Raw genomic sequence first — 72089 nt, 5'->3', positions numbered from 1 at the left:
TATTACTTATATTTCAATTTATTTTACTTTAATACTGGTATATTTTAACTTATGCTAGGTGGTTTCCTTTGAGGTTTAAATTGTTTCTTTGAATAAACCTGACTCAAAACAAAACCCACAATATGAAACAGCTGTAACAATCAGATTTGTATAACAAAAAAAAACAAAAAAACACTTGACTGTAAAAACTTACAGTAATTCAATGTAAACAATTTCAGTCCATGAAATGAGTGAGTGTCAGTGTGTGTGTATATGCAAATGTAACGAAAGTTCCTTGAAATCGAATGAATCCAACGAATGTAAAGTCTCTTGGTGCAGTAATGGTAGTGCAATTTCATGTGGTGTAATGTCCAACCAGGCACGGACAACTCTTTATAGAACTTAGTGGTAGAGTAACGGATGAGAAATACCACACAATAGATGAATCCCGTTGGTAACAGCAATTAAGGCACAGATCACAATGTAGAACAGAAATCCCTCTCGTCTCTGCCTACGGTTCCGGGTGGCTCGCCATCTCAGATCACAGTTTCAACCTCACAAAAAAAACTTGACCTGTTTACACAAACAGGATCAAAAATATTTCAGACAATTTATATGACTGTATTACCCTCACAGCTCAAGAAAATGACATTTAAACACCAACAGTGATTATAAAAATACAATCTGAGCACTTTTGTCACTTAATGTGCAATTATAACATTCACAGAGCTAGTTAGCATTTCATCACATACACCAGTACATTCTTAAGTGCATAGTATATTAACACACAACCTTTAACAGTAACTACATATACACTCACATAAACACATTAGAATGCCAATATAACACATTGACTCAAAATTACAACAAATTAAACATTGTTTGGTTTAAAACTCACCAAATCCGGGTGATATCAATATCAAATTATAAACCGCATCTGGAGATACAGGCCTCACGATCCACTAGCATCCGCTTCAATCATCAAACATCACACTTTTAATCTCTCTTCTGACACCCGCGATTTTCTAGCGTGTTTCTCTTCTCTCGCTATGCGTCTCATCACAGTGACATCACACAGAGCGCCGACCATATGACAAAACATTATGCTTTCTTTTTAGTTAAAAATTATTATTTTTTTAGTTTTCACTTTTCAGAATAGCCTTTTTTAGACTATTTTTAAAAGAAATTAATATTCTTTTGTGAAAATAAATTCATACTAATTTATATTTAATTTCCTCTAACCAGCTCAATCCTAATATGGGTTACATTAGCTTGCAAATTATACCCAAGAACATAATTTATTAAGCCATATGTCTTACTAACAAGAAACAATGCCTCTAACCACAGGTCACGTACGAAAAATAATGCCCCGTTAAAGCCATTCAAAAATGAAAATAAATACGGCCTTTTAAAATTTAAATGTTCCAGCGATTTCATTCCGTCAACCCCTTAGAACACACCAAGAGCTAATTTCAGGTGTTTGCGAGTAGTTTTATTTAAAACGGAGAGAGCTGACTTCAGCCAGTGTTTTCTGTTGTACTGACATGAGAGTCAAGGCTCCGAGCTCTCGGTCTGCGAACTACATCACTGAGCCTCTTTTAAAAGCATTTAAATAAAAACACTGCAGCGACTGTACGCAATGTAAACATAATATCATTTTAAAGAGCTATATTAAGCGCATATGAGCTGTTTTATATGGTTTACTGATGAGCTTCAGGGCTGGCGTTTCTTCGTCCGTGTTCACAAAACTACATATTTTAAAGGCATTAAAACAAATAAAAAATAAAAACACTCCAGCGATTGAACAGTACTAGTAGATTAGTGTATTGAAAACGTTAAAATGCTTGCTTATTTGTGCTGCAATTTTGTGGAAACGAATTAGCTAGTAAAGACTGTTTCATGAATATGGTCTCATCGTTTGAACCACATAGTTCAACAAAGTACGGCCGTTTTTAATGACCTCACCAACTAATAACTTATGCTATTTAACTGATTAGAGTTCTCAAAAAAAAAAAAAAGCAACTGTATTGAACAAGGCACCTAATCACTCATTTAATATGTTTTGTTCCCTGTCATTTCGCTGTATGTTCTGTTTGATTTAGCACAGGTTCCCTCTTACGTCATACTCCGAAAGTTCCCTTAGGCATTTGTGCGCATGCGCACTACTCATAAATGGTGCTTTATAGAGGACGCACAAAAATACTGAATAAAATCATTTATATTTAGGTTAAACGTAGGATATTGCTTGTACTGCATGTTAGCTACATTATACCCAAGAACATAATTTATTAAGCCATATGTCTTACTAACACGAAACAATGCCACAGGTCACGTACGAAAAATAATGCCCCGTTTAGGCCATTCCACTCCACTGAAGGGGTGGAGCGGAAAAATGAAAATAAATACGGCCTTTTAAAATTTAAATGTTCCAGCTATTTCATTCCGACAACCCCTTTTAGAACACACCAAGAGCTAAAATCAGGTGTTTGCGAGTAGTTTTATTTAAAACGGAGAGAGCTGCCTTCAGCCAGTGTTTTCTGTTGTCCTGACATGAGAGTCAAGGCTCCGAGCTCTCGGTCTGCGAACTACATCACTAAGCCTCTTTTAAAAGCATTTAAATAAAAACAGTCCAGCGACTGTACACAATGTAAACAGATTATCATTTTAAAGAGCTAAGCGCATAAGAGCTGTTTTATGTGGTTTACGGATGAGCTTCGGGGCTGGCGTTTCTTCGTCCGTGTTCACAAAACTACATATTTTAAAGGCATTAAAAAAAATAAATAAAAAAAAAAACACTTCAGCGATTGAACAATAACAGTAGAGTGTATTTAAAACGTTAAAATGCGTGCTTATTTGTGCTGCATTTTTGTGGAAACGAATAAGCTAGTAAAGACTGTTTCATATGGTCTCATCGTTTGAACCACGTTAGTTCAACAAAGTACGGCTGTTGTTAAAGACCTCACCAACTAATAACTTATGCTATTTAACTGATTAGAGATCTCAAAAAAATGCAACTGTATTGAACATATAATCACTCATTTAATATTTTTTGTTCCCTGTCATTTCGCTGTATTTTCTGTTTGATTTAGCACAGGTTCCCTCTTACGTCATACTCAGAAAGTTCCCTTAGGCATTTGTGCGCATGCGCACTACTCATAAAGGGTGATTTAATAGAGGACGCACAAAAATACAGATTAAAATCATTTATATTTAGGTTAAATATAAGATATGACTTGTAGTGCATGTTAGCTTGCAAATTATGCCCAAGAACATAATTTATTATGCCATATGTCTTACTAACAAGCAACAATGCCTCTAACCAGAGGTCACGTACGAAAAATAATGCCCCGTTTAAGGCATTCCACTCCACTGAAGGTGTGGAGCGGAAAATGAAAATAAATACGGCCTTTTAAAATGTAAATGTTCCAGCGATTTCATTCCGTCAACCCCTTAGAACACAGCAAGAGCTAAACTCAGGTGTTTGCAAGTAGTTTTATTTAAAACGGAGAGAGCTGCCTTCAGCCAGTGTTTTCTGTTGTACAGACATGAGAGTCAAGGCTCCGAGCTCTCGGTCTGCGAACTACATCACTAAGCCTCTTTTAAAAGCATTTAAATAAAAACAGTCCAGCGACTGTACACAATGTAAACAGATTATCATTTTAAAGAGCTAAGCGCATATGAGCTGTTTTATGTGGTTTACGGATGAGCTTCGGGGCTGGCGTTTCTTCGTCCGTGTTCACAAAACTACATATTTTAAAGGCATTAAAATAAATAAATAAATAAAAAAAACACTTCAGCGATTGAACAATAATAGTAGATTAGTGTATTTAAAACGTTAAAATGCTTGCTTATTTGTGCTGCATTTTTGTGGAAACGAATAAGCCAGTAAAGACTGTTTCATATGGTCTCATCGTTTGAACCACGTTAGTTCAACAAAGTACGGCTGTTGTTAAAGACCTCACCAACTAATAACTTATGCTATTTAACTGATTAGAGTTCTCAAAAAAATGCAACTGTATTGAACATATAATCACTCATTTAATATTTTTTGTTCCCTGTCATTTCGCTGTATTTTCTGTTTGATTTAGCACAGGTTCCCTCTTACGTCATACTCCGAAAGTTCCCTTAGGCATTTGTGCGCATGCGCACTACTCATAAAGGGTGATTTAATAGAGGACGCACAAAAATACAGATTAAAATCATTTACATTTAGGTTAAATATAAGATATGACTTGTAGTGCATGTTAGCTTGCAAATTATGCCCAAGAACATAATTTATTATGCCATATGTCTTACTAACAAGCAACAATGCCTCTAACCACAGGTCACGTACGAAAAATAATGCCCCGTTTAAGGCATTCCACTCCACTGAAGGTGTGGAGCGGAAAATGAAAATAAATACGGCCTTTTAAAATTTAAATGTTCCAGCGATTTCATTCCGTCAACCCCTTAGAACACAGCAAGAGCTAAACTCAGGTGTTTGCAAGTAGTTTTATTTAAAACGGAGAGAGCTGCCTTCAGCCAGTGTTTTCTGTTGTACTGACATGAGAGTCAAGGCTCCGAGCTCTCGGTCTGCGAACTACATCACTAAGCCTCTTTTAAAAGCATTTAAATAAAAACAGTCCAGCGACTGTACACAATGTAAACAGATTATCATTTTAAAGAGCTAAGCGCATATGAGCTGTTTTATGTGGTTTACGGATGAGCTTCGGGGCTGGCGTTTCTTCGTCCGTGTTCACAAAACTACATATTTTAAAGGCATTAAAATAAATAAATAAATAAAAAAACACTTCAGCGATTGAACAATAATAGTAGATTAGTGTATTTAAAACGTTAAAATGCTTGCTTATTTGTGCTGCATTTTTGTGGAAACGAATAAGCTAGTAAAGACTGTTTCATATGGTCTCATCGTTTGAACCACGTTAGTTCAACAAAGTACGGCTGTTGTTAAAGACCTCACCAACTAATAACTTATGCTATTTAACTGATTAGAGTTCTCAAAAAAAATGCAACTGTATTGAACATATAATCACTCATTTAATATTTTTTGTTCCCTGTCATTTCGCTGTATTTTCTGTTTGATTTAGCACAGGTTCCCTCTTACGTCATACTCAGAAAGTTCCCTTAGGCATCTGTGCGCATGCGCACTACTCATAAAGGGTGAATTAATAGAGGACGCACAAAAATACAGATTAAAATCATTTATATTTAGGTTAAATATAAGATATGACTTGTAGAGCATGTTAGCTTGCAAATTATGCCCAAGAACATAATTTATTATGCCATATGTCTTACTAACAAGCAACAATGCCTCTAACCACAGGTCACGTACGAAAAATAATGCCCCGTTTAAGGAATATCCACTGAAGGTGTGGATCGGAAAATGAAAATAAATACGGCCTTTTAAAATGTAAATGTTCCAGCGATTTCATTCCGTCAACCCCTTAGAACACAGCAAGAGCTAAACTCAGGTGTTTGCAAGTAGTTTTATTTAAAACGGAGAGAGCTGCCTTCAGCCAGTGTTTTCTGTTGTACTGACATGAGAGTCAAGGCTCCGAGCTCTCGGTCTGCGAACTACATCACTAAGCCTCTTTTAAAAGCATTTAAATAAAAACAGTCCAGCGACTGTACACAATGTAAACAGATTATCATTTTAAAGAGCTAAGCGCATATGAGCTGTTTTATGTGGTTTACGGATGAGCTTCGGGGCTGGCGTTTCTTCGTCCGTGTTCACAAAACTACATATTTTAAAGGCATTAAAATAAATAAATAAATAAAAAAACACTTCAGCGATTGAACAATAATAGTAGATTAGTGTATTTAAAACGTTAAAATGCTTGCTTATTTGTGCTGCATTTTTGTGGAAACGAATAAGCTAGTAAAGACTGTTTCATATGGTCTCATCGTTTGAACCACGTTAGTTCAACAAAGTACGGCTGTTGTTAAAGACCTCACCAACTAATAACTTATGCTATTTAACTGATTAGAGTTCTCAAAAAAAATGCAACTGTATTGAACATATAATCACTCATTTAATATTTTTTGTTCCCTGTCATTTCGCTGTATTTTCTGTTTGATTTAGCACAGGTTCCCTCTTACGTCATACTCAGAAAGTTCCCTTAGGCATTTGTGCGCATGCGCACTACTCATAAAGGGTGATTTAATAGAGGACGCACAAAAATACAGATTAAAATCATTTATATTTAGGTTAAATATAAGATATGACTTGTAGAGCATGTTAGCTTGCAAATTATGCCCAAGAACATAATTTATTATGCCATATGTCTTACTAACAAGCAACAATGCCTCTAACCACAGGTCACGTACGAAAAATAATGCCCCGTTTAAGGCATATCCACTGAAGGTGTGGAGCGGAAAATGAAAATAAATACGGCCTTTTAAAATGTAAATGTTCCAGCGATTTCATTCCGTCAACCCCTTAGAACACAGCAAGAGCTAAACTCAGGTGTTTGCAAGTAGTTTTATTTAAAACGGAGAGAGCTGCCTTCAGCCAGTGTTTTCTGTTGTACAGACATGAGAGTCAAGGCTCCGAGCTCTCGGTCTGCGAACTACATCACTAAGCCTCTTTTAAAAGCATTTAAATAAAAACACTCCAGCGATTGAACAGTAATAGTAGATTAGTGTATTGAAAACGTTAAAAGGCTTGCTTATTTGTGCTGCATTTTTGTGGAAACGAATTAGCTAGTAAAGACTGTTTCATGAATATGGTCTCATTGTTTGAACCACGTAGTTCAACAAAGCACGGCCGTTTTTAATGACCGACTAATAACTTCTGCTATTTACCTGATTAGAGTTCTCAAAAAAAAAGCAACTGTATTGAACATAGCAACTAATCACTCATTTAATATTTTTTTATTCCCTGTCATTTCGCTGTATTTTCTGTTTGATTTAGCACAGTTTCCCTCTTATACTCCGAAAGTTCCCTTAGGCATTTGTGCGCATGCGCACTACTCATAAATGGTGCTTTATAGAGGACGCACAAAAATACTGAATAAAATCATTTATATTTAGGCTAAACGTAGGTATATATCTGTACTGCATGTTAGCTTGCAAATTATGCCCAAGAACATAATTTATTAAGCCATATGTCTTGCTAACAAGAAATAATGCTTCAGGTCACGTACGAAAAATAATGCCCAGTTTAAGCCATTCCACTCCACTGAAGGGGTGGAGCGGAAAATGAAAATAAATACGGCCTTTTAAAATTTAAATATTCCAGCGATTTCATTCAGTCAACCCCTTAGAACACACCAAGAGCTATATAATTTCAGGTGTTTGCAAGCAGTTTCATTTAAAACGGAGAGAGCTGCCTTCAGCCAGTGTTTTATGTTGTACTGACATGAGAGTCAAGGCTCCGAGCTCTCGGTCTGCGAACTACATCACTGAGCCTCTTTTAAAAGCATTTAAATAAAAACACTTCAGCGACTGTACGCAATGTAAACATAATATCATTTTAAAGAGCTATATTAAGCGCATATGAGCTGCTTTTTATGGTTTACGGATGAGCTTCAGGGCTGGCGTTTCTTCGTCCGTGTTCACAAAACTACATATTTTAAAGGCATTTAAAAAATAAAAAATAAAAACACTCCAGCGATTGAACAGTAATAGTAGATTAGTGTATTGAAAACGTTAAAAGGCTTGCTTATTTGTGCTGCATTTTTGTGGAAACGAATTAGCTAGTAAAGACTGTTTCATGAATATGGTCTCATTGTTTGAACCACGTAGTTCAACAAAGCACGGCCGTTTTTAATGACCGACTAATAACTTCTGCTATTTACCTGATTAGAGTTCTCAAAAAAAGCAACTGTATTGAACATAGCAACTAATCACTCATTTAATATTTTTTATTCCCTGTCATTTCGCTGTATTTTCTGTTTGATTTAGCACGTTTCCCTCTTACACTCCGAAAGTTCCCTTAGGCATTTGTGCGCATGCGCACTACTCATAAATGGTGCTTTATAGAGGACGCACAACAATACTGAATAAAATCATTTATATTTAGGTTAAACGTAGGTTAAAGCTTGTACTGCATGTTAGCTTGCAAATTATGCCCAAGAACATAATTTATTAAGCCATATGTCTTGCTAACAAGAAATAATGCTTCTAACCACAGGTCACGTACGGAAAATAATGCCCAGTTTAAGCCATTCCACTCCACTGAAGGGGTGGAGCGGAAAATGAAAATAAATACGGCCTTTTAAAATTTAAATATTCCAGCGATTTCATTCAGTCAACCCCTTAGAACACACCAAGAGCTAATTTCAGGTGTTTGCAAGCAGTTTAATTTAAAACGGAGAGAGCTGCCTTCAGCCAGTGTTTTCTGTTGTACTGACATGAGAGTCAAGGCTCCGAGCTCTCGGTCTGCGAACTACATCACTGAGCCTCTTTTAAAAGCATTTAAATAAAAACACTCCAGTGACTGTATGCAATGTAAACATAATATCATTTTAAAGAGCTATATTAAGCGCATATGAGCTGCTTTTTATGGTTTACGGATGAGCTTCAGGGCTGGCGTTTCTTCGTCCGTGTTCACAAAACTACATATTTTAAAGGCATTTAAAAAAATAAAAAATAAAAACACTCCAGCGATTGAACAGTAATAGTAGATTAGTGTATTGAAAACGTTAAAAGGCTTGCTTATTTGTGCTGCATTTTTGTGGAAACGAATTAGCTAGTAAAGACTGTTTCATATGGTCTCATCGTTTGAACCACGTTAGTTCAACAAAGTACGGTTGTTGTTAACCTCACCAACTAATAACTTATGCTATTTAACTGATTAGAGTTCTCAAAAAAAATGCAACTGTATTGAACAAAGCACCTAATCACTCACTTAATATTTTTTGTTCCCTGTCATTTCGCTGTATTTTGTGTTTGATTTAGCACAGTTTCCCTCTTATACTCCGAAAGTTCCCTTAGGCATTTGTGCGCATGCGCACTACTCATAAATGGTGATTTATAGAGGACGAACAAAAATACTGAATAAAATCATTTATATTTAGGTTAAACGTAGGTTATAGCTTGTACTACATGTTAGCTTGCAAATTATGCCCAAGAACATAATTTATTAAGCCATATGTCTTGCTAACAAGAAATAATGCTTCTAACCACAGGTCACGTACGAAAAATAATGCCCAGTTTAAGCCATTCCACTCCACTGAAGGGGTGGAGCGGAAAATGAAAATAAATACGGCCTTTTAAAATTTAAATATTCCAGCGATTTCATTCAGTCAACCCCTTAGAATACACCAAGAGCTAATTTCAGGTGTTTGCAAGCAGTTTCATTTAAAACGGAGAGAGCTGCCTTCAGCCAGTGTTTTCTGTTGTACTGACATGAGAGTCAAGGCTCCGAGCTCTCGGTCTGCGAACTACATCACTGAGCCTCTTTTAAAAGCATTTAAATAAAAACACTCCAGCGATTGTACACAATGTAAACAGAATATCATTTTAAAGAGCTATATTAAGCGCATATGAGCTGTTTATGTGGTTTACGGATGAGCTTCGGGGCTGGCGTTTCTTCGTCCGTGTTCACAAAACTACATATTTTAAAGGCATTAAAAAAAATAAAAAAACACTCCAGCGATTGAACAATAATTGTAGATTAGTGTATTTCAAACGTTAAAATGCTTGCTTATTTGTGCTGCATTTTTGTGGAAACGAATAAGCTAGTAAAGACTGTTTCATATGGTCTCATCGTTTGAACCACATTAGTTCAACAAAGTACGGTTGTTGTTAACCTCACCAACTAATAACTTATGCTATTTAACTGATTAGAGTTCTCAAAAAAAAAATACAACTGTATTGAACAAAGCACCTAATCACTCACTTAATATTTTTTGTTCCCTGTCATTTCGCTGTATTTTATGTTTGATTTAGCACAGTTTCCCTCTTATACTCCGAAAGTTCCCTTAAGCCGGGCGTACACTGTACGATTTTTGCCCCTTTTTGCCACGATTTTTAACTCGTGCGAGAATTTCTTGGATCGGGCCGATTTTCAGCTGACTCGTGCGTCTCACATCGTGTAGTATACACAGGGTAACGAGAAGCGATTACCCTCTCACGATCGACAATCGTATGGTCGGATGAAAATCAAACTGGTTTGAAATTCTGGTCGGCCCTCGTGAGTGTATCGCACCGTTGAAGCAATGCTACGAGCGTCTACGACCCGATTACCCCAAAACTCTGGCACTGCGCCTGTGCAAACACGAAAGTGAAAGTGAAGGAAGTAGTGATGGGAAGTTCGGATCATTTTACCGACTCGGACCTTTGAGTCTCGTTCAGCAAAATGAACGAATCTTTTTTCGAGTCATTTCGTTCATTTTAACAAAAAATATAATTCAAATGTTACCTGTTACCTCCCTAACACATCTACTGCTTACACAAACGTTGATCACACTTCAAACAAAACAAAACTATAATGCTATAAGAAACAGAAAATATTAAATCATTGTTTGCCTGGGTCTTTAGTCTAGAGCCCTGCATTTGAGCCCGAGCCCGTCGGGGCCCGACTTTTTTTTGCCCCTAGGGCCGGGCTTCGGGCCAATTTTCACGTCATAACTTGCACACATATCGGGCTTCGGGCCTGTTTTAGAAAAAAAACTTAAAAAAAAAAAAAAAGTTTAATGAGATTTCATGCGTGCGTCCCCGGAAGCGCCAGTGATGTCTCGCGCATAGCAGAGTATGAGCGGAACGTGGAGTGGAGCGGTGTGATTTTGAATGGAGGAAGGAGCTGATTTTTTTAAAAGTCGGAGCGTCATGGTTTTCACTCTCTTCAAGAGCGCTCCACCACCTCTGTTTAGCTTGATAGAGATGGATCACTCAAATCAGAAATAATGTGATCTGTAGGTAAAATAACTGACGAAAACGTATTATTTTCATTACAAACTTTGCACTGGATAAAGCAGCAATACTCTTTTAATGCTGACAATTATTAGCTGTGGTCGGAACAAATATTGCACACTATGTTTGAAACTCTCCTGTTATTTTATTTTATTATATTTTATGAACAGGACTGTTACATTTCAAACATACTTAATTTTTTTTTTTTTTTTTTTTTTTGACGCAGAGCGGTGTTTCTGATATCAGTGAGCGAGGAGTGGAGCTGGATTATTAAATGCAAGGAGTGCGGGGGAAATTGTTGCCGCTCCACTGTGCTCACATACCGCATAGAGATTTTCAGCCACGTGGTAAAGTTGTGTTTTTGAAGTTTTCTATATTATTATTTATTCTTTATATATTTGTTCAATATTCGTTTACTTTACCACTGCGACTTTGTATGTTCCGGTTTTGCGTCTACACCTACCCCAACCCTAAACTTAGCCCTTACTATAATACAAAAAAAGTATTATTGTTGTACAGTGTGGCAAAAATAACGTTAGACTGATGTGCGCATGCCCAGTAGCCATAGCTGTATCCCTTCTAGACTTTACCAGCTGCCTGCCCTGTTCGAAATGCCTTTGTTCTGACTGAGATGGTGATAATAAACTTTAAATCTAACATTTTGCTATATTGATGTTTGTTTTATATCTGTGAATTGCATTGTAGACTAGTCAAGTGTTGATTTGATATATAGGTTAAATTGAGTAAACACACTGTGGACCACATACCGCTTGGATATCGATGTCACTTAAAAAACTAACTTACATTTAAAAAACAAACAAACAAACAAACAAACAAAAAACTCCAAACTTTTCTCTAAATTGTTCTGATAAAAAAAACGAAACGAAAAAACATAAACTTTCTATTAAATACGAAATCTGGTCTATTTTAATGGCTGTAACAGTATAAGCTGTTTGGCGGAAAAAAAGACGGGCTTCGGGTCGGACTCGGGCCAAAATTTTTGATAAGCTGCCGAGTCACATTAAAGATTCGTTCAAAATGAGCGAATCGTTCAAGAACGAACCATCACTAGAAGGAAGCAACATGTTCTGTTATTTCAAAAGTTCAATAAAAAAAAAAAAAATAATAAAAAAAGAACATTCTTCAGATACAAATAACATCATAAAAAAAAAAGAAAGAAAAAAGTCCATGCGCTTACACGAGCTCACGGAAAGGCACGAGATCGCTCTAATGAATGATCGATTAAAGTTGTTGCTTCTTACCTCCAGTTCACGCTGTAAAATGGACAGACCATATTGCCCACGTCTGCGCAGCCAATTCCTTGTCCAAATACGTCGTTTTCGCTTCCTTTTGGAGCTTTCTGCACACAAAATTGCACAAATAGCCAAGGCAGCGCTTTTCGCTCTGGTGACCCTCATCATTCCTTGTCAGCAATCCTTCTTCTGTGTTTTTGTTGTTGTTGTTGTTGTTCTTCTTCTGTTTCAAGTCCGACGTGCGATATTGGACGCACAGTGTGAGCGGTAAGATCGCATAAGAGCATCGGGTCGTACAGTGTGAGAACATAAATCGTGAGCTGCGAACTTTTACACCCTGCGATTCTGTCGTGCAGTTTGAGCTAGAGCCAAGAGCAACGATTGATAATATCGCACAGTGTATCCCAGGCTTTAGGCATTTGTGCGCATGCGCACTACTCATAAATGGTGCTTTATAGAGGACGAACAAAAATACTGAATAAAATCATTTATATTTAGGTTAAACGTAGGTTATAGCTTGTACTACATGTTAGCTTGCAAATTATGCCCAAGAACATAATTTATTAAGCCATATGTCTTGCTAACAAGAAATAATGCTTCCAACCACAGGTCACGTACGAAAAATAATGCCCAGTTTAAGCCATTCCACTCCACTGAAGGGGTGGAGCGGAAAATGAAAATAAATACGGCCTTTTAAAATTTAAATATTCCAGCGATTTCATTCAGTCAACCCCTTAGAACACACCAAGAGCTAATTTCAGGTGTTTGCAAGCAGTTTCATTTAAAACGGAGAGAGCTGCCTTCAGCCAGTGTTTTCTGTTGTACTGACATGAGAGTCAAGGCTACGAGCTCTCGGTCTGCGAACTACATCACTGAGCCTCTTTTAAAAGCAACTGTATTGAACATAGCAACTAATCACTCATTTAATATTTTTTATTCCCTGTCATTTCGCTGTATTTTCTGTTTGATTTAGCACGTTCCCTCTTACGTCATACTCCGAAAGTTCCCTTAGGCATTTGTGCGCATGCGCACTACTCATAAATGGTGCTTTACAGAGGACGAACAAAAATACTGAATAAAATCATTTATATTTAGGTTAAACGTAGGTTATATCTTGTACTGCATGTTAGCTTGCAAGTTATGCCCAAGAACATAATTTATTAAGCCATCTCCAGTAGCAGTATTAACATTAAGTGACATGGCATCTGACGCACGGAAACCACTGGCACATGCCACTGCTCAGTGGCACATCGAGTGACACTTCCGGTTTTCAGTGACATCTGTCACCGCAGAGTGGCATGTGCCAGTGACACTTGTGACGTGCCGATGGATTATGTCAGTGTCACTGTCACTCGAGTGACACTTCCGGTTTTTAGTGACATGTGTCACCGCAGAGTGGCATGTGCCAGTGACACTTGTGACATGTGCCAAACTGCCGATGCATTATGTCAGTGTCACTGTCAGGGAACATGTCACTGCTGTGGCACACTGGCACCTCGAGTGAGACTGTCGCTGTCAGCTGGAGTTTAACGCAGACCGTGTAGCACACGCACTTAACGGCCGAACTTATATTTATGACATTTCTTTCAAACATAGGGTTTATTACATTAATTATTCCGTACAACACCCATTACGCTTTTTCATGTTTTCAATATTTGTGTTGTGTATTTACATATGTACTTACGTTTATTTTACGTTTTGTTTTATATAGCCAACTTTTTTTTCTTTCTACAATCTATTTAAATACATATTCTAAATACATTTTTTGACAGTGTTTCACATTTCCCCCTTCTTTGCATAGAATGTACAGTTCCGTTGTGTCATTTGGAATTATAAAAGACAGATAGGGGAGCATAATTGTAATGTTAAATTTGTACCAACCTGCAGAAGGTATGTGCTATCACTAATTTACACTTACCAGGCACTTATCAGGCATTTCAGATAATTGTAAATTAGCATGCAAATTTCACAAACCATTATAAAGTGACACCTACCATTCAGAAAGGCTTTATGGCAACTGGCACCAACCATTCAGAAGTGTACTGGAACTTGACATTTGCTCTTCACAATGCAGAGTAATGTGGGTCTATTAAACTGGATCTCTAGTATAATGTGGCTACAGAAAGTCAAATAATTTAACAAAACATTCAGGCATCTCCACAACAAATTAATTTTCACATTGTTAGTAAATAATTTAATTTCTTTTTGCATAATTCTATAAATTATTCTTTTTTTAATATTAAAGCCATGTTTGGGAACCTCTTATGACATTATTAAATGCTATCTATATTTTAGTTGAATTTGTAGTTGTTATTGTAAACTAATCCCCAATGTCAGTCAATGGTAGCATATAAAATGTACTGTTTATACCTTTTTCAGCAAGCCCAGACAGAAAAGACATTCAACAAGTGTGTTAGTTAAAGCAATAGCAATTTTCTTTAATAGGTAGCTGGTTTTGCAAAGCTCAATTCAGTGAAACTTAACCATGCCAGAGGCCATTAAAACTTCAGCCGCATAGCGGCAAATATTTTCCAGTCTTTGTAGAACAAGTATAGTCACCTTAAAAAAAAAGAAAAGAAAAGATGTTACCACCAAACATTCAATAACAACAACCAACATTAATCACAATTACCACCAACCTCTGGAAGCATGACATCAAAGATGTAGTTCAGGTTTTCAAAATCTTCATCTGCATCCACCGCTCTCTTTATTTTGTCAGCAAGTTTGATTAACTATTAAACATGAGAATATTAAATAATTTAGGATAAGGAATCGGTCTGGTGGTAATATAACTCAAAATATACAGCAAGTAAAATGTGAAACTTTCACTTCTTACATCACTTTGACTGAAATGGCACTGTTGTGGCTTTAAGTGCTGCTTGAATTTCGTTGATGTATCAGGATGCTTCCACATGTAAAATCGGCAGGATTTGAGAGCCTCACTGTGAAAAGCTTTATGTAAAGCCTTTGGGAATAAAAGTCTGTTAAAAATGTTTTTTTTTTAAAGACTTCTCTTCTGCTCACCAAGCCTGCATTTATTTAATCCAGAGTACAGCAAAAACAGTAAAATTGTAAAATATTTATACTATTTAACTATTCTAACTGCTTTCTATTTAAATTTATTTAAAAATGTTATTCATGTGATCAAAGTTCCATTTTCAGCATCATTACTCCAGTCACATGATCCTTAAGAAATCATTCTAATGCTGATTTGCTGCTCAAAAACATTTATTATTATTATCATCAATATTTAAAACAGTTGAGTAAATTTTTTCAGAATTATTTGAATAGAAAGATCAGAAGATCAGCATTTATCTGAAATAAAAAGCTTTTGTAACATTATACACTACACCAAAATTACAGAAACTTTATTTAGCAAGAATGCTTTAAATTGATGAAAAGTGATGATAAAGACATTTATAATGTTACAAATGATTTCTATTTTAGAACTTTCTATTCATCAAAGAAACTTAAAAAAAGTCTACTCTGCTGTTTTAAACATAATAATAATAATAATAATAACAATAATAATAACAATAACAACTATAAATGTTTTTTTTAGTAGGAAATCATAATATTATAATGATTTCTGAAGGATCGTGTGACTGGAGTAATGATGCTAAACATTCAGCTTTGAAATCACAGGAATAAAATAATTTTTTAAAAATATATTCAAATAGAAAACAGTTATTTTAAAGAGAACAAATATTTCAAAATGTAGTTGTTTTTGCTGCACTTTGGATCAAATAAATGCAGGCTTGATAAACAGAAGAGACTTCTTTAAAAAAAAAAAAATAAATAAATAAAATATTACGTGTGTGTTCAAAAATGTTTATGATTTGATACTCACTTGTATGTCCTCATCTGAGATTATGTTTTCAATTCCAAGTCTCAAAGCCTTCTGAGTGCTACAAACAAACAATTATGTAAATTTGATCAAAATCAGGTTATGACATGGCAAAGAACAAAAAAAAAACACGGTATAGAACAAAGACTACAGAATACCCAAGACTTGTCACTCCTGAAGTTATGAATGGGGAAAAATGCAAAGCTCAGTATGGCCAATCTGAATAAAAGAGCCAATAGCTAATCATCATCACATCACTGCAGCTGCTGTTAGAATTCTCAGTTGCTGTAGAAACAGTTAACAATCTGAGATGCACACTTAGTGCATGTGCACTGGCAGCTTGAAAATCAAGCTTTTTTAATGGTATTTGAGCAAAAGAAACCACATTTATGAGACGATTTAAATTACTTGCTCTAAAGGGACTTTGGTATAGAATAGTTGCTAATCATCTTAAGAGAAAATGACAATGAGCCAGGTGCACCACAACAGGTTTTTTTCCAGCATGGTATTTAGGTGAAAATAAAAATAAAATGTAATCCTGGGATAAACCATGATCCAACTCCATGTTTTTTAATAATGGAACAATCTTTTTTTGGATGAAAGAAATAATCTTTCCAACTTAAACTTACCTATCAAAGGCGTATGGCTGTGTCAAATCACATCCACATTTAAAAGTTCCTTTTTTGGCCTCAGCTTCTTTCACTCCAGCACAATCTGTGTGTAGCCAGCCCAAACACAAGTCACACTGTACCCACAGGATCTTTACAACACTGGGGTACAATGGCCTGGTAATGTAAATTAGATACACATTGAATAATACATGTATTAACTAAGATTATATAAACAAAAAACAAAACAAAAAAAAAAGCAAGAAGGCCTACCCTTCGCCCACTTTTTGGAAACAACACACACGCAAGTCACCAGCCATGCATTGCATTGGATTTGCTGGGTTTTTCATTGAGTCCTATAGTGAAAAACAATATTGTTACTAATGTTCTGTTCCTGTCAATTAGTAGTCTCATACATTCAAAAAAGCAATCTTTACAAATAGGACAACTAACCTCTACAACAACATCTTTTACTAAGACTGTTGCATGGTATTCTCGTAGATATTGTGTTTGTGACAGACCAATGCTCTCTTTGGTCAGAGTGTACCCCTTCAGCTCCATCTCTGCCATCTGTTTAAGGTGAACAAAAATTAAAGATAACATGTTAGTGGTGTATTAATCAGTGTGTCTTTAACTGTGCCACTCAACTAATGAAATAAAAACAATTTTGTAAAAAGAGAGCTTACAGTACAAATTTATTACAAGCATAAAACATCATATTTATTACATTCTTACAGTGCATACAAACACTCCACAGTTGTTTACATCCATCTGGCTCTGAAGCCACTGTGGTGGATAAGAGATTGTCCAATCAGCAAGATTCCATGTGTTACTGAAGGCATGACTGATGAAAAAAATGATGCATAGAGACAGACAAAAACATTAGGAAATGAACAGAATTAGGCAATGCAGATCTGAATGAAATAAAATGCATTCTAATAGACTACTCATTTATATTGAATATCAATTCAAATTACCCTACCTTTATATTAATGTGAAATATACTGTACACTATGTAATAGACTAGTCAAAGATAAATAATAGAAGTCACAGATGGTTACAGTATCTAACAGTACACAAAAATACTTTTAATTTAATACACATTGGCTGTATGGTCAATGTGCTTTATATATATGGCTATTTATGCTGAAGCACAGAAACTTTAAAAAGAAGGAGGCCAAACATATTACCAAAGTATTTCCATATGTTGTTTTGGTATGTCTTTGTAAAGCCCCATGGAATCAAACACCCGGAGCTCATGACTTTGACCACATAACACCTATAAAAATATGAAAAAGGAAAAATAAATATACTTAAAATACACAGAAAATAGTTCATGTTAAAAGCTATTCGTAGGATCTCAATATTTCAACTAACCCACATAATGAAGTGGCCCCCGATCTCAGGGTTCTCTTTGCGACTGACACATCGAGGAAAAACTACAGTGTCACTGGTTTTAAGGTTCTTTTCAAAATAAGAAAATACATTCAGTAAAAATTATTAACATTAATTATAAAACAGTCAATAAATTCATACATACAGTATATACACGTGCAAGAAATGTATACCTTCAAGCATGATAAATTTCGAGGGGATATTTTTTTTTGAGTGATCCAGTCTCTCCACCAGCAAATAAATATAAATGTCGGGAGCATCACGACCTTTCAGAAAGTTAATATAAATAATGCAATAAGTAATTCTTTTTAAATTTCTAAAAAGATCTAGTATATATACTCACATTGGGTGTTGTAGATGCAAGCTGTGCTACTCTAGTATTAACAGCCTATTACAGATAAAAATGTGTTAATATGTTTTTTTCTTACACACACACATTAACATACAAATAAGTACCGTACATACATCATCAGTCAGCCATGGTTGGTTAGGTAGGATGTCTTCTGATTCAAGTGAAATAGACTGTGCTGGATAGATTGTCTGTAGGTCCTTAACTGTTATTATACAGTTGTCAATTTGCACAAGGTCAGACGCATCATTTTGCACAGTGGAGTACAATTCAGTAAGCTTAGCCTACAAGCAAATAATAACATGTATAATGATAATACAATTATTATTACAATTTGAAACTAAAAATATATTTGTGCTAAAACAAAAGTCAATACTTGCAACAAACCTTGTTTTCCTTCAAGATGGGGAAAAGTGATGTGCTAAAGCGTTGTCCTTCCTCTGAGATTAATTCTTTCTTTTTTCCTTTGATACACTCAGGATTCTGCAATGTTGAGTGAGTGCCTCTATCTGTAACAATACACACCGGATACATTAGAATTTACACAACTTAAAAGCTTAAATGCACAATTTAAAATAAGATTTCTATTAGTCTCACATGCAGTGAAGAGGCACAGTCTTCCATCTGGACCAACTTCAGCTGATCCTTGCGTCTGTCTTACCATTTTGTCCATAAATGATCTGTTAATTTGTGTGTTGTGTAAATGGAACACCAAACGAAGTGCAAACATGAAATGGACATCTTTAAGCTGACACAGGAAATATCGAGAATTGGCGAGTTCTCGATTAAGTTGTTCTGCCATGGAAGAGTTGATGAGTCCAGTAAGTTCTGGGACAAGGTCAAGGCTTCTCAGTTTCTCTTTTTCCTGTTTTTGATTACGCTGATGAAAGCGGTCATACAAAGAAAATCTATCTGAGGTTCCAGTGATGGGGTGAGGTTTGTCTAGTGATTCTGTGGCACCATCATTTTCACTGTGGACACGTCCACCTTCCTTCATGGTTTTTACCCATTGTAAATTCACGACAAGCACCTTGGCTGAGGCCTTGGCCACATTTTCAGCAGTGGCTTCACAGAGTCGGCTATCAAAAGGTCTGAAAAATGCCTGCCGAGTTCTGTTATTTGCATGCCTTGCAACACGTCCAGCCACATCTGAAATATATATGGTTGGTGGAGTTTTTAAACTCAGAAGCGCATCGACGTGGTCCCTTGCTGACTCTTGCCACCAAAGAGGGGAACAACAATACACGACAGCATGTGGGCAGCCAACATGAAGGACGCCACCTAAAAAATAATTGACAAAAGCTAATACATTTCTCCTTCAATGTACAACATACAAAATTACATAGTTGCCATACCTCCAGTTTTCTGTAGTTTAATGAACATTTTAGGGTAAACGTCTTTGTAAAGAAGTAGCTCCTCCAAGCGATTAATTATGTCAGAGGCAGAGCCAGCAGCAGATACTCCAAGCTGTGCACATGCTGCCAGCAGCTCGTTTTTGGACGGCATGAAGAAGAAATGTAAAACTTATTTTTTACTTCAAAATAACGTTTAAAAGAAATAAATATGGAGGAAAAATACCTTTTTTGATTCAATCAGTTTTAGTACTGTGTCTTCAACAGCATGTGAATGTACAGGAGGGGACTTGTCACTTAGACGGTCTGAAAACCCTTTGAGGATCTCTGTTTTTGGAACAACTGTTCCAGCTCTGCAGGATGATCCAAGCCAGGGGGCAAAAGATGAATAGGATAGGTCACTGGAGAAAGGGTTTCTCTCCTTTGTTTCTATGATATAGGGAGAAGGGCCACATTATTTATCTTGTCATTTCTGTAGTATTTTAATGAAAATTCATTTGATCATAACATACACCATAAATCAATGTTTGTTCGTGTGTTTTTTTTTTTTTTACCATAACAGAAACCAACACAAATTAGCTCCTTTTCTAATGAAGACCATCTCTCATCGACATTGACACTGAGGTCACTTTGTTCAACATTCTCAGTACAAGGCCTCTTCAGGAGATTGACTAGTAAGAAAAAAATACAAATTTGAAAATTGGCTATCATTATTTCCCTATTTAATTCTAATGTACTTATTATTAGTAGCATGTAATTTCAATAAATAACTTACCAGGTAGATCAAAAGCCACCTTCCAATTGCTGTCTGCAATTAAAATAGGTGGCTCATGGCCACAACGAATGCAAGAAAAGTCATAAGTAAATCTGGTCATTGCCCAGAAATGAAAAAAGGCTTTCCTCAGGGTATTGTGGTGAATTGTTACTGCAAGGAGGTCCTCCAGCACTGACAGAAATCGTCCAATGGCTGTGTTTGTCTTCAAAGTGTGTTTAAAAAAAAGAGAGAGACTTTTTTTTGAGATACTGTACATAACAACTGCAAAATGTTAATAATTTTTAAATCAGTTTTAATAAATAATAGTAATTAATTCATTAATAAAAAATTTTATTAATTAATAATTGTAAACATTTTTATAACTATTACTTTTAATTAAGAATTTCAAACATTTTAATACATAAACCAAATTAATTAATTAATTGTATACATTTTTAATGAATCTTTTCCTTACCTTTATAGCAGATGTCATCATTGCACAAAGACGAGTTGTCAAAATAATACTGTTGTTAAAATTGTGAAATCCTGCAGTGTACTCTTGAAACCTGACTGGTGTTTTGCAGATCGGGCAATTCTTTACACACACTGCAACACCTTTATTAGAAGAGAGGAAAAAAAGCATGTTTGTGGGTGGTATTTGACACATTTACTAATGTTTGTCTTCATTTAATGTACAAACCTTTCTTCACTGAAGATATGTCATAAACTGATGCATTCCTTGTGACAACCACAGGTTCTGTGAGACCTGGTGGGGTTGGCCCAGGGCAATAAGGACATGTTTGCTCTGTGGGCTCAAACCTTTTCGGGATCTGACTTGCCTGAGTCCTTAATTCTTGTGGCAAATTTTCTGGAATTCGTTTTTTTTTCCCAGAGATAGTTGGTCATTGCAACCAATTGGTGCTTCTTCAATCCTTCTCCTACAACACCAACTCCAATCTCTTCATTTTCAGAGGGGTCCCCTGACAAGTCACTGTCTGTTCTAGAACTCTCTTTTACTAAATCTTCTCTTTCTTGGTAGAGCCACCACATTGCCATATAGATATGGAGACATCTATACTATTTCTTTGTGGCTTTACAAAGGCAATACCAGTGCCCTATCAATTTGTCAAATGACACTCTCGTCCGTCCAAAGAGGCACCATCTTTCCTTCCTTCCTGAATAAACTGAAAAGTATACAAATCTTCCTGAATATTCATGTTTCTCATAGAAAATTGGAAAGACTGAGCAGATCCCCTTTTCTGATGCTGAATTGTTGTGTTCTATGCACTCTGTCATTCTGGTGGTGGAAATCAATCCTTTTTCTTGCATATTATTTATGCATTCCTCTTTCAGAGGTTCAGGAGGAATGTATGGTGGAGCAGAAGAAACTCTAATCAAATGCTCACACTCCGCTCCAGGCTTGCCACTAAGTTTGGCCAGAGTCATGAACTCCCTGCACTCTGCTACTTCGCAGGCAATTACTTGAGAGGTGGTGCTTTTCTGGACATGTATTGGAACTCTTTGGCCTCTACTATTTTTTGCTGTTATGAAGACACCTTGCTCTACATCAACACAGTACACAGGCTCTAATGTAGCATGGAAGTCTTTTTCATGTCTTCGAAGACTCCCTGCTGTGGCAAAAGATGATGAGCAGTGTGTACACAGAAATTCCTGGACCACAGGAGCACTCTCTGCTTTTTCATCAGTTTTCTTATGCTCACCTAAAAAACATTACAGGAGCAGTTTCAGAAAACCAAGACTAAGCCATATCTGTGAACAATAGTTTGAGTATTATGAAAACATGTTGTAATGTATCCTTGAAATACCAATAAACAAAGAAAGCTATGCAAACATACAAGAAACAAGTGCATACTTTTTTTTGACAAGTCTTTAAAAGGTGTTACCATGCAACCTGCAAAACATGTATATTAAGTTAGTGAAAAAATGTATTTTAGTAGGTAATTTGTTTGGTAATAGCATGAATAATAATTAAGTAATAGCGTAACTCCTACCATGTTTCTGCAGGTGGTCTTCATAGGCATTTCGCCTCTGTAAAATCCTGTCACACTTAAAACAATGCCAGTGACTTCTTTTTAATTTGTCGATTTTGGTGCAAAAGCATGGTACTGTGAAAAGAACTGTTTGGAAGAACAAGTAAAAACTATAAAATACAACTAATAACTTAATGAATAAAATATGTTACAAAACCAACACGTTCTCACCAAAATCACCATCTTTAAAGTGCACAGCATATTTATAATGCCTCTTTTCCAGGTGGTCTTCAGACCCAATCACTGTCTGTCTGCATAGTTCGCAGTTTTTTCCTTCATTTGCCTTAATTAAATCCAACTGGTCTTTGAATGTTTGAGGACCTAAGGAGACAAAAATACAACACTGTACCTAATTATAATGTAAAATTATGTAATCTTTCCATTTATCCATATTTGTGCGATTATAACAATTACAGAGCACTTGTAATAACAATTACAATACAACAAATATATTATAATTACAAATATATTACGTTTGTATATAGTTCATTAAGTTCACTACAGGTATACAAAATCATACTATTTTAAAAATACTAACACGTCAACACTTTAGTAGGCCCACCGTCTATTAGCCCTATAATAACACTAGTCACTGAAAAAAATGATTCATTGAATTTACTCAATTTTTTTAAGGTAAGTGGTTGCAATCAATTGATTTGATCTAAATTTAAACAAACACATTTATTTGGATTTAAACAATTTTATTTAGTTAACTTAGTATTAAAAAAATGAGTAATTTCAGCCCAATTTAAATATGCTACTTCCTCTTAATTTATTTAATTGTTTCTGAAGAAAAAATATTCATTGAATTTACTCAAATTTTTTAAGGTAAGTGGTTGCAATCAATTTATTTTAGCTACATTTAAATAATCACATTTTGTTGACTAAATTTCAAAATTGTTTTAATCACTTACCTTAAAAAAATCCTTTTCTTAAGGAGAGGTTCTTAAATGGCTTTTCAAATACACACAACAAGTTTAATGTTTTGAATTTATTTTTAATGTCATCAAATGTAAATTCAGTAACAGTTTCTTTGTATATACAACAAGTGTTTGGAAGACAAGTGCTTACTTAATGTTGCACATTCACAAAATAAAAATGAACAGAAATTCACAGGTGAAAGAGGCCACATTGTTGAGTGCGGACTTGGAATTGCAAAATTAATAAAAATATGTGGAAACAGGCAACAGTATATAGTGATTAAACAGTATATTGTATTTTTTCAATAGTGAATAAAACAATAGTGCTAAAACTGTTCATATGTCATGCAACAAACTGCAATTTGTAATGGATTTTACAGGTATGCCCATGGTGATGTGTTGTGGGTCTTTCAAGGAGTCATCTCTTTGATTGTCCTATATTTAAATAAAAAGAAACTGTTATTAGTAGGGTTGGGTATCAACTGATATTTACCAGCCAATATGCACAAAAACAAATCAGTATGTCATCATAAACAGCTGTTTTTTTTTAAGTTAAAGTGAAAGGAAGCAGATGAGAAAGAAAACTGACAAATCTATTTGTATATCTCCCACATGTTGTTCCTAATCTGCAAATGGAACACAAATTCAGATATTTTTAATGAGATCTGTGAGCTTTCTAACCCTGCATAGTCAGCAACGCAACTCAACTGAAATGTTCTTAGGCCAAGAAACACATTAAAGATATTGGTAAAATAGTCCATGTGACATCAGTGGTTCAACAGTAATTTCATGAAGCTACGAGAATACTTGTGCGCAAAGAAAACAAAAATACAGACTCCTCCGCGCCACCGTCTGCCATTCATGAGAGTACCATGACACAAGTGTTTGGTGTTGCTGACATGAACATGCATGGGCTGAACCATGTTTATAAACAAAGAAAAACACACGCATATGTCATTGTAGTCTTGACAATGGAGGCAGGAAGAAGAATTGTTGAATAAAGTTATTTTTGTTTTCTTTGCACATTAAAATTATTCTTTAGCTCTGTAAAGATACGGTGGAACCACTGATGTCACATAAATGGTTACACTTATGTCCTTAGTACGTTTTTGGGCCAGTTATATTGTTGCCTATGCAAGTCCAGAAACCTCTCAGATTTCATTAAAAAAAAAAATTTAAATTTTTTTTGGTTCTGAAGATAAACTAAGGTCTTCTGGGTTTGGAAAGACATGAGGGTGAGTAATTAACGACAGAATTTTCATTTTTTGGGCAACTATAACCCTTTTAGTATTTGAAATTTAAGTAGAATTTAAATTCAAGCAGAGACATTTTTGTCTGGACACTGTATTTGACATCACTGTGTTAAATAATAATACATATGGGAAAGGAAAAGACACTTGATAAATGAATACATACCTCCTGTAAAATGCCGAAATATTTGACCATTTTCCTCCCAGTAAGACCTCCTTTCTGGAAAACAGCAGTGATCTGTGGAACATAACATATTACATTATATGATATATTTCATTAAAGTCAACTGTTTATTGTAAAATGCTTTAATACTTACTGTGCATATTGCTGGAATAATACAACTTCACGAAAGTGGCGAACCTGGAAACTTCCTTTGGCATCAAGGAAATGGTATGTGTCCTAGTCACAGGAACATGCAGAGAGTCCCTCAAATGAAAGTAAAAACACAATAATTATTATTGCTAGTTTAAAACAGTTTACATGCTGCACCATTAAAGCTAGCAAAAAGGGGCATGTTCACATGATTACAATTGTGAATACTAAAAACATTCAGAAATCCAATGTTATATTGTGAGATTTACTGATAGGAACTAACTGGAAATTCCCCTCATAACTTCATGCCTTCGTCCATATTTTTGATTTCCCGTAACTTTCTATTACAAGGCATAGTTATTTGGATACGCAGTTAAGGATACGATCTGCCCACCATTGCTTTAAATGCAATAGTTGCCACAGAAGTTAATAATTTTTTTTCGGTATCACGCAAGCACTACCTTACCTTCAGCCAAAACAAACTGCTCTTGAACAAACAAGTTAAGGACATTAGATGACCCGTCCAAAAGGATTTAACGATATATGTCATGTTTAACCACATTAGAAGCCGGCAGATTCCCGAAGGACTGGCTGTGGTAACGTTGTAACTTAGGCGGGAACACCAATAACGTTGCCGGCCTGAGCATCTCCGAAAGCGCTTAAGCATTTAAATAGACGCTATCCTTTCAAATAAACGGCGTATTTTAGGCTTATACAACTACATTTTCATACAAAAATATCTTAAAAGTACATTCTGTCACATAAAAAAGTATTATTTGTGTTATTTGTGTAAGTTATATGTGACCATCCGTTGGTCGCTGTGGAATTTCTCCCAAAGACTCATTTTGCAGATATTATTTATACAGCGAACAAACTATTTACTGTAATAAACAGTGCTACACTACATTATTACTCACATAAATATTACTCACCGTGTAAATCGACCGAATGATGAAAACTCCGGGTCCGGAATGAAAAGTTCCCACCGTGAACCTGACTGAGTCGTGACTGGAAACTCCTTTTGGCGCCAGGGAGAATGTGCATTTGTGCGCATGCGCAGAAAGTTTACTTAATATTTTCTAACTGAATTTAATTAATTCACATGGCTTGGATTTAAAACACATGTAATTCGCTTAAAACCAATTAATACTTATTAATTAAAATCAAAAACTAAATTTTTATTATTTAAACTAGCGAAATTGAAACATGCTTAATTTAATTGGGGCCATAATCATTTTTTTCAGTGTATATTAGGTTAGGACAACTGCAATTTTTACATTTTGTTGTAAAGCAACGGACTTAGGCATCAGTTATTTGAATATATCGACATGTTTATCCCAACGTTTAACACTGTATTGACTAGGCTTACGTTAACCCTAATAAGCGACGACAAAAAAACCAAACACACTTACCATTCATATTTGACCACAACTGTACATTATATGTTTGGTTTTTGGTACCACCCGTAAATCTTCCTCATCATCCAAGAATCTTCGTCACCATCCGAAAATCTTCCTATTGTAACTTTTTATTCACGTGCAGTCGTGCACTGACTGACCAATAATGCACTTAGTTATACTGCCACCAACCAGCATGCGTGCAGCGTGCACATGCCACTCAAATAAAATATGCCACAAACTGACATGTTTAAAAAAAAGTTACTTGACTTGTAATTACGTTTCATTTACTTTAAAAAAATATATAAATAAACGCACACGTCACATTTACAGTCGCATCCGATACTGTAATCTTTGATTTTGGTACCGACATCTAGTTGGCCAGCTACGGCTTTAATATATAAAAAAAAAGAAAATAAATTACACACACACACACACACACACACACATATATAATATATATATATATATATATATATATATATATATATATATATATATATGCAATAAGAAATGAAACAATTTTACAACATGTGATGTTTTATTAACGTATTTCACAAAACATTCAAGCAAACAAATAAGGGACACAAGAAGAAGCACATGAAGAAGCCTACGTTGTAATACAACTAAACTCTGCCATGTTATTAATATGCTGGACAGAAACTGAAACTGTCATCAATTAAATACCTTACATGAATGTGTTTCGGTCTACATTTTACATTTTACTCTGGCTGTCAGCGGCAGTGTCACTGGAGAAGCCGCAAGACAGAGTAACATTCTGCACCAATGTCACTAACACGGACACACAGGCAAATACGGTACATACAAGTGAATTCCACGATGAAAAGAATGCTATGTTTGATAGAAATGTCATAAATATAAGTTTGGCCGTTAAGTGCGTGTGTTACACGGTCTACGTTAAACTCCAGCTGAGAGCGACATTGTCACTCGCGGTGGCATGTTCCGTGACAATGACACTGACATAATGCATCGGCAGTTTGGCACATGTCACAAGTGTCACTGGCACATGCCACTCTGCGGTGACACATGTCACTGAAAACCGGAAGTGTCACTCGAGTGACAGTGACACTGACAAAATCCATCGGCACGTCACAAGTGTCACTGGCACTTGCCACTCTGCGGTGACACATGTCACTGAAAACCGGAAGTGTCACTCGATGTGCCACTGAGCAGTGGCATGTGCCAGTGGTTTCCGTGCGTCAGATGCCATGTCACTTGATGTTAATACCGCCTCTCCATTTTTGAGAAAGAAAGCCTGAATTATGATTTTATATTGCAATTCTGGCTTTATTTCTCACAATTGTGAGTTTATGTTATCCATTTTTGTGAAAGAAAGCCTGAATTATGAGTTTATATTGCAATTCTGGCTTTATTTTTCACAATTGTGAGTTTGTTATCCATTTTTGAGAATGAAAGCCTGAATTATGAATTTATATTGCAATTCTCGCTTTATTTCTCACAATAGTGATTATATATATCACCCATTTCTGAGAAAGAAAGCCTGAATTATAAAAATTATATTGCAATTCTGGCTTTATTTCTCACAATAGTGAGTATATATCATCCATTTCTGAGAAAGAAAGCCTGAATTATGAGTTTATATTGCAATTCTGGCTTTATTTCTCACAATTGTGAGTTTATGTTATCCATTTTTGAGAAAGAAAGCCTGAATTATGAGTTTATATTGCAATTCTGGCTTTATTGCTCACAATTGCTAGGTTATATCACCAATTTCTGAGAAAGAAAGCCTGAATTATGAGTTCATATTGCAATTCTGGCTTTATTTCTCACAATTGTGAGTATATATCATCCATTTCTGAGAAAGAAAGCCTGAATTATGAGTTTATATTGCAATTCTGGCTTTATTTCTCACAATTGTGAGTTTAAGTTATCCATTTTTGAGAAAGAAAGCCTGAATTGTGAGTTTATATTGCAATTCTGGCTTTATTTCTCACAATTGTGAGTATATATATCACCCATTTCTGAGAAAGAAAGCCTGAATTATAAAAATTATATTGCAATTCTGGCTTTATTTCTGACAATTGTGAGTATATATAATACATTTCTGAGAAAGAAAGCCTGAATTATGAGTTTATATTGCAATTCTGGCTTTATTTCTCACAATTGTGAGTTTATGTTATCCATTTTTGAGAAAGAAAGCCTGAATTATGAGTTTATATTGCAATTCTGGCTTTATTTCTCACAATAGTGAGTATATATATCTCCCATTTCTGAGAAAGAAAGCCTGAATTATAAAAATTATATTGCAATTCTGGCTTTATTTCTCACAATAGTGAGTTTATGTTATCCATTTTTGAGAAAGAAAGCCTGAATTATGAGTTTATATTGCAATTCTGGCTTCATTTCTCACAATTGTGAGTTTAAGTTATCCATTTTTGAGAAAGAAAGCCTGAATTGTGAGTTTATATTGCAATTCTGGCTTTATTTCTCACAATTGTGAGTTTAAGTTATCCATTTTTGAGAAAGAAAGCCTGAATTGTGAGTTTATATTGCAATTCTTGCTTTATTTCTCACAATTGTGAGTTTAAGTTATCCATTTCTGAGAAAGAAAGCCTGAATTATAAAAATTATATTGCAATTCTGGCTTTATTTCTCACAATTGTGAGTATATATAATCCATTTTTGAGAAAGAAAGCCGGAAATATGAGTTTAAATTGCAATTCTGGCTTTATTGCTCACAATTGTGAGTATATATCATCCATTTCTGAGAAAGAAAGCCTGAATTGTGAGTTTATATTGCAATTCTGGCTTTATTTCTCACAATTGTGAGAATATATCATCCATTTTTGAGAAAGAAAGCCTGAATTATGAGTTTATATTGCAATTCTGGCTTTATTTCTCACAATTGTGAGTTTATGTTATCCATTTTTGTGAAAGAAAGCCTGAATTATGAGTTTATATTGCAATTCTGGCTTTATTTCTCACAATTGTGAGTTTATGTTATCCATTTTTGAGAAAGAAAGCCTGAATTATGAGTTTATATTGCAATTCTGGCTTTATTGCTCACAATTGCTAGGTTATATCATCCATTTCTGAGAAAGAAAGCCTGAATTATGAGTTAATATTGCAATTCTGGCTTTATTTCTCACAATTGTGAGTATATATCATCCATTTCTGAGAAAGAAAGCCTGAATTATGAGTTTATTTTACAATTCTGGCTTAATTTCTCACAATTGTGAGCATATATCACCCATTTCTGAGAAAGAAAGCCTGAATTATAAAAATTATATTGCAAATCTGGCTTTATTTCTCACAATAGTGAGTTTATGTTATCCATTTTTGAGAAAGAAAGCCTGCATTGTGAGTTAATATTGCAATTCTGGCTTTATTTCTCACAATTGTGAGTATATATCATCCATTTCTGAGAAAGAAAGCCTGAATTATGAGTTTATATTGCAATTCTGGCTTTATTTCTCACAATTGTGAGTTTAAGTTATCCATTTTTGAGAAAGAAAGCCTGAATTATGAGTTTATATTGCAATACTGGCTTTATTTCTCACAATTGTGAGTTTAAGTTATCCATTTTTGAGAAAGAAAGCCTGAATTATGAGTTTATATTGCAATACTGGCTTTTTTGCTCGCAATTGCTAGGTTATATCATCCATTTCTGAGAAAGAAAGCCTACATTATGAGTTTATATTGCAATTCTGGCTTTATTTCTCACAATTGTGGGTATATATGATGCATTTCTGAGAAAGAAAGCCTGAATTATGAGTTTATTTTGCAATTCTGGCTTTATTTCTCACAATTGTGAGTTTATGTTATCCATTTCTGAGAAAGAAAGCCTGAATTATGATTTTATATTGCAATTCTGGCTTTATTTCTCACAATTGTGAGTTTGTTATCCATTTTTGAGAATGAAAGCCTGAATTATGAATTTATATTGCAATTCTCGCTTTATTTCTCACAATAGTGATTATATATATCACCCATTTCTGAGAAAGAAAGCCTGAATTATAAAAATTATATTGCAATTCTGGCTTTATTTCTCACAATAGTGAGTACATATCATCCATTTCTGAGAAAGAAAGCCTGAATTATGAGTTTATATTGCAATTCTGGCTTTATTTCTCACAATTGTGAGTTTATGTTATCCATTTTTGAGAAAGAAAGCCTGAATTATGAGTTTATATTGCAATTCTGGCTTTATTGCTCACAATTGCTAGGTTATATCACCAATTTCTGAGAAAGAAAGCCTGAATTATGAGTTCATATTGCAATTCTGGCTATATTTCTCACAATTGTGAGTATATATCATCCATTTCTGAGAAAGAAAGCCTGAATTATGAGTTTATATTGCAATTCTGGCTTTATTTCTCACAATTGTCAGTTTAAGTTATCTATTTTTGAGAAAGGAAGCCTGAATTGTGAGTTTATATTGCAATTCTGGCTTCATTTCTCACAATTGTGAGTTTAAGTTATCCATTTTTGAGAAAAAAAGCCTGAATTGTGAGTTTATATTGCAATTCTGGCTTTATTTCTCACAATTGTGAGTATATATATCACCCATTTCTGAGAAAGAAAGCCTGAATTATAAAAATTATATTGCAATTCTGGCTTTATTTCTGACAATTGTGAGTATATATAATACATTTCTGAGAAGGAAAGCCTGAATTATGAGTTTATATTGCAATTCTGGCTTTATTTCTCACAATTGTGAGTTTATGTTATCCATTTTTGAGAAAGAAAGCCTGAATTATGAGTTTATATTGCAATTCTGGCTTTATTTCTCACAATAGTGAGTTTATGTTATCCATTTTTGAGAAAGAAAGCCTGAATTATGAGTTTATATTGCAATTCTGGCTTCATTTCTCACAATTGTGAGTTTAAGTTATCCATTTTTGAGAAAGAAAGCCTGAATTGTGAGTTTATATTGCAATTCTGGCTTTATTTCTCACAATTGTGAGTTTAAGTTATCCATTTTTGAGAAAGAAAGCCTGAATTGTGAGTTTATATTGCAATTCTGGCTTTATTTCTCACAATTGTGAGTATATATCATCCATTTTTGAGAAAGAAAGCCGGAAATATGAGTTTAAATTGCAATTCTGGCTTTATTGCTCACAATTGTGTGTATATATCATCCATTTCTGAGAAAGAAAGCCTGAATTGTGAGTTTATATTGCAATTCTGGCTTTATTTCTCACAATTGTGAGAATATATCATCCATTTTTGAGAAAGAAAGCCTGAATTATGAGTTTATATTGCAATTCTGGCTTTATTTCTCACAATTGTGAGTTTATGTTATCCATTTTTTTGAAAGAAAGCCTGAATTATGAGTTTATATTGCAATTATGGCTTTATTTCTCACAATTGTGAGTTTATGTTATCCATTTTTGAGAAAGAAAGCCTGAATTGTGAGTTTATATTGCAATTCTGGCTTTATTTCTCACAATTGTGAGTATATATCATCCATTTTTGAGAAAGAAAGCCGGAAATATGAGTTTAAATTGCAATTCTGGCTTTATTGCTCACAATTGTGTGTATATATCATCCATTTCTGAGAAAGAAAGCCTGAATTGTGAGTTTATATTGCAATTCTGGCTTTATTTCTCACAATTGTGAGAATATATCATCCATTTTTGAGAAAGAAAGCCTGAATTATGAGTTTATATTGCAATTCTGGCTTTATTTCTCACAATTGTGAGTTTATGTTATCCATTTTTTTGAAAGAAAGCCTGAATTATGAGTTTATATTGCAATTATGGCTTTATTTCTCACAATTGTGAGTTTATGTTATCCATTTTTGAGAAAGAAAGCCTGAATTATGAGTTTATATTGCAATTCTGGCTTTATTGCTCACAATTGCTAGGTTATATCATCCATTTCTGAGAAAGAAAGCCTGAATTATGAGTTTATATTGCAATTCTGGCTTTATTTCTCACAATTGTGAGTATATATCATCCATTTCTGAGAAAGAAAGCCTGAATTATGAGTTTATTTTGCAATTCTGGCTTAATTTCTCACAATTGTGAGTATATATCACCCATTTCTGATACAGAAAGCCTGAATTATAAAAATTATATTGCAAATCTGGCTTTATTTCTCACAATAGTGAGTTTATGTTATCCATTTTTGAGAAAGAAAGCCTGCATTGTGAGTTAATATTGCAATTCTGGCTTTATTTCTCACAATTGTGAGTATATATCATCCATTTCTGAGAAATAAAGCCTGAATTATGAGTTTATATTGCAATTCTGGCTTTATTTCTCACAATTGTGATTTTAAGTTATCCATTTTTGAGAAAGAAAGCCTGAATTATGAGTTTATATTGCAATTCTGGCTTTATTGCTCACAATTGCTAGGTTATATCCTCCATTTCTGAGAAAGAAAGCCTGAATTATGAGTTTATATTGCAATTCTGGCTTTATTTCTCACAATTGTGGGTATATATGATGCATTTCTGAGAAAGAAAGCCTGAATTATGAATTTATATTGCAATTCTCACTTTATTTCTCACAATAGTGATTATATATATCACCCATTTCTGAGAAAGAAAGCCTGAATTATAAAAATTATATTGCAATTCTGGCTTTATTTCTCACAATAGTGAGTATATCAGTGATTCTTGAGATCAGGGCCAAACAGGTTTTGATTTTCTAAAAAAAAATCTTCATTATTTTAAAAACCAGTGTACACATATATGTTAAATGAGGGTTTGGCTATGTAACCATGTTTTGGAACAATCTCCCAGTTTAATTTTTTTTATATAAATTAGAGGTTTGCGGGATCAGCCCTGGATTTTTGTCAACACCATCAGACACATAGAAATGTCTATAAAATTATTTTTAATTAAGTTATCACAGATATTTAGACTCTTAGCATTTTTTAAATGTCTTAATCACATAAAAATGTTTTTAAATGAATCATATCACCTTTTAAAGGTTAGATTAAGCAATGTTTAATGATTGCGGTTTAGGTTGTATGGACTAATCAATTTATCATTTAATTTCCAGACAGTGATTCTTAGAAGCATAAAAATTACACAATAACTTTGAAAATGCAACCATTTTATTAACAAATATTCTTGAGGGAACATAACAGCTCATCTTTAAAAAAAAACAACAATATATCATTCTGACGGAGTTGACAAGGCATCAACGAGGTTGACACAAAACTGACGGTGGTGACAAGCTTTTAAGAAACAGAAAAATATTTAATTCAAAAGGAACATTGAACTCTCACAAATATCGTAACATTGCAAGATAAGAACAAAACACATTATATAACCAATTTTTCATCTCATGGGAGTTGAGAGACTTTACAGGCAATAGAAAAATAAATGAACCCCCTTTGTAAAGTACACAGCATCTTTAAATATATGCTGCTTATAAAGTATATAAACCAATTCAAATCATCCATAGTCAAAATGACAGCTAAACCTTTAAAACATTGCTAAACTGTCATAAAAAAACGTAACATTTGACTTCTCAAGGCAGTCGATGGAGTTTAAACACCAGGCAACAGACGATTCAAGTGTTCCTCTTCTATGAAATCCATGACCTCTGCTGATATGTTATATATCTCCCTGGTGCTGCTTGTACGGACGGGTGATGATGGCTCATTTAGCTTGACTAGAATATCTGTAAATGGCACAAAGCAGACATCCCGCCGTCCTTGTTTTTTCTTAAAACAAACATTTGGCCCATGAGGGTGAAAAAATTCAACTTGAACATCTTGATGCTCTGGGTCAATTGTTAAGGCTTTAGCCAACCACCAGTTCTGTTCGTACATGACAACAAGCCAGTCTCCACCCTGAGTATCATCGGGGCTTATCCCAGTTGTTGTGCCCTCAGGTTCCCTACTAGGCTCTTTCTCCATGGCCTCCATCAGCATCGCCAGAGGACTCTGTCTGGGTCCTTTATCTGGGTCCTGAGGGATGCCATCCAAAGTGTGAGTAACAGGACTGAAACACTGGCAAATCTGTGGCTTACTGCAAAAACATGAAATGTTTCTACAATGGATGATGTTCCCTTGAGCTACAACTTGATGGATCTTCCTTGTTCCAGGGATGGATTTCAGGGACGGCATGAGGAGAGTGTCATAGGACTGAAAATCATCACTGTAGGTCATCCATATAGGTCCAGATGGCTGCAGCATCCTGGCGCTTGGACTCTGAGACCGTGCAGAATCCAGCCTTTTCATGTTTGGTGTAGAACATGCCTGTATGAAGTGTGAGCTGTGGGAGGTTTTGCCCATAGTGACAGGATTGTACTTCTGAGCTGAATTTACATTTCCAGGCCTCAGAGAAGTCAACATGAACAATAACAGTGGTTTCATCACAATTTGTTATCATGTTCCTGTACTCCTTAGTTTGATTTTGAACTGAGTGGACATGGGTGGTTGTCTCATTTCTTAGTTTGTCTTGGTAGAGAATCATAAGCTCTGAAAGAGTGCCAGTGTGTTTCACAAGTTTGGTGTGAAAGTGAGCTCCATCTTCTGTTCGCTCCTCAATACGCTTCCACTGATTCCACTCCACTTGTGTTTTCCCTTGCTCTGGAGAAAGAACTGAACATTTGTTCAGACATCGGGTGCAGGTACGTAAAAGACAAGATTCGTTTGCTGGAGAACAACATAGTTGGAAACTCTCTTCAAGTTTGCTGGTCGTTAAAGCATTGAATGACTTCAGGACCTCAAGCATCAGATTTGCATTCTCATGGTGCAGACACTGACATGTCTTTCGGTCTGAGGCTCTTGGAGATGTAATGTGAAATGGAGGCAATGCACAGAAGGACGAGTAACTAAGTCTAATGTCTGGGTTTTGCTGGACAAATGCAATGTGAAGGTTTTGCATCGTGTCGGTCAGAATCATCCTCTGACGTTTTACTTTTTTCCTGGTAATGGTGTCTTGCTTGTCTGTTGTCATCCTTGCATGGTTTTCCAAAAAACTGTGAACACTTAGAGATATGGTCTGGAGGAACCTAGGCTTCCTTTGTTTTGGTATTTTTTCCGTCAGTGTTTTGTAAGTCAGGCCAAACTCATGAACCCTGTGGATAAGGCGATACTTCTTCAGAATTTGGCCAGACAAAGACAGTTTTGGATGCTGGGATGCAAGTTTGCCTCTTCTGTGGGTGCGAGGAGCATTTCTTCTCAGCTCTGCAGTCATTGCATGGTGGAAGAGCAGTGATCTTTTGATTAAAGAATTTCTGAGTTGACTCCCTTGAACCATCATGTCTGTTTTGGTTTGAGGTGAGTCCTGTGTTTTCTCATTTTGAATACGTTTTCCACGTTCAAGTCGCTTTCTCAGCTTGTCCCTCTCTTTTTTTAACTTGTCAAGTTTGTCTTTCAGTGCTTTAATCTCTCTGGAGTGTCTTTTTCTAGTTTAGCGTCTTTCCCGTTCACCAGCAACTAGCTGTCTACTACTCCTTGGCTCCTCAAAACCAATGTCCAAAGGACTCTATAAATATTCTAAAAACTATAAATTTTTTGTCGCCTTCTTTTTTGATACTCCCTATTCCTTCTCTTTCGTTCCTCCACTGATAGCTTCTCCCTAGCCATTTTAGCCTGAAATGCATACCATTATGTCAGTATACTTTTCTGATGGATAAGCATAAGCTGCAAATGATGGGTAATTATAAGCAACACCTTATTACATAAAGTACTCGAGAGGCTATGAGATTCAATTTAAAACATAAGGCTACACAGCAAAAAGGCCAGAGTTAAATTAACTCTCCAGGGAGTTTATATGATTCCACTCTCAAAAGTGTCAAGTGTTAAAATCAGAGAGTTAAATTAACACTGAAGCAGAGTTAAAGTTAATGAGATAATTAGTGATTAACGAAGTGATGATTGATCATTATTGGAGACACCTGATGTTAACAAGCAGAATCGCCAAAGGAGAAAACCACATTTTTTAAGCAACCATTGTAGTGGTCAGTGTTTGCATTAGTTGGGCTCTTGACCCTTATATCATTAACATTAGATCTTGCTGGGCTGCTTTATTTGAGGGAAAACAACCAGGCAAGCCAAGACCACAAGTCATCAGGAGGTGATGGTTATGTTTTAATGTAATCATTGCTTGACCTGAATCATTGAACTCAATTTAGAATCAAGTCTCTGAGTTATTTTCCATTATAAGATCTGTAACTCGGAGATAAGCTTCTAAAAGAGTTCAGTCTATTAACTGTTGTATATATTTAGTCTCATGAGTCCACAACAAACAAATCTCTCCATCTTTCTTTAAAATATATTCTGGAAGAATTTCTCATAAGTCAAAATTGGGTTGGTTAGACACACACACAGACATCAAGAACCAGCGTATGAATCTCAGGAACGGTGACAAACGACATGTTCAGATAAACAGATCAACTCTGAACTCTCATAATTTATCCATGCCGCAATGCATGATGGGAGTCATGGATGAGTCCTGATTGGCTACAATACTATTTTTGATGGTCACCGTTGTTGTGGTTCTCACACTGATTCTTCATGTCTGTGTGTCTTAACTAGTTTATTTTCTTTTTTTGTATAGACTTTGATCAAAATACTTTTTTTTTTTTTTTACATAGCTGTCTGATTAAAGATGTGGTTCTCATTCATAGAGTCTATGTAACCAGTGATAAAAACCATAGTCTAATATTATTAATATTAAGAATTATTGAAAACCTGATTGCCTTTTGTCTGGCTGTTATAACACTGCTACAGCAGCCAAACAAGATGAGATTTTACAAACGTTAAGTTCAAGAGCCCAACTAATGCAAACACTGACCACTGTAATGGTTTCTTAAAAAATGTGATTTTCTCCTTTGGTGATTGTGCTTGTTAACATCAGGTGTCTTCAATAATGATCAATCATGACTTAATTAATCACTAATTATCTCATTGACTTTAACTCTGCTTCAGTGTTAATTTAACTCTCTGATTTTAACACTTAACACTTTTGAGAGTGGAATCATATAAACTCCCTGGAGAGTTAATTTAACTCTGGCCTTTTTGCTGTGTATATGGCAATTGGTTGAAATTCAACACATAAAACTGAGCAACAGTAATATCAAATGTTTGGTTAGTAATATAATTGAAGTAAACTACACTAAAATGAGGAATAATGCACATAATGGCATTTGTCAACACCGTCTTTGAAAGAGTCAACACCGTCAGACACAAATCCTGATAGTGTTGACATCTGACGGAGTTGACAAAGTACCATGTTTCCTCTCATAACAAATGTGCTTCTCACATGAGCCATCTTGTTTATCATTCATTGCTTGTAACCTTTAAACTTTACTTAAATTAAGCATTTATAACAGAAAATTCCATACAAATCTTACATTACATTGTTTATGGTGTTGACACACTATGATTGTGACATGCAAAGTATTAACAAGTAGGTATAAAATTAAAAGAAAATTAAAAACTTACCATAGCTAGAGTGGTCTCATGGCATTTCAAAGAACAATGAAGTGATAAAGGGGTCCTCAGATTTTTAGCTGCCCTCAATAATTCCTGATTTTTTTTATTTTAAAAAAAGGTCTGACGGTGTTGACAAAAACCCAGGACACAAGTTAAATCGTCTTAAAACTACATTAAATCAGTTTTTCAGCTTTAACTTTTGATGCTCATTAAATTAATTACTGAAATACTTACACATAGTAAATATAACATTTAATTTAAAATTACTTTTAATTGTTTTTAAGCTATTGTAATGTAATGACACCTGCTTCCGGACAAGGGTTTTTACAGCCACATATCATATCATTTAGAATGAAAAAAAAAATTATAAAACAACATGAAATAATATTTATTTGTGCTTTCATTATACTTTTTAGTCTTCTGGTTAAGTGTATATGTAATATTAAGTATTTTTTTTACCCACAAACTGTGTTTTATCTGGTGGACCTGTTTTGTCCCTGATCTCAAGAATCACTGATATATCATCCATTTCTGAGAAAGAAAGCCTGAATTATGAGTTTATATTGCAATTCTGGCTTTATTTCTCACAATTGTGAGTTTATGTTATCCATTTTTGAGAAAGAAAGCCTGAATTATGAGTTTATATTGCAATTCTGGCTTTATTGCTCACAATTGCTAGGTTATATCACCAATTTCTGAGAAAGAAAGCCTGAATTATGAGTTTATATTGCAATTCTGGCTTTATTTCTCACAATTGTGAGTTTATGTTATCCATTTCTGAGAAAGAAAGCCTGAATTATGAGTTTATATTGCAATGCTGGCTTTATTTCTCACAATTGCTAGGTTATATCATCCATTTCTGAGAAAGAAAGCCTGAATTATGAGTTTATATTGCAATTCTGGCTTTATTTCTCACAATTGTGAGTATATATCATCCATTTCTGAGAAAGAAAGCCTGAATTATGAGTTTATTTTGCAATTCTGGCTTAATTTCTCACAATTGTGAGTATATATCACCCATTTCTGAGAAAGAAAGCCTGAATTATAAAAATTATATTGCAAATCTGGCTTTATTTCTCACAATAGTGAGTTTATGTTATCCATTTTTGAGAAAGAAAGCCTGAATTGTGAGTTAATATTGCAATTCTGGCTTTATTTCTCACAATTGTGAGTATATATCACGATTTCTAAGAAAGAAAGCCTGAATTATGAGTTTATATTGCAATTCTGGCTTTATTTCTCACAATTGTGAGTTTAAGTTATCCATTTTTGAGAAAGAAAGCCTGAATTATGAGTTTATATTGCAATTCTGGCTTTATTTCTCACAATTGTGAGTTTATGTTATCCATTTTTGAGAAAGAAAGCCTGAATTATGATTTTATATTGCAATTCTGGCTTTATTTCTCACAATTGTGAGTTTATGTTATCCATTTTTGTGAAAGAAAGCCTGAATTATGAGTTTATATTGCAATTCTGGCTTTATTTTTCACAATTGTGAGTTTGTTATCCATTTTTGAGAATGAAAGCCTGAATTATGAATTTATATTGCAATTCTCGCTTTATTTCTCACAATAGTGATTATATATATCACCCATTTCTGAGAAAGAAAGCCTGAATTATAAAAATTATATTGCAATTCTGGCTTTATTTCTCACAATAGTGAGTATATATCATCCATTTCTGAGAAAGAAAGCCTGAATTATAAGTTTATATTGAAATTCTGGCTTTATTTCTCACAATTGTGAGTTTATGTTATCCATTTTTGAGAAAGAAAGCCTGAATTATGAGTTTATATTGCAATTCTGGCTTTATTGCTCACAATTGCTAGGTTATATCACCAATTTCTGAGAAAGAAAGCCTGAATTATGAGTTCATATTGCAATTCTGGCTTTATTTCTCACAATTGTGAGTATATATCATCCATTTTTGAGAAAGGAAGCCTGAATTGTGAGTTTATATTGCAATGCTGGCTTTATTTCTCACAATTGTGAGTATATATCACAGATTTCTAAGAAAGAAAGCCTGAATTATGAGTTTATATTGCAATTCTGGCTTTATTGCTCACAATTGCTAGGTTATATCATCCATTGCTGAGAAAGAAAGCCTGAATTATGAGTTTATATTGCAATTCTGGCTTTATTTCTCACAATTGTGAGTATATATCATCCATTTCTGAGAAAGAAAGCCTGAATTATGAGTTTATTTTGCAATTCTGGCTTAATTTCTCACAATTGTGAGTATATATCACCCATTTCTGAGAAAGAAAGCCTGAATTATAAAAATTATATTGCAAATCTGGCTTTATTTCTCACAATAGTGAGTTTATGTTATCCATTTTTGAGAAAGAAAGCCTGAATTGTGAGTTAATATTGCAATTCTGGCTTTATTTCTCACAATTGTGAGTATATATCACGATTTCTAAGAAAGAAAGCCTGAATTATGAGTTTATATTGCAATTCTGGCTTTATTTCTCACAATTGTGAGTTTAAGTTATCCATTTTTGAGAAAGAAAGCCTGAATTATGAGTTTATATTGCAATTCTGGCTTTATTTCTCACAATTGTGAGTTTAAGTTATCCATTTTTGAGAAAGAAAGCCTGAATTATGAGTTTATATTGCAATTCTGGCTTTATTTCTCACAATTGTGAGTTTAAGTTATCCATTTTTGAGAAAGAAAGCCTGAATTATGAGTTTATATTGCAATTCTGGCTTTATTGCTCACAATTGCTAGGTTATATCATCCATTTCTGAGAAAGAAAGCCTAAATTATGAGTTTATATTGCAATTCTGGCTTTATTTCTCACAATTGTGGGTATATATGATGCATTTCTGAGAAAGAAAGCCTGAATTATGAGTTTATTTTGCAATTCTGGCTTTATTTCTCACAATTGTGAGTTTATGTTATCCATTTTTGAGAAAGAAAGCCTGAATTATGATTTTATATTGCAATTCTGGCTTTATTTCTCACAATTGTGAGTTTGTTATCCATTTTTGTGAAAGAAAGCCTGAATTATGAGTTTATATTGCAATTCTGGCTTTATTTTTCACAATTGTGAGTTTGTTATCCATTTTTGAGAATGAAAGCCTGAATTATGAATTTATATTGCAATTCTGGCTTTATTGCTCACAATTGCTAGGTTATATCACCAATTTCTGAGAAAGAAAGCCTGAATTATGAGTTCATATTGCAATTCTGGCTTTATTTCTCACAATTGTGAGTATATATCATCCATTTCTGAGAAAGAAAGCCTGAATTATGAGTTTATATTGCAATTCTGGCTTTATTTCTCACAATTGTGAGTTTAAGTTATCCATTTTTGAGAAAGGAAGCCTGAATTGTGAGTTTATATTGCAATTCTGGCTTTATTTCTCACAATTGTGAGTATATATATCACCCATTTCTGAGAAAGAAAGCCTGAATTATAAAAATTATATTGCAATTCTGGCTTTATTTCTGACAATTGTGAGTATATATAATACATTTCTGAGAAAGAAAGCCTGAATTATGAGTTTATATTGCAATTCTGGCTTTATTTCTCACAATTGTGAGTTTATGTTATCCATTTTTGAGAAAGAAAGCCTGAATTATGAGTTTATATTGCAATTCTGGCTTTATTTCTCACAATAGTGAGTATATATATCTCCCATTTCTGAGAAAGAAAGCCTGAATTATGAGTTTATATTGCAATTCTGGCTTTATTTCTCACAATTGTGATTTTAAGTTATCCATTTTTGAGAAAGAAAGCCTGAATTATGAGTTTATATTGCAATTCTGGCTTTATTGCTCACAATTGCTAGGTTATATCCTCCATTTCTGAGAAAGAAAGCCTGAATTATGAGTTTATATTGCAATTCTGGCTTTATTTCTCACAATTGTGGGTATATATGATGCATTTCTGAGAAAGAAAGCCTGAATTATGAGTTTATTTTGCAATTCTGGCTTTATTTCTCACAATTGTGAGTTTATGTTATCCATTTTTGTGAAAGAAAGCCTGAATTATGAGTTTATATTGCAATTCTGGCTTTATTTCTCACAATTGTGAGTATATATCATCCATTTCTGAGAAAGAAAGCCTGAATTATGAGTTTATATTGCAATGCTGGCTTTATTTCTCACAATTGCTAGGTTATATCATCCATTTCTGAGAAAGAAAGCCTGAATTATGAGTTTATATTGCAATTCTGGCTTTATTTCTCACAATTGTGAGTATATATCATCCATTTCTGAGAAAGAAAGCCTGAATTATGAGTTTATTTTGCAATTCTGGCTTAATTTCTCACAATTGTGAGTATATATCACCCATTTCTGAGAAAGAAAGCCTGAATTATAAAAATTATATTGCAAATCTGGCTTTATTTCTCACAATAGTGAGTTTATGTTATCCATTTTTGAGAAAGAAAGCCTGAATTGTGAGTTAATATTGCAATTCTGGCTTTATTTCTCACAATTGTGAGTATATATCACGATTTCTAAGAAAGAAAGCCTGAATTATGAGTTTATATTGCAATTCTGGCTTTATTTCTCACAATTGTGAGTTTAAGTTATCCATTTTTGAGAAAGAAAGCCTGAATTATGAGTTTATATTGCAATTCTGGCTTTATTTCTCACAATTGTGAGTTTATGTTATCCATTTTTGAGAAAGAAAGCCTGAATTATGATTTTATATTGCAATTCTGGCTTTATTTCTCACAATTGTGAGTTTATGTTATCCATTTTTGTGAAAGAAAGCCTGAATTATGAGTTTATATTGCAATTCTGGCTTTATTTTTCACAATTGTGAGTTTGTTATCCATTTTTGAGAATGAAAGCCTGAATTATGAATTTATATTGCAATTCTCGCTTTATTTCTCACAATAGTGATTATATATATCACCCATTTCTGAGAAAGAAAGCCTGAATTATAAAAATTATATTGCAATTCTGGCTTTATTTCTCACAATAGTGAGTATATATCATCCATTTCTGAGAAAGAAAGCCTGAATTATAAGTTTATATTGAAATTCTGGCTTTATTTCTCACAATTGTGAGTTTATGTTATCCATTTTTGAGAAAGAAAGCCTGAATTATGAGTTTATATTGCAATTCTGGCTTTATTGCTCACAATTGCTAGGTTATATCACCAATTTCTGAGAAAGAAAGCCTGAATTATGAGTTCATATTGCAATTCTGGCTTTATTTCTCACAATTGTGAGTATATATCATCCATTTTTGAGAAAGGAAGCCTGAATTGTGAGTTTATATTGCAATGCTGGCTTTATTTCTCACAATTGTGAGTATATATCACAGATTTCTAAGAAAGAAAGCCTGAATTATGAGTTTATATTGCAATTCTGGCTTTATTGCTCACAATTGCTAGGTTATATCATCCATTGCTGAGAAAGAAAGCCTGAATTATGAGTTTATATTGCAATTCTGGCTTTATTTCTCACAATTGTGAGTATATATCATCCATTTCTGAGAAAGAAAGCCTGAATTATGAGTTTATTTTGCAATTCTGGCTTAATTTCTCACAATTGTGAGTATATATCACCCATTTCTGAGAAAGAAAGCCTGAATTATAAAAATTATATTGCAAATCTGGCTTTATTTCTCACAATAGTGAGTTTATGTTATCCATTTTTGAGAAAGAAAGCCTGAATTGTGAGTTAATATTGCAATTCTGGCTTTATTTCTCACAATTGTGAGTATATATCACGATTTCTAAGAAAGAAAGCCTGAATTATGAGTTTATATTGCAATTCTGGCTTTATTTCTCACAATTGTGAGTTTAAGTTATCCATTTTTGAGAAAGAAAGCCTGAATTATGAGTTTATATTGCAATTCTGGCTTTATTTCTCACAATTGTGAGTTTAAGTTATCCATTTTTGAGAAAGAAAGCCTGAATTATGAGTTTATATTGCAATTCTGGCTTTATTTCTCACAATTGTGAGTTTAAGTTATCCATTTTTGAGAAAGAAAGCCTGAATTATGAGTTTATATTGCAATTCTGGCTTTATTGCTCACAATTGCTAGGTTATATCATCCATTTCTGAGAAAGAAAGCCTAAATTATGAGTTTATATTGCAATTCTGGCTTTATTTCTCACAATTGTGGGTATATATGATGCATTTCTGAGAAAGAAAGCCTGAATTATGAGTTTATTTTGCAATTCTGGCTTTATTTCTCACAATTGTGAGTTTATGTTATCCATTTTTGAGAAAGAAAGCCTGAATTATGATTTTATATTGCAATTCTGGCTTTATTTCTCACAATTGTGAGTTTGTTATCCATTTTTGTGAAAGAAAGCCTGAATTATGAGTTTATATTGCAATTCTGGCTTTATTTTTCACAATTGTGAGTTTGTTATCCATTTTTGAGAATGAAAGCCTGAATTATGAATTTATATTGCAATTCTGGCTTTATTGCTCACAATTGCTAGGTTATATCACCAATTTCTGAGAAAGAAAGCCTGAATTATGAGTTCATATTGCAATTCTGGCTTTATTTCTCACAATTGTGAGTATATATCATCCATTTCTGAGAAAGAAAGCCTGAATTATGAGTTTATATTGCAATTCTGGCTTTATTTCTCACAATTGTGAGTTTAAGTTATCCATTTTTGAGAAAGGAAGCCTGAATTGTGAGTTTATATTGCAATTCTGGCTTTATTTCTCACAATTGTGAGTATATATATCACCCATTTCTGAGAAAGAAAGCCTGAATTATAAAAATTATATTGCAATTCTGGCTTTATTTCTGACAATTGTGAGTATATATAATACATTTCTGAGAAAGAAAGCCTGAATTATGAGTTTATATTGCAATTCTGGCTTTATTTCTCACAATTGTGAGTTTATGTTATCCATTTTTGAGAAAGAAAGCCTGAATTATGAGTTTATATTGCAATTCTGGCTTTATTTCTCACAATAGTGAGTATATATATCTCCCATTTCTGAGAAAGAAAGCCTGAATTATGAGTTTATATTGCAATTCTGGCTTTATTTCTCACAATTGTGATTTTAAGTTATCCATTTTTGAGAAAGAAAGCCTGAATTATGAGTTTATATTGCAATTCTGGCTTTATTGCTCACAATTGCTAGGTTATATCCTCCATTTCTGAGAAAGAAAGCCTGAATTATGAGTTTATATTGCAATTCTGGCTTTATTTCTCACAATTGTGGGTATATATGATGCATTTCTGAGAAAGAAAGCCTGAATTATGAGTTTATTTTGCAATTCTGGCTTTATTTCTCACAATTGTGAGTTTATGTTATCCATTTTTGTGAAAGAAAGCCTGAATTATGAGTTTATATTGCAATTCTGGCTTTATTTTTCACAATTGTGAGTTTGTTATCCATTTTTGAGAATGAAAGCCTGAATTATGAATTTATATTGCAATTCTCGCTTTATTTCTCACAATAGTGATTATATATATCACCCATTTCTGAGAAAGAAAGCCTGAATTATAAAAATTATATTGCAATTCTGGCTTTATTTCTCACAATAGTGAGTATATATCATCCATTTCTGAGAAAGAAAGCCTGAATTATGAGTTTATATTGCAATTCTGGCTTTATTTCTCACAATTGTGAGTTTATGTTATCCATTTTTGAGAAAGAAAGCCTGAATTATGAGTTTATATTGCAATTCTGGCTTTATTGCTCACAATTGCTAGGTTATATCACCAATTTCTGAGAAAGAAAGCCTGAATTATGAGTTCATATTGCAATTCTGGCTTTATTTCTCACAATTGTGAGTATATATCATCCATTTCTGAGAAAGAAAGCCTGAATTATGAGTTTATATTGCAATTCTGGCTTTATTTCTCACAATTGTGAGTTTAAGTTATCCATTTTTGAGAAAGAAAGCCTGAATTGTGAGTTTATATTGCAATTCTGGCTTTATTTCTCACAATTGTGAGTATATATATCACCCATTTCTGAGAAAGAAAGCCTGAATTATAAAAATTATATTGCAATTCTGGCTTTATTTCTGACAATTGTGAGTATATATAATACATTTCTGAGAAAGAAAGCCTGAATTATGAGTTTATATTGCAATTCTGGCTTTATTTCTCACAATTGTGAGTTTATGTTATCCATTTTTGAGAAAGAAAGCCTGAATTATGAGTTTATATTGCAATTCTGGCTTTATTTCTCACAATAGTGAGTATATATATCTCCCATTTCTGAGAAAGAAAGCCTGAATTATAAAAATTATATTGCAATTCTGGCTTTATTTCTCACAATAGTGAGTTTATGTTATCCATTTTTGAGAAAGAAAGCCTGAATTATGAGTTTATATTGCAATTCTGGCTTCATTTCTCACAATTGTGAGTTTAAGTTATCCATTTTTGAGAAAGAAAGCCTGAATTGTGAGTTTATATTGCAATTCTGGCTTTATTTCTCACAATTGTGAGTTTAAGTTATCCATTTTTGAGAAAGAAAGCCTGAATTGTGAGTTTATATTGCAATTCTTGCTTTATTTCTCACAATTGTGAGTTTAAGTTATCCATTTCTGAGAAAGAAAGCCTGAATTATAAAAATTATATTGCAATTCTGGCTTTATTTCTCACAATTGTGAGTATATATAATCCATTTTTGAGAAAGAAAGCCGGAAATATGAGTTTAAATTGCAATTCTGGCTTTATTGCTCACAATTGTGAGTATATATCATCCATTTCTGAGAAAGAAAGCCTGAATTGTGAGTTTATATTGCAATTCTGGCTTTATTTCTCACAATTGTGAGAATATATCATCCATTTTTGAGAAAGAAAGCCTGAATTATGAGTTTATATTGCAATTCTGGCTTTATTTCTCACAATTGTGAGTTTATGTTATCCATTTTTGTGAAAGAAAGCCTGAATTATGAGTTTATATTGCAATTCTGGCTTTATTTCTCACAATTGTGAGTTTATGTTATCCATTTTTGAGAAAGAAAGCCTGAATTATGAGTTTATATTGCAATTCTGGCTTTATTGCTCACAATTGCTAGGTTATATCATCCATTTCTGAGAAAGAAAGCCTGAATTATGAGTTAATATTGCAATTCTGGCTTTATTTCTCACAATTGTGAGTATATATCATCCATTTCTGAGAAAGAAAGCCTGAATTATGAGTTTATTTTACAATTCTGGCTTAATTTCTCACAATTGTGAGCATATATCACCCATTTCTGAGAAAGAAAGCCTGAATTATAAAAATTATATTGCAAATCTGGCTTTATTTCTCACAATAGTGAGTTTATGTTATCCATTTTTGAGAAAGAAAGCCTGCATTGTGAGTTAATATTGCAATTCTGGCTTTATTTCTCACAATTGTGAGTTTGTTATCCATTTTTGTGAAAGAAAGCCTGAATTATGAGTTTATATTGCAATTCTGGCTTTATTTTTCACAATTGTGAGTTTGTTATCCATTTTTGAGAATGAAAGCCTGAATTATGAATTTATATTGCAATTCTGGCTTTATTGCTCACAATTGCTAGGTTATATCACCAATTTCTGAGAAAGAAAGCCTGAATTATGAGTTCATATTGCAATTCTGGCTTTATTTCTCACAATTGTGAGTATATATCATCCATTTCTGAGAAAGAAAGCCTGAATTATGAGTTTATATTGCAATTCTGGCTTTATTTCTCACAATTGTGAGTTTAAGTTATCCATTTTTGAGAAAGGAAGCCTGAATTGTGAGTTTATATTGCAATTCTGGCTTTATTTCTCACAATTGTGAGTATATATATCACCCATTTCTGAGAAAGAAAGCCTGAATTATAAAAATTATATTGCAATTCTGGCTTTATTTCTGACAATTGTGAGTATATATAATACATTTCTGAGAAAGAAAGCCTGAATTATGAGTTTATATTGCAATTCTGGCTTTATTTCTCACAATTGTGAGTTTATGTTATCCATTTTTGAGAAAGAAAGCCTGAATTATGAGTTTATATTGCAATTCTGGCTTTATTTCTCACAATAGTGAGTATATATATCTCCCATTTCTGAGAAAGAAAGCCTGAATTATGAGTTTATATTGCAATTCTGGCTTTATTTCTCACAATTGTGATTTTAAGTTATCCATTTTTGAGAAAGAAAGCCTGAATTATGAGTTTATATTGCAATTCTGGCTTTATTGCTCACAATTGCTAGGTTATATCCTCCATTTCTGAGAAAGAAAGCCTGAATTATGAGTTTATATTGCAATTCTGGCTTTATTTCTCACAATTGTGGGTATATATGATGCATTTCTGAGAAAGAAAGCCTGAATTATGAGTTTATTTTGCAATTCTGGCTTTATTTCTCACAATTGTGAGTTTATGTTATCCATTTTTGTGAAAGAAAGCCTGAATTATGAGTTTATATTGCAATTCTGGCTTTATTTCTCACAATTGTGAGTATATATCATCCATTTCTGAGAAAGAAAGCCTGAATTATGAGTTTATATTGCAATGCTGGCTTTATTTCTCACAATTGCTAGGTTATATCATCCATTTCTGAGAAAGAAAGCCTGAATTATGAGTTTATATTGCAATTCTGGCTTTATTTCTCACAATTGTGAGTATATATCATCCATTTCTGAGAAAGAAAGCCTGAATTATGAGTTTATTTTGCAATTCTGGCTTAATTTCTCACAATTGTGAGTATATATCACCCATTTCTGAGAAAGAAAGCCTGAATTATAAAAATTATATTGCAAATCTGGCTTTATTTCTCACAATAGTGAGTTTATGTTATCCATTTTTGAGAAAGAAAGCCTGAATTGTGAGTTAATATTGCAATTCTGGCTTTATTTCTCACAATTGTGAGTATATATCACGATTTCTAAGAAAGAAAGCCTGAATTATGAGTTTATATTGCAATTCTGGCTTTATTTCTCACAATTGTGAGTTTAAGTTATCCATTTTTGAGAAAGAAAGCCTGAATTATGAGTTTATATTGCAATTCTGGCTTTATTTCTCACAATTGTGAGTTTATGTTATCCATTTTTGAGAAAGAAAGCCTGAATTATGATTTTATATTGCAATTCTGGCTTTATTTCTCACAATTGTGAGTTTATGTTATCCATTTTTGTGAAAGAAAGCCTGAATTATGAGTTTATATTGCAATTCTGGCTTTATTTTTCACAATTGTGAGTTTGTTATCCATTTTTGAGAATGAAAGCCTGAATTATGAATTTATATTGCAATTCTCGCTTTATTTCTCACAATAGTGATTATATATATCACCCATTTCTGAGAAAGAAAGCCTGAATTATAAAAATTATATTGCAATTCTGGCTTTATTTCTCACAATAGTGAGTATATATCATCCATTTCTGAGAAAGAAAGCCTGAATTATAAGTTTATATTGAAATTCTGGCTTTATTTCTCACAATTGTGAGTTTATGTTATCCATTTTTGAGAAAGAAAGCCTGAATTATGAGTTTATATTGCAATTCTGGCTTTATTGCTCACAATTGCTAGGTTATATCACCAATTTCTGAGAAAGAAAGCCTGAATTATGAGTTCATATTGCAATTCTGGCTTTATTTCTCACAATTGTGAGTATATATCATCCATTTTTGAGAAAGGAAGCCTGAATTGTGAGTTTATATTGCAATGCTGGCTTTATTTCTCACAATTGTGAGTATATATCACAGATTTCTAAGAAAGAAAGCCTGAATTATGAGTTTATATTGCAATTCTGGCTTTATTGCTCACAATTGCTAGGTTATATCATCCATTGCTGAGAAAGAAAGCCTGAATTATGAGTTTATATTGCAATTCTGGCTTTATTTCTCACAATTGTGAGTATATATCATCCATTTCTGAGAAAGAAAGCCTGAATTATGAGTTTATTTTGCAATTCTGGCTTAATTTCTCACAATTGTGAGTATATATCACCCATTTCTGAGAAAGAAAGCCTGAATTATAAAAATTATATTGCAAATCTGGCTTTATTTCTCACAATAGTGAGTTTATGTTATCCATTTTTGAGAAAGAAAGCCTGAATTGTGAGTTAATATTGCAATTCTGGCTTTATTTCTCACAATTGTGAGTATATATCACGATTTCTAAGAAAGAAAGCCTGAATTATGAGTTTATATTGCAATTCTGGCTTTATTTCTCACAATTGTGAGTTTAAGTTATCCATTTTTGAGAAAGAAAGCCTGAATTATGAGTTTATATTGCAATTCTGGCTTTATTTCTCACAATTGTGAGTTTAAGTTATCCATTTTTGAGAAAGAAAGCCTGAATTATGAGTTTATATTGCAATTCTGGCTTTATTTCTCACAATTGTGAGTTTAAGTTATCCATTTTTGAGAAAGAAAGCCTGAATTATGAGTTTATATTGCAATTCTGGCTTTATTGCTCACAATTGCTAGGTTATATCATCCATTTCTGAGAAAGAAAGCCTAAATTATGAGTTTATATTGCAATTCTGGCTTTATTTCTCACAATTGTGGGTATATATGATGCATTTCTGAGAAAGAAAGCCTGAATTATGAGTTTATTTTGCAATTCTGGCTTTATTTCTCACAATTGTGAGTTTATGTTATCCATTTTTGAGAAAGAAAGCCTGAATTATGATTTTATATTGCAATTCTGGCTTTATTTCTCACAATTGTGAGTTTGTTATCCATTTTTGTGAAAGAAAGCCTGAATTATGAGTTTATATTGCAATTCTGGCTTTATTTTTCACAATTGTGAGTTTGTTATCCATTTTTGAGAATGAAAGCCTGAATTATGAATTTATATTGCAATTCTGGCTTTATTGCTCACAATTGCTAGGTTATATCACCAATTTCTGAGAAAGAAAGCCTGAATTATGAGTTCATATTGCAATTCTGGCTTTATTTCTCACAATTGTGAGTATATATCATCCATTTCTGAGAAAGAAAGCCTGAATTATGAGTTTATATTGCAATTCTGGCTTTATTTCTCACAATTGTGAGTTTAAGTTATCCATTTTTGAGAAAGGAAGCCTGAATTGTGAGTTTATATTGCAATTCTGGCTTTATTTCTCACAATTGTGAGTATATATATCACCCATTTCTGAGAAAGAAAGCCTGAATTATAAAAATTATATTGCAATTCTGGCTTTATTTCTGACAATTGTGAGTATATATAATACATTTCTGAGAAAGAAAGCCTGAATTATGAGTTTATATTGCAATTCTGGCTTTATTTCTCACAATTGTGAGTTTATGTTATCCATTTTTGAGAAAGAAAGCCTGAATTATGAGTTTATATTGCAATTCTGGCTTTATTTCTCACAATAGTGAGTATATATATCTCCCATTTCTGAGAAAGAAAGCCTGAATTATGAGTTTATATTGCAATTCTGGCTTTATTTCTCACAATTGTGATTTTAAGTTATCCATTTTTGAGAAAGAAAGCCTGAATTATGAGTTTATATTGCAATTCTGGCTTTATTGCTCACAATTGCTAGGTTATATCCTCCATTTCTGAGAAAGAAAGCCTGAATTATGAGTTTATATTGCAATTCTGGCTTTATTTCTCACAATTGTGGGTATATATGATGCATTTCTGAGAAAGAAAGCCTGAATTATGAGTTTATTTTGCAATTCTGGCTTTATTTCTCACAATTGTGAGTTTATGTTATCCATTTTTGTGAAAGAAAGCCTGAATTATGAGTTTATATTGCAATTCTGGCTTTATTTTTCACAATTGTGAGTTTGTTATCCATTTTTGAGAATGAAAGCCTGAATTATGAATTTATATTGCAATTCTCGCTTTATTTCTCACAATAGTGATTATATATATCACCCATTTCTGAGAAAGAAAGCCTGAATTATAAAAATTATATTGCAATTCTGGCTTTATTTCTCACAATAGTGAGTATATATCATCCATTTCTGAGAAAGAAAGCCTGAATTATGAGTTTATATTGCAATTCTGGCTTTATTTCTCACAATTGTGAGTTTATGTTATCCATTTTTGAGAAAGAAAGCCTGAATTATGAGTTTATATTGCAATTCTGGCTTTATTGCTCACAATTGCTAGGTTATATCACCAATTTCTGAGAAAGAAAGCCTGAATTATGAGTTCATATTGCAATTCTGGCTTTATTTCTCACAATTGTGAGTATATATCATCCATTTCTGAGAAAGAAAGCCTGAATTATGAGTTTATATTGCAATTCTGGCTTTATTTCTCACAATTGTGAGTTTAAGTTATCCATTTTTGAGAAAGAAAGCCTGAATTGTGAGTTTATATTGCAATTCTGGCTTTATTTCTCACAATTGTGAGTATATATATCACCCATTTCTGAGAAAGAAAGCCTGAATTATAAAAATTATATTGCAATTCTGGCTTTATTTCTGACAATTGTGAGTATATATAATACATTTCTGAGAAAGAAAGCCTGAATTATGAGTTTATATTGCAATTCTGGCTTTATTTCTCACAATTGTGAGTTTATGTTATCCATTTTTGAGAAAGAAAGCCTGAATTATGAGTTTATATTGCAATTCTGGCTTTATTTCTCACAATAGTGAGTATATATATCTCCCATTTCTGAGAAAGAAAGCCTGAATTATAAAAATTATATTGCAATTCTGGCTTTATTTCTCACAATAGTGAGTTTATGTTATCCATTTTTGAGAAAGAAAGCCTGAATTATGAGTTTATATTGCAATTCTGGCTTCATTTCTCACAATTGTGAGTTTAAGTTATCCATTTTTGAGAAAGAAAGCCTGAATTGTGAGTTTATATTGCAATTCTGGCTTTATTTCTCACAATTGTGAGTTTAAGTTATCCATTTTTGAGAAAGAAAGCCTGAATTGTGAGTTTATATTGCAATTCTTGCTTTATTTCTCACAATTGTGAGTTTAAGTTATCCATTTCTGAGAAAGAAAGCCTGAATTATAAAAATTATATTGCAATTCTGGCTTTATTTCTCACAATTGTGAGTATATATAATCCATTTTTGAGAAAGAAAGCCGGAAATATGAGTTTAAATTGCAATTCTGGCTTTATTGCTCACAATTGTGAGTATATATCATCCATTTCTGAGAAAGAAAGCCTGAATTGTGAGTTTATATTGCAATTCTGGCTTTATTTCTCACAATTGTGAGAATATATCATCCATTTTTGAGAAAGAAAGCCTGAATTATGAGTTTATATTGCAATTCTGGCTTTATTTCTCACAATTGTGAGTTTATGTTATCCATTTTTGTGAAAGAAAGCCTGAATTATGAGTTTATATTGCAATTCTGGCTTTATTTCTCACAATTGTGAGTTTATGTTATCCATTTTTGAGAAAGAAAGCCTGAATTATGAGTTTATATTGCAATTCTGGCTTTATTGCTCACAATTGCTAGGTTATATCATCCATTTCTGAGAAAGAAAGCCTGAATTATGAGTTAATATTGCAATTCTGGCTTTATTTCTCACAATTGTGAGTATATATCATCCATTTCTGAGAAAGAAAGCCTGAATTATGAGTTTATTTTACAATTCTGGCTTAATTTCTCACAATTGTGAGCATATATCACCCATTTCTGAGAAAGAAAGCCTGAATTATAAAAATTATATTGCAAATCTGGCTTTATTTCTCACAATAGTGAGTTTATGTTATCCATTTTTGAGAAAGAAAGCCTGCATTGTGAGTTAATATTGCAATTCTGGCTTTATTTCTCACAATTGTGAGTATATATCATCCATTTCTGAGAAAGAAAGCCTGAATTATGAGTTTATATTGCAATTCTGGCTTTATTTCTCACAATTGTGAGTTTAAGTTATCCATTTTTGAGAAAGAAAGCCTGAATTATGAGTTTATATTGCAATACTGGCTTTATTTCTCACAATTGTGAGTTTAAGTTATCCATTTTTGAGAAAGAAAGCCTGAATTATGAGTTTATATTGCAATACTGGCTTTTTTGCTCGCAATTGCTAGGTTATATCATCCATTTCTGAGAAAGAAAGCCTACATTATGAGTTTATATTGCAATTCTGGCTTTATTTCTCACAATTGTGGGTATATATGATGCATTTCTGAGAAAGAAAGCCTGAATTATGAGTTTATTTTGCAATTCTGGCTTTATTTCTCACAATTGTGAGTTTATGTTATCCATTTCTGAGAAAGAAAGCCTGAATTATGATTTTATATTGCAATTCTGGCTTTATTTCTCACAATTGTGAGTTTGTTATCCATTTTTGAGAATGAAAGCCTGAATTATGAATTTATATTGCAATTCTCGCTTTATTTCTCACAATAGTGATTATATATATCACCCATTTCTGAGAAAGAAAGCCTGAATTATAAAAATTATATTGCAATTCTGGCTTTATTTCTCACAATTGTGAGTTTATGTTATCCATTTTTGAGAAAGAAAGCCTGAATTATGAGTTTATATTGCAATTCTGGCTTTATTGCTCACAATTGCTAGGTTATATCACCAATTTCTGAGAAAGAAAGCCTGAATTATGAGTTCATATTGCAATTCTGGCTATATTTCTCACAATTGTGAGTATATATCATCCATTTCTGAGAAAGAAAGCCTGAATTATGAGTTTATATTGCAATTCTGGCTTTATTTCTCACAATTGTCAGTTTAAGTTATCTATTTTTGAGAAAGGAAGCCTGAATTGTGAGTTTATATTGCAATTCTGGCTTCATTTCTCACAATTGTGAGTTTAAGTTATCCATTTTTGAGAAAAAAAGCCTGAATTGTGAGTTTATATTGCAATTCTGGCTTTATTTCTCACAATTGTGAGTATATATATCACCCATTTCTGAGAAAGAAAGCCTGAATTATAAAAATTATATTGCAATTCTGGCTTTATTTCTGACAATTGTGAGTATATATAATACATTTCTGAGAAGGAAAGCCTGAATTATGAGTTTATATTGCAATTCTGGCTTTATTTCTCACAATTGTGAGTTTATGTTATCCATTTTTGAGAAAGAAAGCCTGAATTATGAGTTTATATTGCAATTCTGGCTTTATTTCTCACAATAGTGAGTTTATGTTATCCATTTTTGAGAAAGAAAGCCTGAATTATGAGTTTATATTGCAATTCTGGCTTCATTTCTCACAATTGTGAGTTTAAGTTATCCATTTTTGAGAAAGAAAGCCTGAATTGTGAGTTTATATTGCAATTCTGGCTTTATTTCTCACAATTGTGAGTTTAAGTTATCCATTTTTGAGAAAGAAAGCCTGAATTGTGAGTTTATATTGCAATTCTGGCTTTATTTCTCACAATTGTGAGTATATATCATCCATTTTTGAGAAAGAAAGCCGGAAATATGAGTTTAAATTGCAATTCTGGCTTTATTGCTCACAATTGTGTGTATATATCATCCATTTCTGAGAAAGAAAGCCTGAATTGTGAGTTTATATTGCAATTCTGGCTTTATTTCTCACAATTGTGAGAATATATCATCCATTTTTGAGAAAGAAAGCCTGAATTATGAGTTTATATTGCAATTCTGGCTTTATTTCTCACAATTGTGAGTTTATGTTATCCATTTTTTTGAAAGAAAGCCTGAATTATGAGTTTATATTGCAATTATGGCTTTATTTCTCACAATTGTGAGTTTATGTTATCCATTTTTGAGAAAGAAAGCCTGAATTATGAGTTTATATTGCAATTCTGGCTTTATTGCTCACAATTGCTAGGTTATATCATCCATTTCTGAGAAAGAAAGCCTGAATTATGAGTTTATATTGCAATTCTGGCTTTATTTCTCACAATTGTGAGTATATATCATCCATTTCTGAGAAAGAAAGCCTGAATTATGAGTTTATTTTGCAATTCTGGCTTAATTTCTCACAATTGTGAGTATATATCACCCATTTCTGATACAGAAAGCCTGAATTATAAAAATTATATTGCAAATCTGGCTTTATTTCTCACAATAGTGAGTTTATGTTATCCATTTTTGAGAAAGAAAGCCTGCATTGTGAGTTAATATTGCAATTCTGGCTTTATTTCTCACAATTGTGAGTATATATCATCCATTTCTGAGAAATAAAGCCTGAATTATGAGTTTATATTGCAATTCTGGCTTTATTTCTCACAATTGTGATTTTAAGTTATCCATTTTTGAGAAAGAAAGCCTGAATTATGAGTTTATATTGCAATTCTGGCTTTATTGCTCACAATTGCTAGGTTATATCCTCCATTTCTGAGAAAGAAAGCCTGAATTATGAGTTTATATTGCAATTCTGGCTTTATTTCTCACAATTGTGGGTATATATGATGCATTTCTGAGAAAGAAAGCCTGAATTATGAATTTATATTGCAATTCTCACTTTATTTCTCACAATAGTGATTATATATATCACCCATTTCTGAGAAAGAAAGCCTGAATTATAAAAATTATATTGCAATTCTGGCTTTATTTCTCACAATAGTGAGTATATCAGTGATTCTTGAGATCAGGGCCAAACAGGTTTTGATTTTCTAAAAAAAAATCTTCATTATTTTAAAAACCAGTGTACACATATATGTTAAATGAGGGTTTGGCTATGTAACCATGTTTTGGAACAATCTCCCAGTTTAATTTTTTTTTATATAAATTAGAGGTTTGCGGGATCAGCCCTGGATTTTTGTCAACACCATCAGACACATAGAAATGTCTATAAAATTATTTTTAATTAAGTTATCACAGATATTTAGACTCTTAGCATTTTTTAAATGTCTTAATCACATAAAAATGTTTTTAAATGAATCATATCACCTTTTAAAGGTTAGATTAAGCAATGTTTAATGATTGCGGTTTAGGTTGTATGGACTAATCAATTTATCATTTAATTTCCAGACAGTGATTCTTAGAAGCATAAAAATTACACAATAACTTTGAAAATGCAACCATTTTATTAACAAATATTCTTGAGGGAACATAACAGCTCATCTTTAAAAAAAAACAACAATATATCATTCTGACGGAGTTGACAAGGCATCAACGAGGTTGACACAAAACTGACGGTGGTGACAAGCTTTTAAGAAACAGAAAAATATTTAATTCAAAAGGAACATTGAACTCTCACAAATATCGTAACATTGCAAGATAAGAACAAAACACATTATATAACCAATTTTTCATCTCATGGGAGTTGAGAGACTTTACAGGCAATAGAAAAATAAATGAACCCCCTTTGTAAAGTACACAGCATCTTTAAATATATGCTGCTTATAAAGTATATAAACCAATTCAAATCATCCATAGTCAAAATGACAGCTAAACCTTTAAAACATTGCTAAACTGTCATAAAAAAACGTAACATTTGACTTCTCAAGGCAGTCGATGGAGTTTAAACACCAGGCAACAGACGATTCAAGTGTTCCTCTTCTATGAAATCCATGACCTCTGCTGATATGTTATATATCTCCCTGGTGCTGCTTGTACGGACGGGTGATGATGGCTCATTTAGCTTGACTAGAATATCTGTAAATGGCACAAAGCAGACATCCCGCCGTCCTTGTTTTTTCTTAAAACAAACATTTGGCCCATGAGGGTGAAAAAATTCAACTTGAACATCTTGATGCTCTGGGTCAATTGTTAAGGCTTTAGCCAACCACCAGTTCTGTTCGTACATGACAACAAGCCAGTCTCCACCCTGAGTATCATCGGGGCTTATCCCAGTTGTTGTGCCCTCAGGTTCCCTACTAGGCTCTTTCTCCATGGCCTCCATCAGCATCGCCAGAGGACTCTGTCTGGGTCCTTTATCTGGGTCCTGAGGGATGCCATCCAAAGTGTGAGTAACAGGACTGAAACACTGGCAAATCTGTGGCTTACTGCAAAAACATGAAATGTTTCTACAATGGATGATGTTCCCTTGAGCTACAACTTGATGGATCTTCCTTGTTCCAGGGATGGATTTCAGGGACGGCATGAGGAGAGTGTCATAGGACTGAAAATCATCACTGTAGGTCATCCATATAGGTCCAGATGGCTGCAGCATCCTGGCGCTTGGACTCTGAGACCGTGCAGAATCCAGCCTTTTCATGTTTGGTGTAGAACATGCCTGTATGAAGTGTGAGCTGTGGGAGGTTTTGCCCATAGTGACAGGATTGTACTTCTGAGCTGAATTTACATTTCCAGGCCTCAGAGAAGTCAACATGAACAATAACAGTGGTTTCATCACAATTTGTTATCATGTTCCTGTACTCCTTAGTTTGATTTTGAACTGAGTGGACATGGGTGGTTGTCTCATTTCTTAGTTTGTCTTGGTAGAGAATCATAAGCTCTGAAAGAGTGCCAGTGTGTTTCACAAGTTTGGTGTGAAAGTGAGCTCCATCTTCTGTTCGCTCCTCAATACGCTTCCACTGATTCCACTCCACTTGTGTTTTCCCTTGCTCTGGAGAAAGAACTGAACATTTGTTCAGACATCGGGTGCAGGTACGTAAAAGACAAGATTCGTTTGCTGGAGAACAACATAGTTGGAAACTCTCTTCAAGTTTGCTGGTCGTTAAAGCATTGAATGACTTCAGGACCTCAAGCATCAGATTTGCATTCTCATGGTGCAGACACTGACATGTCTTTCGGTCTGAGGCTCTTGGAGATGTAATGTGAAATGGAGGCAATGCACAGAAGGACGAGTAACTAAGTCTAATGTCTGGGTTTTGCTGGACAAATGCAATGTGAAGGTTTTGCATCGTGTCGGTCAGAATCATCCTCTGACGTTTTACTTTTTTCCTGGTAATGGTGTCTTGCTTGTCTGTTGTCATCCTTGCATGGTTTTCCAAAAAACTGTGAACACTTAGAGATATGGTCTGGAGGAACCTAGGCTTCCTTTGTTTTGGTATTTTTTCCGTCAGTGTTTTGTAAGTCAGGCCAAACTCATGAACCCTGTGGATAAGGCGATACTTCTTCAGAATTTGGCCAGACAAAGACAGTTTTGGATGCTGGGATGCAAGTTTGCCTCTTCTGTGGGTGCGAGGAGCATTTCTTCTCAGCTCTGCAGTCATTGCATGGTGGAAGAGCAGTGATCTTTTGATTAAAGAATTTCTGAGTTGACTCCCTTGAACCATCATGTCTGTTTTGGTTTGAGGTGAGTCCTGTGTTTTCTCATTTTGAATACGTTTTCCACGTTCAAGTCGCTTTCTCAGCTTGTCCCTCTCTTTTTTTAACTTGTCAAGTTTGTCTTTCAGTGCTTTAATCTCTCTGGAGTGTCTTTTTCTAGTTTAGCGTCTTTCCCGTTCACCAGCAACTAGCTGTCTACTACTCCTTGGCTCCTCAAAACCAATGTCCAAAGGACTCTATAAATATTCTAAAAACTATAAATTTTTTGTCGCCTTCTTTTTTGATACTCCCTATTCCTTCTCTTTCGTTCCTCCACTGATAGCTTCTCCCTAGCCATTTTAGCCTGAAATGCATACCATTATGTCAGTATACTTTTCTGATGGATAAGCATAAGCTGCAAATGATGGGTAATTATAAGCAACACCTTATTACATAAAGTACTCGAGAGGCTATGAGATTCAATTTAAAACATAAGGCTACACAGCAAAAAGGCCAGAGTTAAATTAACTCTCCAGGGAGTTTATATGATTCCACTCTCAAAAGTGTCAAGTGTTAAAATCAGAGAGTTAAATTAACACTGAAGCAGAGTTAAAGTTAATGAGATAATTAGTGATTAACGAAGTGATGATTGATCATTATTGGAGACACCTGATGTTAACAAGCAGAATCGCCAAAGGAGAAAACCACATTTTTTAAGCAACCATTGTAGTGGTCAGTGTTTGCATTAGTTGGGCTCTTGACCCTTATATCATTAACATTAGATCTTGCTGGGCTGCTTTATTTGAGGGAAAACAACCAGGCAAGCCAAGACCACAAGTCATCAGGAGGTGATGGTTATGTTTTAATGTAATCATTGCTTGACCTGAATCATTGAACTCAATTTAGAATCAAGTCTCTGAGTTATTTTCCATTATAAGATCTGTAACTCGGAGATAAGCTTCTAAAAGAGTTCAGTCTATTAACTGTTGTATATATTTAGTCTCATGAGTCCACAACAAACAAATCTCTCCATCTTTCTTTAAAATATATTCTGGAAGAATTTCTCATAAGTCAAAATTGGGTTGGTTAGACACACACACAGACATCAAGAACCAGCGTATGAATCTCAGGAACGGTGACAAACGACATGTTCAGATAAACAGATCAACTCTGAACTCTCATAATTTATCCATGCCGCAATGCATGATGGGAGTCATGGATGAGTCCTGATTGGCTACAATACTATTTTTGATGGTCACCGTTGTTGTGGTTCTCACACTGATTCTTCATGTCTGTGTGTCTTAACTAGTTTATTTTCTTTTTTTGTATAGACTTTGATCAAAATACTTTTTTTTTTTTTTACATAGCTGTCTGATTAAAGATGTGGTTCTCATTCATAGAGTCTATGTAACCAGTGATAAAAACCATAGTCTAATATTATTAATATTAAGAATTATTGAAAACCTGATTGCCTTTTGTCTGGCTGTTATAACACTGCTACAGCAGCCAAACAAGATGAGATTTTACAAACGTTAAGTTCAAGAGCCCAACTAATGCAAACACTGACCACTGTAATGGTTTCTTAAAAAATGTGATTTTCTCCTTTGGTGATTGTGCTTGTTAACATCAGGTGTCTTCAATAATGATCAATCATGACTTAATTAATCACTAATTATCTCATTGACTTTAACTCTGCTTCAGTGTTAATTTAACTCTCTGATTTTAACACTTAACACTTTTGAGAGTGGAATCATATAAACTCCCTGGAGAGTTAATTTAACTCTGGCCTTTTTGCTGTGTATATGGCAATTGGTTGAAATTCAACACATAAAACTGAGCAACAGTAATATCAAATGTTTGGTTAGTAATATAATTGAAGTAAACTACACTAAAATGAGGAATAATGCACATAATGGCATTTGTCAACACCGTCTTTGAAAGAGTCAACACCGTCAGACACAAATCCTGATAGTGTTGACATCTGACGGAGTTGACAAAGTACCATGTTTCCTCTCATAACAAATGTGCTTCTCACATGAGCCATCTTGTTTATCATTCATTGCTTGTAACCTTTAAACTTTACTTAAATTAAGCATTTATAACAGAAAATTCCATACAAATCTTACATTACATTGTTTATGGTGTTGACACACTATGATTGTGACATGCAAAGTATTAACAAGTAGGTATAAAATTAAAAGAAAATTAAAAACTTACCATAGCTAGAGTGGTCTCATGGCATTTCAAAGAACAATGAAGTGATAAAGGGGTCCTCAGATTTTTAGCTGCCCTCAATAATTCCTGATTTTTTTTATTTTAAAAAAAGGTCTGACGGTGTTGACAAAAACCCAGGACACAAGTTAAATCGTCTTAAAACTACATTAAATCAGTTTTTCAGCTTTAACTTTTGATGCTCATTAAATTAATTACTGAAATACTTACACATAGTAAATATAACATTTAATTTAAAATTACTTTTAATTGTTTTTAAGCTATTGTAATGTAATGACACCTGCTTCCGGACAAGGGTTTTTACAGCCACATATCATATCATTTAGAATGAAAAAAAAAATTATAAAACAACATGAAATAATATTTATTTGTGCTTTCATTATACTTTTTAGTCTTCTGGTTAAGTGTATATGTAATATTAAGTATTTTTTTTACCCACAAACTGTGTTTTATCTGGTGGACCTGTTTTGTCCCTGATCTCAAGAATCACTGATATATCATCCATTTCTGAGAAAGAAAGCCTGAATTATGAGTTTATATTGCAATTCTGGCTTTATTTCTCACAATTGTGAGTTTATGTTATCCATTTTTGAGAAAGAAAGCCTGAATTATGAGTTTATATTGCAATTCTGGCTTTATTGCTCACAATTGCTAGGTTATATCACCAATTTCTGAGAAAGAAAGCCTGAATTATGAGTTTATATTGCAATTCTGGCTTTATTTCTCACAATTGTGAGTATATATCATCCATTTCTGAGAAAGAAAGCCTGAATTATGAGTTTATATTGCAATGCTGGCTTTATTTCTCACAATTGCTAGGTTATATCATCCATTTCTGAGAAAGAAAGCCTGAATTATGAGTTTATATTGCAATTCTGGCTTTATTTCTCACAATTGTGAGTATATATCATCCATTTCTGAGAAAGAAAGCCTGAATTATGAGTTTATTTTGCAATTCTGGCTTAATTTCTCACAATTGTGAGTATATATCACCCATTTCTGAGAAAGAAAGCCTGAATTATAAAAATTATATTGCAAATCTGGCTTTATTTCTCACAATAGTGAGTTTATGTTATCCATTTTTGAGAAAGAAAGCCTGAATTGTGAGTTAATATTGCAATTCTGGCTTTATTTCTCACAATTGTGAGTATATATCACGATTTCTAAGAAAGAAAGCCTGAATTATGAGTTTATATTGCAATTCTGGCTTTATTTCTCACAATTGTGAGTTTAAGTTATCCATTTTTGAGAAAGAAAGCCTGAATTATGAGTTTATATTGCAATTCTGGCTTTATTTCTCACAATTGTGAGTTTATGTTATCCATTTTTGAGAAAGAAAGCCTGAATTATGATTTTATATTGCAATTCTGGCTTTATTTCTCACAATTGTGAGTTTATGTTATCCATTTTTGTGAAAGAAAGCCTGAATTATGAGTTTATATTGCAATTCTGGCTTTATTTTTCACAATTGTGAGTTTGTTATCCATTTTTGAGAATGAAAGCCTGAATTATGAATTTATATTGCAATTCTCGCTTTATTTCTCACAATAGTGATTATATATATCACCCATTTCTGAGAAAGAAAGCCTGAATTATAAAAATTATATTGCAATTCTGGCTTTATTTCTCACAATAGTGAGTATATATCATCCATTTCTGAGAAAGAAAGCCTGAATTATAAGTTTATATTGAAATTCTGGCTTTATTTCTCACAATTGTGAGTTTATGTTATCCATTTTTGAGAAAGAAAGCCTGAATTATGAGTTTATATTGCAATTCTGGCTTTATTGCTCACAATTGCTAGGTTATATCACCAATTTCTGAGAAAGAAAGCCTGAATTATGAGTTCATATTGCAATTCTGGCTTTATTTCTCACAATTGTGAGTATATATCATCCATTTTTGAGAAAGGAAGCCTGAATTGTGAGTTTATATTGCAATGCTGGCTTTATTTCTCACAATTGTGAGTATATATCACAGATTTCTAAGAAAGAAAGCCTGAATTATGAGTTTATATTGCAATTCTGGCTTTATTGCTCACAATTGCTAGGTTATATCATCCATTGCTGAGAAAGAAAGCCTGAATTATGAGTTTATATTGCAATTCTGGCTTTATTTCTCACAATTGTGAGTATATATCATCCATTTCTGAGAAAGAAAGCCTGAATTATGAGTTTATTTTGCAATTCTGGCTTAATTTCTCACAATTGTGAGTATATATCACCCATTTCTGAGAAAGAAAGCCTGAATTATAAAAATTATATTGCAAATCTGGCTTTATTTCTCACAATAGTGAGTTTATGTTATCCATTTTTGAGAAAGAAAGCCTGAATTGTGAGTTAATATTGCAATTCTGGCTTTATTTCTCACAATTGTGAGTATATATCACGATTTCTAAGAAAGAAAGCCTGAATTATGAGTTTATATTGCAATTCTGGCTTTATTTCTCACAATTGTGAGTTTAAGTTATCCATTTTTGAGAAAGAAAGCCTGAATTATGAGTTTATATTGCAATTCTGGCTTTATTTCTCACAATTGTGAGTTTAAGTTATCCATTTTTGAGAAAGAAAGCCTGAATTATGAGTTTATATTGCAATTCTGGCTTTATTTCTCACAATTGTGAGTTTAAGTTATCCATTTTTGAGAAAGAAAGCCTGAATTATGAGTTTATATTGCAATTCTGGCTTTATTTCTCACAATTGTGGGTATATATGATGCATTTCTGAGAAAGAAAGCCTGAATTATGAGTTTATTTTGCAATTCTGGCTTTATTTCTCACAATTGTGAGTTTATGTTATCCATTTTTGAGAAAGAAAGCCTGAATTATGATTTTATATTGCAATTCTGGCTTTATTTCTCACAATTGTGAGTTTGTTATCCATTTTTGTGAAAGAAAGCCTGAATTATGAGTTTATATTGCAATTCTGGCTTTATTTTTCACAATTGTGAGTTTGTTATCCATTTTTGAGAATGAAAGCCTGAATTATGAATTTATATTGCAATTCTGGCTTTATTGCTCACAATTGCTAGGTTATATCACCAATTTCTGAGAAAGAAAGCCTGAATTATGAGTTCATATTGCAATTCTGGCTTTATTTCTCACAATTGTGAGTATATATCATCCATTTCTGAGAAAGAAAGCCTGAATTATGAGTTTATATTGCAATTCTGGCTTTATTTCTCACAATTGTGAGTTTAAGTTATCCATTTTTGAGAAAGGAAGCCTGAATTGTGAGTTTATATTGCAATTCTGGCTTTATTTCTCACAATTGTGAGTATATATATCACCCATTTCTGAGAAAGAAAGCCTGAATTATAAAAATTATATTGCAATTCTGGCTTTATTTCTGACAATTGTGAGTATATATAATACATTTCTGAGAAAGAAAGCCTGAATTATGAGTTTATATTGCAATTCTGGCTTTATTTCTCACAATTGTGAGTTTATGTTATCCATTTTTGAGAAAGAAAGCCTGAATTATGAGTTTATATTGCAATTCTGGCTTTATTTCTCACAATAGTGAGTATATATATCTCCCATTTCTGAGAAAGAAAGCCTGAATTATGAGTTTATATTGCAATTCTGGCTTTATTTCTCACAATTGTGATTTTAAGTTATCCATTTTTGAGAAAGAAAGCCTGAATTATGAGTTTATATTGCAATTCTGGCTTTATTGCTCACAATTGCTAGGTTATATCCTCCATTTCTGAGAAAGAAAGCCTGAATTATGAGTTTATATTGCAATTCTGGCTTTATTTCTCACAATTGTGGGTATATATGATGCATTTCTGAGAAAGAAAGCCTGAATTATGAGTTTATTTTGCAATTCTGGCTTTATTTCTCACAATTGTGAGTTTATGTTATCCATTTTTGTGAAAGAAAGCCTGAATTATGAGTTTATATTGCAATTCTGGCTTTATTTCTCACAATTGTGAGTATATATCATCCATTTCTGAGAAAGAAAGCCTGAATTATGAGTTTATATTGCAATGCTGGCTTTATTTCTCACAATTGCTAGGTTATATCATCCATTTCTGAGAAAGAAAGCCTGAATTATGAGTTTATATTGCAATTCTGGCTTTATTTCTCACAATTGTGAGTATATATCATCCATTTCTGAGAAAGAAAGCCTGAATTATGAGTTTATTTTGCAATTCTGGCTTAATTTCTCACAATTGTGAGTATATATCACCCATTTCTGAGAAAGAAAGCCTGAATTATAAAAATTATATTGCAAATCTGGCTTTATTTCTCACAATAGTGAGTTTATGTTATCCATTTTTGAGAAAGAAAGCCTGAATTGTGAGTTAATATTGCAATTCTGGCTTTATTTCTCACAATTGTGAGTATATATCACGATTTCTAAGAAAGAAAGCCTGAATTATGAGTTTATATTGCAATTCTGGCTTTATTTCTCACAATTGTGAGTTTAAGTTATCCATTTTTGAGAAAGAAAGCCTGAATTATGAGTTTATATTGCAATTCTGGCTTTATTTCTCACAATTGTGAGTTTATGTTATCCATTTTTGAGAAAGAAAGCCTGAATTATGATTTTATATTGCAATTCTGGCTTTATTTCTCACAATTGTGAGTTTATGTTATCCATTTTTGTGAAAGAAAGCCTGAATTATGAGTTTATATTGCAATTCTGGCTTTATTTTTCACAATTGTGAGTTTGTTATCCATTTTTGAGAATGAAAGCCTGAATTATGAATTTATATTGCAATTCTCGCTTTATTTCTCACAATAGTGATTATATATATCACCCATTTCTGAGAAAGAAAGCCTGAATTATAAAAATTATATTGCAATTCTGGCTTTATTTCTCACAATAGTGAGTATATATCATCCATTTCTGAGAAAGAAAGCCTGAATTATAAGTTTATATTGAAATTCTGGCTTTATTTCTCACAATTGTGAGTTTATGTTATCCATTTTTGAGAAAGAAAGCCTGAATTATGAGTTTATATTGCAATTCTGGCTTTATTGCTCACAATTGCTAGGTTATATCACCAATTTCTGAGAAAGAAAGCCTGAATTATGAGTTCATATTGCAATTCTGGCTTTATTTCTCACAATTGTGAGTATATATCATCCATTTTTGAGAAAGGAAGCCTGAATTGTGAGTTTATATTGCAATGCTGGCTTTATTTCTCACAATTGTGAGTATATATCACAGATTTCTAAGAAAGAAAGCCTGAATTATGAGTTTATATTGCAATTCTGGCTTTATTGCTCACAATTGCTAGGTTATATCATCCATTGCTGAGAAAGAAAGCCTGAATTATGAGTTTATATTGCAATTCTGGCTTTATTTCTCACAATTGTGAGTATATATCATCCATTTCTGAGAAAGAAAGCCTGAATTATGAGTTTATTTTGCAATTCTGGCTTAATTTCTCACAATTGTGAGTATATATCACCCATTTCTGAGAAAGAAAGCCTGAATTATAAAAATTATATTGCAAATCTGGCTTTATTTCTCACAATAGTGAGTTTATGTTATCCATTTTTGAGAAAGAAAGCCTGAATTGTGAGTTAATATTGCAATTCTGGCTTTATTTCTCACAATTGTGAGTATATATCACGATTTCTAAGAAAGAAAGCCTGAATTATGAGTTTATATTGCAATTCTGGCTTTATTTCTCACAATTGTGAGTTTAAGTTATCCATTTTTGAGAAAGAAAGCCTGAATTATGAGTTTATATTGCAATTCTGGCTTTATTTCTCACAATTGTGAGTTTAAGTTATCCATTTTTGAGAAAGAAAGCCTGAATTATGAGTTTATATTGCAATTCTGGCTTTATTTCTCACAATTGTGAGTTTAAGTTATCCATTTTTGAGAAAGAAAGCCTGAATTATGAGTTTATATTGCAATTCTGGCTTTATTGCTCACAATTGCTAGGTTATATCATCCATTTCTGAGAAAGAAAGCCTAAATTATGAGTTTATATTGCAATTCTGGCTTTATTTCTCACAATTGTGGGTATATATGATGCATTTCTGAGAAAGAAAGCCTGAATTATGAGTTTATTTTGCAATTCTGGCTTTATTTCTCACAATTGTGAGTTTATGTTATCCATTTTTGAGAAAGAAAGCCTGAATTATGATTTTATATTGCAATTCTGGCTTTATTTCTCACAATTGTGAGTTTGTTATCCATTTTTGTGAAAGAAAGCCTGAATTATGAGTTTATATTGCAATTCTGGCTTTATTTTTCACAATTGTGAGTTTGTTATCCATTTTTGAGAATGAAAGCCTGAATTATGAATTTATATTGCAATTCTGGCTTTATTGCTCACAATTGCTAGGTTATATCACCAATTTCTGAGAAAGAAAGCCTGAATTATGAGTTCATATTGCAATTCTGGCTTTATTTCTCACAATTGTGAGTATATATCATCCATTTCTGAGAAAGAAAGCCTGAATTATGAGTTTATATTGCAATTCTGGCTTTATTTCTCACAATTGTGAGTTTAAGTTATCCATTTTTGAGAAAGGAAGCCTGAATTGTGAGTTTATATTGCAATTCTGGCTTTATTTCTCACAATTGTGAGTATATATATCACCCATTTCTGAGAAAGAAAGCCTGAATTATAAAAATTATATTGCAATTCTGGCTTTATTTCTGACAATTGTGAGTATATATAATACATTTCTGAGAAAGAAAGCCTGAATTATGAGTTTATATTGCAATTCTGGCTTTATTTCTCACAATTGTGAGTTTATGTTATCCATTTTTGAGAAAGAAAGCCTGAATTATGAGTTTATATTGCAATTCTGGCTTTATTTCTCACAATAGTGAGTATATATATCTCCCATTTCTGAGAAAGAAAGCCTGAATTATGAGTTTATATTGCAATTCTGGCTTTATTTCTCACAATTGTGATTTTAAGTTATCCATTTTTGAGAAAGAAAGCCTGAATTATGAGTTTATATTGCAATTCTGGCTTTATTGCTCACAATTGCTAGGTTATATCCTCCATTTCTGAGAAAGAAAGCCTGAATTATGAGTTTATATTGCAATTCTGGCTTTATTTCTCACAATTGTGGGTATATATGATGCATTTCTGAGAAAGAAAGCCTGAATTATGAGTTTATTTTGCAATTCTGGCTTTATTTCTCACAATTGTGAGTTTATGTTATCCATTTTTGTGAAAGAAAGCCTGAATTATGAGTTTATATTGCAATTCTGGCTTTATTTTTCACAATTGTGAGTTTGTTATCCATTTTTGAGAATGAAAGCCTGAATTATGAATTTATATTGCAATTCTCACTTTATTTCTCACAATAGTGATTATATATATCACCCATTTCTGAGAAAGAAAGCCTGAATTATAAAAATTATATTGCAATTCTGGCTTTATTTCTCACAATAGTGAGTATATCAGTGATTCTTGAGATCAGGGCCAAACAGGTTTTGATTTTCTAAAAAAAAATCTTCATTATTTTAAAAACCAGTGTACACATATATGTTAAATGAGGGTTTGGCTATGTAACCATGTTTTGGAACAATCTCCCAGTTTAATTTTTTTTATATAAATTAGAGGTTTGCGGGATCAGCCCTGGATTTTTGTCAACACCATCAGACACATAGAAATGTCTATAAAATTATTTTTAATTAAGTTATCACAGATATTTAGACTCTTAGCATTTTTTAAATGTCTTAATCACATAAAAATGTTTTTAAATGAATCATATCACCTTTTAAAGGTTAGATTAATCAATGTTTAATGATTGCGGTTTAGGTTGTATGGACTAATCAATTTATCATTTAATTTCCAGACAGTGATTCTTAGAAGCATAAAAATTACACAATAACTTTGAAAATGCAACCATTTTATTAACAAATATTCTTGAGGGAACATAACAGCTCATCTTTAAAAAAAAAACAACAATATATCATTCTGACGGAGTTGACAAGGCATCAACGAGGTTGACACAAAACTGACGGTGGTGACAAGCTTTTAAGAAACAGAAAAATATTTAATTCAAAAGGAACATTGAACTCTCACAAATATCGTAACATTGCAAGATAAGAACAAAACACATTATATAACCAATTTTTCATCTCATGGGAGTTGAGAGACTTTACAGGCAATAGAAAAATAAATGAACCCCCTTTGTAAAGTACACAGCATCTTTAAATATATGCTGCTTATAAAGTATATAAACCAATTCAAATCATCCATAGTCAAAATGACAGCTAAACCTTTAAAACATTGCTAAACTGTCATAAAAAAACGTAACATTTGACTTCTCAAGGCAGTCGATGGAGTTTAAACACCAGGCAACAGACGATTCAAGTGTTCCTCTTCTATGAAATCCATGACCTCTGCTGATATGTTATATATCTCCCTGGTGCTGCTTGTACGGACGGGTGATGATGGCTCATTCAGCTTGACTAGAATATCTGTAAATGGCACAAAGCAGACATCCCACCGTCCTTGTTTTTTCTTAAAACAAACATTTGGCCCATGAGGGTGAAAAAATTCAACTTGAACATCTTGATGCTCTGGGTCAATTGTTAAGGCTTTAGCCAACCACCAGTTCTGTTCGTACATGACAACAAGCCAGTCTCCACCCTGAGTATCATCGGGGCTTATCCCAGTTGTTGTGCCCTCAGGTTCCCTACTAGGCTCTTTCTCCATGGCCTCCATCAGCATCGCCAGAGGACTCTGTCTGGGTCCTTTATCTGGGTCCTGAGGGATGCCATCCAAAGTGTGAGTAACAGGACTGAAACACTGGCAAATCTGTGGCTTACTGCAAAAACATGAAATGTTTCTACAATGGATGATGTTCCCTTGAGCTACAACTTGATGGATCTTCCTTGTTCCAGGGATGGATTTCAGGGACGGCATGAGGAGAGTGTCATAGGACTGAAAATCATCACTGGTAACGTATTGTAGCTTGACACCACTTAGGCTGTTGGACACCATCTCGTAAAATGCTCTGCCATCCACAATGTCCCGACCTCTCAGCACAATACTGTCTGCACACCTCTTAACTGTTGCCCCAATGCCATCTGGGGCACCCTTGCCATGTGATGTAGGAAAGAAATTCCACGTTGCATTCTTGAATCCCAGTTGGGGAGGGACAGCACAGAGGAGATTAAAGTTCTTCTTATTTTTATACTGTTTGCTTGGACCATCTGACCAAAAGTGAACAGTGTTAATCTCTGGAAATCTTGCGTGAATGGTTGTCAGGATTTGATCCATATAGGTCCAGATGGCTGCAGCATCCTGGCGCTTGGACTCTGAGACCGTGCAGAATCCAGCCTTTTCATGTTTGGTGTAGAACATGCCTGTATGAAGTGTGAGCTGTGGGAGGTTTTGCCCATAGTGACAGGATTGTACTTCTGAGCTGAATTTACATTTCCAGGCCTCAGAGAAGTCAACATGAACAATAACAGTGGTTTCATCACAATTTGTTATCATGTTCCTGTACTCCTTAGTTTGATTTTGAACTGAGTGGACATGGGTGGTTGTCTCATTTCTTAGTTTGTCTTGGTAGAGAATCATAAGCTCTGAAAGAGTGCCAGTGTGTTTCACAAGTTTGGTGTGAAAGTGAGCTCCATCTTCTGTTCGCTCCTCAATACGCTTCCACTGATTCCACTCCACTTGTGTTTTCCCTTGCTCTGGAGAAAGAACTGAACATTTGTTCAGACATCGGGTGCAGGTACGTAAAAGACAAGATTCGTTTGCTGGAGAACAACATACAAGTTGGAAACTCTCTTCAAGTTTGCTGGTCGTTAAAGCATTGAATGACTTCAGGACCTCAAGCATCAGATTTGCATTCTCATGGTGCAGACACTGACATGTCTTTCGGTCTGAGGCTCTTGGAGATGTAATGTGAAATGGAGGCAATGCACAGAAGGACGAGTAACTAAGTCTAATGTCTGGGTTTTGCTGGACAAATGCAATGTGAAGGTTTTGCATCGTGTCGGTCAGAATCATCCTCTGACGTTTTACTTTTTTCCTGGTAATGGTGTCTTGCTTTTCTGTTGTCATCCTTGCATGGTTTTCCAAAAAACTGTGAACACTTAGAGATATGGTCTGGAGGAACCTAGGCTTCCTTTGTTTTGGTATTTTTTCCGTCAGTGTTTTGTAAGTCAGGCCAAACTCATGAACCCTGTGGATAAGGCGATACTTCTTCAGAATTTGGCCAGACAAAGACAGTTTTGGATGCTGGGATGCAAGTTTGCCTCTTCTGTGGGTGCGAGGAGCATTTCTTCTCAGCTCTGCAGTCATTGCATGGTGGAAGAGCAGTGATCTTTTGATTAAAGAATTTCTGAGTTGACTCCCTTGAACCATCATGTCTGTTTTGGTTTGAGGTGAGTCCTGTGTTTTCTCATTTTGAATACGTTTTCCACGTTCAAGTCGCTTTCTCAGCTTGTCCCTCTCTTTTTTTAACTTGTCAAGTTTGTCTTTCAGTGCTTTAATCTCTCTGGAGTGTCTTTTTCTAGTTTAGCGTCTTTCCCGTTCACCAGCAACTAGCTGTCTACTACTCCTTGGCTCCTCAAAACCAATGTCCAAAGGACTCTATAAATATTCTAAAAACTATAAATTTTTTGTCGCCTTCTTTTTTGATACTCCCTATTCCTTCTCTTTCGTTCCTCCACTGATAGCTTCTCCCTAGCCATTTTAGCCTGAAATGCATACCATTATGTCAGTATACTTTTCTGATGGATAAGCATAAGCTGCAAATGATGGGTAATTATAAGCAACACCTTATTACATAAAGTACTCGAGAGGCTATGAGATTCAATTTAAAACATAAGGCTATTGTTATGAAGCAGACGGGACAAGAAGGTAAGTGTTATACAAATGGTGTTTATTTATACAAGCAGCAGTGCCGGAGGTGAATGGTGAGTTCGTGAAGGTGAGCAAGACTTGAAGTGATGAATACTGAGCTGGATGGTAACGTGAAGAGAGTAACAGGTCCTTTCCGTTTTAGGTGGCGAGACTGGAGGATTCCAAGAACGAAAGCCAGAGGGGTTCAGAGAGTTCGTGGATCCACCACCCTCCGCTGACGCGGAAGTCAGCTTACGGCCACACACCGCTAATGACAGGATACTGAGAAGACACAGAGGACTGGCGCTTGGAAGACTGGAACGAGACAGAGATAAGGTAAGTACAATTGGGTAAGTAATCTCGATAGTGATACTCGCCAAGAGTTACTGGAAGTCCGCTTTCTCTGGAACGAGCCCGGACA

The sequence above is a fragment of the Garra rufa genome, unplaced genomic scaffold (genome assembly GCF_049309525.1).
Source record: "Garra rufa unplaced genomic scaffold, GarRuf1.0 hap1_unplaced_001, whole genome shotgun sequence".
NCBI lineage: Eukaryota > Metazoa > Chordata > Actinopteri > Cypriniformes > Cyprinidae > Garra > Garra rufa.
Note: the sequence above shows the minus strand (reverse complement) of the source record.